Below are 72,089 nucleotides of genomic sequence, written 5' to 3' on the forward strand. Positions count from 1 at the left end.
AGCTACTAAGTAATTAAGCAGTGACAGTGATGAAGAAGGTGATGCAGTTCCTGATTGGTTTTCATACAAAATTGGGTTCCCTAGAATTTTCTCTTTATTTAAAAAGACAAGGAGGAAAAGAAAAAAAAGGTGATATATTTCCCTTAAAAGGATGTCAAATCAACAAGGTTTGTCCAGTTCATTTATGCTTCTTTTGTTCACATCTTATGTATAATATATTGGGCCAAATATATTATGTTCTTGCATTTTTATCACAATTGGCCAACTCTTGGCCCTTGAACATTGTGGGGGAGCACATGACATTGCCAGCTTTTCTAATTTAAAATTTTGTCTGCTCCATGAACAGGGTAGGGTGATGTTTGTAAACCAATCAATTTTAGCTTAAGTGGTATTGAATTTGTATTATGTGAGATCTTGAGTTCAGCCCAATAAAATAAAGAAGAAAGGGTGATATTTGTAAATTGCAACTTGCTACTGCTCTTCCCTTCTTAATAATGGTGAGATTTAATTGTTAAATCCAGAGTTCGTGTGCTTCTATCGTAAAAGATGCCCTGTTGCACAAGGTTTCCTGATATTTGAAGGTTTGCAGGCTCTAATCCTAGCTACTTGTTGGAAATTCTGCTTTGGGTGGTCAGGAATTTGCCTCACTTATCCATTGGCTTCTGGGTTGAACTGGAAATAATATTCCTGTAGTCCTAATTGAATTAGTAGGAAAAAAGAACACACAAATGCATACTTCTGAGGAAGGGAAGTGAAAAGCATGAAATTTGTGCAAGTTGGTATTTATCAGACATAACTAACACGTCTATAGTTTCTAGTTTTTCAGTCAACCTTCAACTGTAGAAGGTCAATTCATATCCCAGAGAGAGCCTAAGGAATCCAATATGATAGTGTCACCATCTTCAGAATTCCATTTCTGATAAGAGAAACATGAATCGAAACCACCACAATCCCGATGAATTTTCATTTCACTTTGATCACCTGATAACTCTGACATCCAATCATACAATCTGGTTTCATACGGTGAATTCAAGTATGTGAAACTCGATGGCTCATAGCACTGGTCCAAGGAAGATTCTGTAGTTCCTACTTTATTTTCTATAGAGTTATAGTCTTTCATGTTACAATTCCAGGAACTTGTATCACCTTCCTGATAGAAGAAATCTTGTTTAGCTATGTTTACTTTGCAGTGAAAGTTTCCTGCCCAAAGCATGGAAAATACTCTTTAATAAAGAGAAAACGATCAAACAGTATTACCATGCCAGGAATAATTCAAGTAGAAGAAAATATGCATTGCACCTTCTTGAGATTGTAGTTTCTTTCTCAGATGAGTTCTCCAGTAGTTCTTGATTTCATTATCAGTTCTTCCAGGCAACCTTCGAGCAATGTTTGCCCACCTGCAAGAGAATATTAATAACAACTAACTCTATCAGTACTCGAGAAATCTTTCATGCTAATTAAACTGCAATCACTAGCAGAAAGGAACATTACTTGTTACCCCATAGCTCATGAAGTTGGATAATAATCTGCTCTTCTTCATCACTTATCTGACCACGCTTAATATTGGGGCGGAGGTAGTTCAGCCATCGCAGCCTGCAACTCTTGCCAGTCCTGTTTAGACCTGCACATAATTTAACAACTATTTGTGAGAGAGTTCATCACAAAAATCAAGAGATAAACATCTAGCCAAGGCCCTTGTCAATGTACCAGATGCTGTTGCAATGGAATCCCATTTGCGGTCCCCGAAAAGCTTTACAGAAGTCACTAATTGCTGATCTTCCTCCTCTAGCCAAGGCCCTTTACGTAATTTGTCTCCTTGAATAGCTGCTGCTTGGTAAGCCATTATTGTCGTGAGATTATCAGGGTGGTTTCAATCTTCTTATATGAGGAGCAAACGTGGCAAAAGGTTAAGTATGTAACGGATCAAAAGCAAAACAAAGGGTGACCAAAAAATCTTACATGGCCAATATACGTGGATTACGCTAATTTGTGGTTACTCCACCCTTGGCTTGCGAGTTCAAAACTAAGATGTCTTTAAGTAGCACACCCCAATAGTCCCTCTATGTATCACCACTTTTGTCATTGTTTCAAAGGTTGTCCATCACTGTAACTGCAAGATTGCCTGTAGTGATTCAATTTGCAGATGTTAATTAACTTGTTATTTATTTATTTATTTATTTTTATTTACCCAATGGAAAATAACTTCATTTTTCTATCATCGTCCTACTGCCACAAAAGTAAGTACTCACTATTTTTTTGTAGCCGTTGTGAGTTGTGACATGTGTCAAGAATTTCAATATTTTTATTTGATGTGATTGAAAGGAAATTAAAGAGAAGATAGGAATATTAATCCTTAAAAAAGTGCAGAAGGATTAAGATAGTGTTTTGGAAGTTAGTAGGAAGCAGAAATCTGTATCTCTATCCAGATCTTCTCTTAGCATTTCTTTAAATTTATAGTGCATATGCAAATGCATGTGTCGGATACTTGGATATATAATGCTTGGAAGTCGGTATGAAGCAAGATATGACAGTTTCACAGTATAAAGCTGAATAAAATTTTTGGTCTTTACCATACGATTAAGGTTTCATTTGTCCATTTCTGTTTTTGTATTGCCCAATTAAGGTATTTTTTAGTGAAATTAAAAAGTTTTTCAGGTATGACGATTACTGTCTCTTAGTTACACGATTTTTTCTGACCTAATTTAACTTACTTGAATTACCACCAAACTTTAGATGTGTTCCAATATGACATACATGGAACAATCTCCCATCAATTCACATCACACTCTTGAATGAAAATAATATTTAATCATCATATTGATGCGAGGGATTGAATTGGGATTGGGATCACCACATCAGGCTCAGCACCAGTCCACCATATCAGGCTCGGTGGTGCCTAGTTAAGATTGAGCAGCTCCAAAGAGAAACATTATGACCACATAGCTTCTTTTCATTGGGCAACTCTGGTACTCAAAACGACTTTGCATGAGGCCAAAACTGTTGATTTTTTGAAGGAATGATATAGAGGTATATAATGATAAAGGTACACTTATACCGCCCAAATCATAAATAAAACCCTCAACAAAATTATGAAAATATGACTAAATTTTAATAGCTATTATCTAATAAATTTATAACAAATTGTTTTCTTATTTTAGAAACTAACATATTCTTGAAAACGTATTCTCTATTAGCATATCATCCACATTTTGACTTATTCAATTCACTTCAGCAATTAAGACTTAATACTCCGCCTTGGATTGGATCAGATGCTACACTTTCAAGTTTATTTCTTAGAAGGCATGATTTTGGTCATTATAACTTTTGCATATTTGGCATGGCTTTGATCATAGTTTTAGCCATAACATTATGGCATTTTTTCTATGAACATTAGGGCATATTTTGTTATCAGTTGCATGTGCATTTATAGCTTGCTTCTCTTTTTCGCTTAACTTGGCTTTTATTTATTTTATTTGCAGATTTAAATGACAAGAACCTTCTATAGGCTGCTTTGCCTCAATCTTGCCTTCGGCTTTAGTACCATCGTTAATTTTTCAAAGTAAGGATATGGAGGCATATAATAAAACTAAAATGGTATAGTGAATTTATTGATCAAAGGTATATTTATACAATCCAAAATATAATTGAAAATCTTAACAAAATTATAAAAATCTGACTAAATCTTAATAAGTACTGATTAATAAATTTGTAACAGATTGTTTCTTATTTTTAGAAACTAACAGATTCTTGAAAACTTATTCCCTAATAACATATCATCTATATTTTAAGTTATTCAAATCATATTTTTACTTATTCAAACTTCAATAGCTGAGACATTTCTTAAGAAAAACAAGATTCACTCTAATACTATATTAAAAAAATTTGAACTCAACCTCAAAATTCAGATATATAAGATTCTATTAGGACTTAATATATTATTATTTTATTTAGACAATCGATAAAATCAGAATAAATTTAATTAAAATAGACATATAAGGCGGCATATATACATTGACTTTTAATTTTAATAGAAAATATCATTATTGAAGATTTTATTAATATAAATTAAATTAGCTAATTAACAAGAATTTTTGTAAAATAAAACATTGTTGCATAAGTGAATTTGTGGATTGGAATACAAAATTGGGTTTCCTGTGCCCTACTGTCACTGTGCATTGACTCCACTAGACAATGAAAGTGGAAAAGGAGATATAATGAGGCCAAAACTTTAAAAAATAAAAATAAAAAATCTTGATCATATGGAAGCATTATTGTTGTAGTACAATAAAGTGAAATCTGAATTCAATCTAAATCTACATCAACATCTGGCAAATTATGTCTCCAAGGAGCCAACGAAGGAAACTCGGGATGAAAGAAATCTTGAACCCCATGAACCAGCACACGCCTATCATTGTAGATATTCCATTCTGTGATTTTTACGTCATTAATAGAAGCATAACCATACTTGCGAACTTGACTCACCAAAAGGGTATCGTGATCAATGTCCAGCGTCAGTAGCTCCGAGCCTCTCGATAGCAATCCCGAATCAAAAGCTTCTTTGTCAACTTTAGATATTGCAACCTGGTACTATGATCCAATCCTTAATGCTCACAGCTTCATCTGAAGGAGCAAATATAGTGATTGTATTATTGCAACAGTGTGATTCTATCACGCTTGTAGTCATTAAGAGGTACGATCGAGGCTAGCTGTTTCTCAAGAATTAAGGACATAATCTTGTAGCCGGCATCCCAAAGGGCTTTCTTAATCTTGACAATATCGACCGTCACCTTATGTTCTGATGGGAAGAAGATACGCATGAGATATGCTCCTTTTGGTTCTTCTGGAATAGGGTAGCAAGTTTCAGGAGGGAGTTTTGGCCGCCTAAGCATAAAATCCCATCCATAGGTCTGATTCGTCTGAAGGAGGACCGAGATCAGTAAAAAGGGCAAAAGAGAGTAAAGGAGAGGAGCAGATGCCATGAGATTAATAGTGGAATTAGCCTGAATGCATGCGTTGGATAAGCAAAAGCGACAATGAGGATATATATATATATATATATATATAGGGCAGAGTTCAAAGTTAAGTTGTTTACACTTCCATAAAGTTGATGTATTTCTGATAGGATAGAATTCATAACATCTACTAACTAGGACTTGAATTTAATTAACTGATACATCCCACCAATGAAAAGCCAAATTAATCATCTTTCTCGCACCTCTGAGCCACAAAACCAATTCCATAAACTCATCTGACATCAATTAGCTGTTTCATAGACTAAGATCAGATCCTAGTAGAAACAGAGTAAATAATTAATAAAAGTAGTACAGGGGCAGACACAGAGAAGACTTCGGATCAACATATACACGGTGGATAACCCTTCAAGACAAAAAACAACAGCCAAATATTCCATGAAATAGAATTTAAGGAAGAAAACGGTATGATGCATAGAATAAAAAAGAACATTGAAAACACAATCCTATCCTTGTCAACATCCTATGTAGACTCTTTCACTCGCCAACTTTGAAATTATTATTAGAACTAAAGTCAGCATAAGAAGGCATCACAAAGGAAGATCTTATTTACAGTCACTCTGTTTCACCAGGCTTGTGCTGTTGACACTCCCAAAATTGCACTTGCAAGCAGTAACCAAGAATCCCAAGCTACTAGCGATCGACAAACGATTTGTTCATAAGGTCAACTGCATTATCCATGAACTGTATGTGGAAGCAAATTGAACTTGTAAATCAGGAGATAAAAAGAAACATAGATTTGCAATTTCCATAATTCTAACTTTTTATTCAGTTACTTCATACAAAATTACTCAATAAAATAAAATTGCAAATGAGCAAAGGATACTGTTTCCTTCTTAATTTTAGTAAATAAGTAATAGTAATAAATAATCAATTAAACTTGCCCAATCAGGTAAACTTGTCATCCACTCCAGAAAATGTGACTTCAGTTCAAACAAGCTTTATTGTAGAACTAAAAGGGAACTAATGACCTCCTTTTAATCAAAATTGCAAAACATGGCTTAGGGTAATCTCCAGTAGTGTTTGCCACTTTGCATATGGCAATAATAATAGATTTGAACTGTAACAAGATGTACACAGATCTATTCTAGAATCTTAATTTTTTACCTCAATACCAGTTTCCACTAGATAATATACCAGGAACTTTTAAGCTCACCCTCAACACAATATCCAAGCAATAGCTAAATGAATGAGGTTCCTCTGTTGGGATTATAAATCTCACATTGGGAAATTATAAACATAAAATGGTCAATGTAAGTTGTTAGATTGTAACATTAACTTCGCTAATCATTTTGATATGTAAAATAATCTAATTACTTATATAAGCCCGAATTAAAATGAATTATATTGTAATTTGACAACACTCTTTCCAAATTTAACATGGTATAAAAGTTCAAACTGAGTTGTGGGTTCCAATCGCCCATAAAACTATATAATTGAGCCCATATTGTATTAAAAATACAAACTAATTGTCAAGTGACAACTATGTAATCGCACTTGAGGGAGGAGTGTTGGGATTATAAATCCCACATCGAGAAAGTATAAACATAAAAAGCTAAATATAAATTGTTAGATAGCAACATAGACTTGGCCAATCATTTTAATGTGTAAAACAATTTAATCACTGATATAAGCCCGAATTAAAATAAATTATATTGTAATTTGACCAACACTATTTCCATATTTAACATCCTCCAAGTCTACACCCAATGCTCAAATCTACTCAATAGTCAATGCTGGACTGAAAACAAGCCAGTTGGCCATTTATGGCTGAGACATTTTTTAATTGACACAACTGAGAAACTGTAGTATTTCTTCAAGCCAGTTTTTTCTTGGTACATATTAGAAGAGAAATCATGAGATTGTTACAATACTATTAGATCAATTTTCTCTACAAGTTCCATTCTAACGCCAAATTTTTGATTGCTTAAACTAGGTTTTGTTTTCCCTCTCCTCTCTTCCCCCCCACCCCCCCGCCCGCCCCCTCCTCTTCCTCTTACAACAAAAAATAAAGCTGAAAAAAAAAATGCCTTGTTTATATCTATTTGATTGTTTGAAATGGCCCCTGCAAAATTTCTTTCTTGGCTCCTCCAAGATTGGGCTCTCTCCAAATTATGAGTTGGCCCTTTAAGAATGGGCTTAGTAAATTTAAAATCATTAGCCCATTACTTAATACAACAAATTAAGCCCCTCTAAGAATGGGCTTTCTCAGTTTTTCTTTTCAAATGGGATGATCTTTATATACCCATTAGAAAAAACAGTTAAGTGTTTTTTGGAGTATCTTTTGTATATTTTTATATATTTTTAACGCTTAACAATATTTAGCAGTATAAATATTTATAAATTTACTTTTGATCATATTTCGGCCCTCAAGTTCCAACTTCTAGTTCCGCCCCTGGTGTTTTGAAACATGCCCCTGATTTGAATGTCATTCCAGAATTATAATGTCCTATGAACATGCCAATATTCAGACTCCAGGTCCGGCGGCTATCTGATGACCCCAAGAAAGCTTATATTCATTTAAAACCACAACGTTGGATCTAACTACAAGGGATGACCAATTGAAAAAGATTATGTCTTTTGAACCAATTCCTTATGCCACCACCCGCACCTAGTAGGGTATCAAGGAATTGTAACTGCCCACACATTTATTAAAATGGTTATAACAATTCTAAATATAAAATGTTTCATTGCGATAATATAGAGCATAATTACTAAAACCAAGTTTTACTAATAAAACAAAAGCATTACCTTTCCAAGCAACTTAAGTTCTCGTCCAACAGGTTCCATAAATTTTAGGTTAACATCTATAGGCCACACCTGTGTATGTTAAAAAACATGATTAGATAGCAAGGGAAATAACAGAAGGAAAATGAGTGAAAGCTAAAAGCAGAGTTAGATTTTTCTGCAACAAATACAACAGGGAAAAAAAAAAATTACAGCTGAGCTCAGTAGCAGTGTTTTTGGCAAGGTTATATAAAACTTTTAACTCCACGAAATGCACATTTTTGCGAACAAGTACTGCCCTTACAAAGATAATATTAAGATTATACAAAAATAACCTTCCCTCTATAATAATTCACAGAGAGAATCAAATAGCACCTTACCGAGCAAAAAATTAGGAAAATGCTGGTTGTTAACACACAGGTGAGAGAGAGAGAGAGAGAGAGAGAGAGAGAGAGAGAGAGAGAGAGAGAGAGATTAAATGAGAAAGAGATTAGTGTCTACTAATGCCAGGGGCGGCTGCACGCCTTAAGGTGGGGGGGCATTTGAAAAAAAAAAAAAAAGATATATTTAGACATAACAATTTTATTCAATTTAATATTTAAAATTAGCTTACCACCAATTATGCAAATAAATTAACTATAGGAGCCAAAAAAAAAATCTAATTTTTTGTGGTATAAAATTTGTCTCTATTTATTTTATCCCTATGGAGTCAAAATTTTTTGTTATTATTTATTATAATAATTATAAATTATTATTTTAAAACATTAATTAATTTAATAGGAGAATTACTATTTAGTCATTGCATTTTAGCAAAACTAATTGCTTAGCCCCTGTATTTTGAAAAATGTGCTATTTAGTCTCTGTATTTTGATTCTGTTAAACTGTTTAATCGCCCGTCAATTTTGCTATTAGAAAACAATTTTTAATGCTAATCAAACTATTATTTAGTCTCTCTATTCTAGTTAAACTAATTAGTTAATCCCTTTATTTTGGAAAAAAAAAATATAGTTAATCCCTATAATTAGTTTTGTTGAACCCACGAGCTCAAAAGAGCATGAATTTTGATGATAGCAAAACTCAACTAGAATCAAACTAACTTTTCTTTAAAGTGTTATGATATTTCTTCTTAAGGATTTAAAGAAAGATTCATAAGTTGGTGAAATTATGCCTTAAAAAAAGATGACATCCTAAGGCAACTCAAGATGAATCAAAGACAAGAAAGATAAAGCTACCTTCCAAGCTATATTGAAGATCAAAGTGAAGGTACATAGTTTAGAGTATAGTTTAAGATTCTTAAGAACATTTGCGAAAAGAATTGAGGAGTAGAGCTAATGAAGTTAATTTTTAATCTCTCAAATTTTTATCCTAAGTTTTCAAAACTTGTTTTTAAGTTTTGAATGACCTAAAAGTATTTCACTGTGATCTGGTGCAAAATGTTTACTTTTTCAAATTTGAGCAGAACAGATCTACAAGTTTGCTACTTTCCCTAGTATGCTAACTAGTTTGCTAACAGACTCAAGTCTGTACAACATCGCAGAAAACGACAAAATAATGGCTAGTTTCTTGAAATTTGAATTTATAACATTCCAATGGATTTTCAAACAGCCAGAAATAGTTTGAGACTATAAATACACTTATTCTTGGCTATTTTGCACTTAATGAAAGTTGCTATAGTGTTCCTAACTCTTTAAAGTCATTTAAAAGCTTTCATTCAAAGTGCTCCCACTTACTTTTATTGCTCATCATTAGCATATCTACTCAACTCTTCTTTCTAGTTTATGTTGTAATAAGTGATAGTGAGTTTTAAACAACTTTATTAGCATTTATGAGAGGTTTGACAAGCACCTATTGAAGCTTAATAGTGTAAAGTGCTTGGGATAACATTTGTTAGAAATTTGAAACTACTGTGTAAAGCTTTGAAGTGAAAATTTATAAAAGGCTTTTGTATCTTGCCTTTAAAAGAGAAGAATAGTGAAGTGAAGACTCAAAGAGGCACCTTTGAGAGAGTGGATATAGGCTATTTAAGCCGAATCACTATAAAAATTTAGTGTTTTATTTTCATAACCTTAACTCTTTAAAGTTTAGCATTTTATTTTCTAGTTAAGTTAAAATTACTGTGTCATGATCTGCATTAGTTTACTGCTCTGTTTGCTGAATACTGCCATGCCATATTAACAATATGCTGAGCATGGTTTGAATTAAATCTGCATATATAGTTAATTTAAGCTATTTAACACACACACACACACACGCGCGCGCGCGCATCACATTAGAACACTTTGTTGAACCAAGACACAATTTTTCAAAAGTTTTGAGCAAGAACCGAAAATTTGTATTAGTCTAATTCACCCCCTCCAAAATGAAGGGAACAAGCAATCAACCTGTTCATGTGAACAATAATCTATAGGTAGTTCATGCAAGCAAGAAACTTCAGAATACTATTGACAAAGTTTACCACATAAATTTATGGTCATCTTCTAGGATCATACTTAAACCATTTACATACAGTAAATCATCAGTCCATCACAACCTACCATCAAATTATTCTTGAAAAGCTGAAGCATCTTGCGGTAGGCATTGCCTATGGTGCACTAAACTCATAGAGAATCCCTGGTTTCATGCCTCAAACCCTATGCAACAAGGCCATAATACTGGTGTGTTTAAAATATTAGAGGTCTATTCCCAATTACAGAAAAAAGAAGTTTTGTTGTAATGCGCAGGTATGCGCTAGCTTGAAGACAAGTCTCACAGCACAAATAACACAATTGCTTTGATTGGAGTTCCTTACATAAAGACTGGAGTTTGTATATGGTAGTACATGAATTAGCTCATAGTTAGCATACAAGAGCACGTTTGGAAAAGCATAGTAAAAAAAAAAAAATCAGATAATTAAATTTGATTGCATCTCATTGCAACCTACAAAGCATGCTCCAAATTCTAACAAAATATCTATAGGAAAACTGACATGTAATTTTAGAATTTTCAATCCTCCCTGATTAATACCCAAGTTGTAATTTTGGACCATTAGAAATAAACAACGATTATGACATACAGGTATATTATCATCAAACGAAATGAATTTTCAGCTAAACTACTGTAAGACCAGAAAATTAAAAAGAAAAAAAGAAAGAAGAAGAAGAATTTGAGATAGGAAAAAGCAAAAATACCTTAATACCAAGTAATCGAACGGGAGTAATCTGGCCAGGGACAATGCAATCAGGACCAGCGGCTTCCACCATGGCTTCGGTTGCCAAACCAGTTCCTATTGGGTCGGGGTGCTGCAGAAATCGCAGGGTAAAAAGACGAGAACTAGCAGGTAAAGAGAAGAAAGAAAGAAAGAAAGAAAGAGTAGGAGCGGGAAGAAAGAAACCTTCATGATGGAGAGGGCGTAAGTGGAGAAAGGGGTTTGAGAGACACGGAGAACAGGAGAGTGGTGAATTTTAGGAAGGGGTTTGGAGGAAAAGACCCTCCAAGGAACATCCTTTTGAAGCGCAGCTCCTCCCTTTTTAGACATGCTTCCTTCTTCTTCTTCTTCGTCTTCTTCTTCTTCTTGGAAAAGGGTTTTACCAGTATAGCGTGAATCAGTAATAAATAATTCAGGGAGAGAGAGACAAAGAAAGAATAGATGCCAAGAAATGGAACGAATTGAGCACCCAGGAAAGGAAAACTGCCAAAATGAAAAATCGCTGCATTATGAAGCTGTTCCTGCTGCTCTGGCCCTTTAGATTTCTAATTTTTTTTTAACATAATTGATTCCGACTGATTTAAAACTCGAAAACCTCACGGCTCTGCAACGATTGAATATTACCGAGTGAAAACTTTTTTCCTTCATTAATTTGAAAGAGGAAATGTAAATATAATTATTTAACATTTTCTTTTTTTTTTGTTATAAAAAAAGTTTTTAAAATTTATAATATGTTTTATTATAATTATTGCATTGTCTTGGCAATGAAATCAAACATATTATTCTTTTTGATAAATGATAATTTTGAGTCGGTTTCAAATGTTATTTAATATTTACGAGTCTAAAAAAAAAATTCTTTTAATAATATATATATTAAAAGAAAAAAAAAAGTCATGTTAAATGTGGAATGATTTTAAAAAAAGTCATGTTAAATGTGGAATGATTTTGCAAACTCAATTCATTTAATGAATTTTTTATTCAATACCCAAAGCACGCATTGCAGTTGAAATATAATTGTTTTTTTTCTATTAACGTAAAAAAATTTTGATAAAAATAAATATAAAAATAATAATATTATTTTTTTATTAGAACAAAACATTAAAAGATAGTTATTGCCAAACAACATCTATATTAATTTCTTTGTAAATAAAATTATAAAAGCAAAATATTAAAATAAATACATTTATTTCACTTAAAATAAATGTGTTCTAATAACTGCATTTCGAATCGTACGGTCGCACACTACATTTTGAATCGTAGAGTCGCGCTAAGTTAAAATAAACACATTCTCACTGCAAAAACCATTACTTCACATCCCTATAATCCCAGGTAGAATGAGAGCATGCCACCTTCAAAAATGCTAAATCAGTAATAAACCAAGAACTGAATAGAGCTTTTTATTATTTTTCAATTCAAGGAAAAGGCCCCAAAAATTTCCATCTCTTTATTCAGAAAAAAATAAATAAATAAGAGAAAAGTTTCCCTCCAAGCCAAGTAGCTCCAACTGATTAAGTAGCCTCTATTATAAAAAACAAAGTTAAAAGAGCTTAAAAAAAAAAAAAAAAAAAACTCATGAGAGATACCCGCATATCATTCTTCATGTGCAGCATATTACTAACAAATTCAATACATTTTAAATTACATTTATGGCTGCTATCTCTGATATCTTTAAGGATTGGATTCAGATAAAATAAATAAATAAAAGAGGAAAAGAAAAAAAAGAAAAAATTGCAAAAGAATAGCACCAAAATGGGGAGGAGCGCTTCTGTTGTCTCCCATCCGCACGTTTCTTTCTTTCTTTTTTATGGTGAACTAGCCAAACTTGAGAAATAAGTTAAACACTGACCATATCATCTCCTTCTCTCTGTGCTGCCACATCAGCCAGTCTCTTCCATGTCATTTCCCGCTGCTCTTCCACTTCTTTGGCCCTGGACTCTTTCTCTTCATACTGCCTTTGACAGTCTTCAAACAACTCCGTATCCATTTCCAAGAACATTTTCCGAACGTTAACTGTAAGTCCATGAACTGCCTGGTTCCAATGACTTTGGATATTCTTCTCCAATGCCTCAAAAATAATTGGTAATATGACACTACAATTCTGAGCAATTAAGCTTACAATATGTTCATTGTTCCACAAAAACAGGGCTCTTTCTGCAACCTGCAACACAAATTTGCCTAAGCAAAATTTGAAAGGAAAATAAAAAGAGAAGAAATTTCATTGTTGACCACAAACTAAGCTAAAAAATTCCATTCTGTATCTGATCAGATTCCTCCTCCAAGAGTTCTTATCAACTGTGCAAAGCATGAACACATTTTAAATGCACTTTAAATTCAAATCACGACTCTTTCCCCCCAGAAGCTACAAAAGAACCAAATCATGACAACTGTATGACATGACATCAAACAACATTTTAAATGCTGCTTTAACAGGGCACATTTTGTTGATAAACAAGCGTAGTAAACTCTGGAAAAGCCAGTTTTAAGTTTTACAGGAAGCAGATAAAGGAAAAGTCTAGGCAACTAAGAAGTAATCTTCTGAGCTCATCAAAACAACATGGTGACTCGCCTAAAGTATGTCATAAATTTGCCATCTGTAACGATGAAGTTATTAAGCATTCATCTTATAAAAAAAAATGTTGGAACAGACAAGACAACAAAGTCAAATCAAGATGCTGTCATAACTATGCAAATTTCTCTGGGAAAGCTAGAACTGACCATGCTCCTATCCAGATTAATGAAAAACGAGAATTGAAGGTTGCAGAAGAGTTAGAATATCAATAATGTTGGATTTGTTGCTATGGAGTCATATAGTTACTAAAATATATAAAATTTGGACTGAGAAAAGCTCAACACAGCCTGATATGTGTCATATTTGATTGGTGTCAGTTGCTCAAGATCTGTTGATTAAGGTTGGTATCTTAGAACAAGGTATAAGAGACTGAACAATGGACATAGTAACAAATTAGCAGGACAAAATTTACTAAGATATGATACACTAAATGGAAAAGGGATTTCTGAAGCCTACCCAAAGTAGATTTAAGAAAATAAGTGCAAATGGAATAACCGATAATCTAAAAGTAGAATCTAATTCAAATATCATTCATTATGAGATCAAAATTTAAGAAATTAATCATGCTGTTGTTTGCTCAGGAGAAGATCTTTAAGAAACATGCAAAAGCCAACAACAAAAGGAAAGCCTACCAGGATAATGTACAGCTGTGAGCAACCAACTAATTCAAAGCGTCAAACAGAAACAAATAACAAATCAAGGACTGGCATAAATAAGTTGACCGTTTGATGACATGAGAGAGCAAATAACACCCCCTCATCCATTTGGTGGTCAATAACTCACAAATTAGATTTGACTAGATAAGCAGTTTTGGATCATTCCATGTGGATTGTAATAATACAATATTCATGGCAAGAAAAAAAAAAAAAAAACATAAGCAAAGGAGAAAGCAAACCAATGGAAAATTTTAAGCAGTATACTTCCCCTAAGAAATAATAAGTTTCTTTTTTTTTTTAACCTCACCAACAAGATGTCAGCTATATAACATTGCATTAGCAACAACAAGAAGAAAAGAATGAAAATACTGTAACTATTGTACTAGAAGAATGCAACCGACAAAACAGGTTGCAACTAACCTTGAAAAGAATATCAATTCAATATACATAAGCAATAATACCAGCTAATAGGGAATGAAACACGTGTAAGGCATGAATAAAAAAGTGGAATTTTGCAACATACGAAAAGAAACCAATAATTAATACAATACACACATAAAACAGACCAAAAGGTGAAATTATCAACAACAATTTCTCCAAAGAGAAAATATTTATCTTAATCATGACTTGTAGCATTTTGGATTTCCAAATACAGAATAGACCCCAAGGAACCATACCTACCCAAAGTATCCAAATTCTAGCAAGCCAAATTATGTATTTAAAAGCATAGCTCTGAAACATGGGTTAACATTCACAAACCTGAAAATGGGAGCTAGTGAGGCAGCGAGCAATCTGCCTGAAAAGAGGAACCATGCAGCGCTGAAATTCAGCAGACTGTGTTGCCTCTAGCACTTCTTCAAGTTCTCCAAGGAAGAGAACTTCCTTCTGACAATTAGTCAGAGGCCAATACTTCAACAAACCCCTTATGACTGTATCTGCAAGCTTGTAATCCTTTTCAACAAATTGGACAATACAATAAGAAAGCTGCTGATGGTAAACAGAAATTGGCTTTGGTTTATGCAGTGGTATGAGCGCCCTTACAAGAAACAGCTTATGCTCCTCTTTCATTGGCAGCGCAAAACCATTTATTATGCTCCCCAGAATCTCCAATAGTTCTCCGATCCCACTGTGCCTCTCAGTCTCATATATAAACCGATAGAATATATTATTTATTGCTTTCCTAATAAATGGGCGATGCACCATAAATTTGCCATAAATCCTATGAAGAATTGTCTTCAAATACTCCCTCTCACGTGGATCCTCAGAATCAAACAAATCCAGCAGTTTCAACACAAAAGAATGATCAATATATTTCTTGGCAACCTTCGTGTCAGTATCTGATGACACAACATATCTTAAAAGAAGCTCATAAACAAGCTGCAAATGAGGCCACGAGGGTTCCAAATAAGGCTCCTCCTCTTCGGGATCTGCAACTTCTTGCCCGGTGTTCTCATGAGAAGCTGGGGGCAAACAACGGAATATATTCACGGAAACCATTCTAATCATTTCCTCTTGACAGGTTTCCGTGATTTTTCCCGAGCCGGATTGAATAAAATCGACCAATTCCAACAGCGTTTGTCTCTTGATTTCCTTCTCTCGGACCGATTTTAGCGTATCGCTGAAGTCCAATTGGAAACAACAGACCTGAAGCTTCCGGAGAAACAGGTTTTGTCGCTCAGATACGGGCACATCCCGGAAAAGAGGGAGGGGCTCCACCGAATTCATTGGCGGCGGAGCCACGACCGTCGTGCCATTGTTGGGAGTTACAGGGCCAGGGGTGGTCCGAGAGGCATGGTTCACCACCACATTTGATGCAGGTCCCGACCCAGAGTTTCGGGTCCCCGGTGGCCCAAATCCAGAATCGTTACCATCAGATTTAGAGGGCTTTTTGTGCCCACCCTTTATAATTTTCTTCAACATTTCTCAATGCAAGCAAACCCTAATCCTAAAATCAACAGCTCTAATTGTTTTTGGGCTTGGGATTATTGCAAGGAAGTCGAGCGTTGGTGGTCCGTGGAATTTGGATGGATTGATCGGCATGCATGGAATAATAGCGACCCTCGGGAGCGGATCGAATCAAATGATTGATTCAACCATAATAAATCATAAGCAAATGGATCTAAGATAAGAATTGGAAAGGAATTATACCAATTTGGGAATCGCAGAAGAGTCCGTCCTTAAGCGAATCCAAATAGCGAGTCATTTGAAACGAATCGCCGGAATTTTGTCAGGTTATCGGTAGGCACAGATTAATCCGATGGAAGCCCGCGAAGAGGAAAGATAGGGAAATAACAAGAAAGAGAAACGTTAGAGAGAGAAAAAGAGATAATTTTAGAGAGACGAGGAAGAGAGAGAGAGGAGAGAGTGGGGGAAGGGATAATAATTAAGGAAAAGAAATATTATTGAATTATGAATTAAATAATATGTAATTATAATTTTTATTTTTATTTATTATATATACATGAAATTAATGTGAGAGAATATGTCATTATTTAATAAATAAATTTAATTTTAATATTTTAAAATATTTTTATAATATAAAATTCAATTTTTTTTAATAATAAGTAATTTTTTGTTATAACAAATTTAATTAGTAAACTAATAATTAATAATTAAATGATGATAATACTGCGGGACAATGTCAACAATACTTTATTAAAAGATATAGCTTTCGGTAGGCATATATTGACTTGGTAGAACAATACCCATTTATTTTCTAACTAGGCAGTCAATGATGTCTATTATATGTAATTATATTAGCACTATATATTTATCACGTTAACGTTGTTTAATAGTAATTAACGATTTAAATTATATTTATTAATTAAAAAAATATATAATATTAAATTAATAAAATTAAATCACAATTCATAATGTATAAATCAAAACGCCAACTAACATGTAATTTTTATATTTTTTCCTTTAATTTATTTAAATTATAATTTTCGAACTTTTTTTCAAAATCTCCAACCAATCTAAGAGACTTTTGAAGAAAAGGTGGTGGCCAACCCAACTTATTCTGATTAAACATCAATGATAATTAAATACGATTAACAATCCAACAAAAAACTGTTTAATTTGGACATCAATCAAGTATATAATTGACTAAATTACAATTTAATTAGTCCTAAGGTAGTCATATATAGTGGGGCATAAACAATGTTCATTGACTTTGTATATATGCAGAAGCGATCCATCACATTGGAGCAAGACAAAATTAGATATTTGGAAGAGGAAGTGAAATATATGGTGCCTTTTATTTCAATGGTTCAATGGCGACTCCACGATATTTGAATAAACTTGAATTAAGTGAATGGAATCTTTCATCAATTTTTGACATATTGTCCATTGTTCACACTCACCAACTACTAGAGATGAACAACTCAAGCCAACGATTATCCCCATCTAACAGCTATTGATTATTTCAGGATGGTTAAATTATATTAGGGTCTATTTGGATAGCTAAATTTGAAATTAAATCATTGTTTCCACTTTACTTTTCCTCCCTAATAGCTATAGTTAACACTATGATCTTTGGAAGAGCAAGAAAACAGCTTTGAAAGATCCTGCTTCAGTAGAAGTCGTGACTGATGAGAACCCTCCAGCAGTAGAGCCGTCAACCCACCAGCAGAAGCTCCAACGACTATGAAGAAGCAAGCTTTTTCCCAGGAAAAAAAAATTTTCAAGCCACCTGACAAAGGTGGAGACACCATATTTCAAGCAATTTTCAGCCAGGACATTATGATACTGTTTCTTGCAACAGCTTGGGGTAATGAAGAGGCGTTAACGGTGATTGATAACTTGGTTCAGATTGGCGAATCACTGGCAATCATAAGCGAAAAATCACAACCTTTTTGTGCCGCTTGTTAGCATTTGGAACTATCTTGGTCGATCAGTGGCGGGTTTTGCCTCTGAATCCCTCGTCCTCTAATGCTTAAATTTGTGATTCTTGTGGCTTGCATGGGAGAAATTTTAAAATATTTATCAAAATAATAAATATGATTTATTATTCATAAAATAATAATTACAAAATGAACATATTATTAATAAAATTACAAATAATACATTATTAATAAAACTATAATTATTATATATTCAGTTATTTCAATTAAGAATAAAATTTTTTTTATGACTATTAAATAAAAATTAAATCAAATTAAAATTATTTTTATCAAAATAGCTAAATTTGATAAGTTGAATTCAATGATTTGATTATAATTGAATAATGTACGCCTCTAACATTAACCGTTCAATTATTTTAAATGGTTGTTACATATCATATCATTGTTTCTGTGATAAGAATTTTAGGCTATCTTAGTTGGAAAATGAGAGGGAGAGAGAGGACAAGTGGGAGGTGCGACACACATGCTAATCTCAAAGGCCCCCCAGGCAATTGTAAGAGATGTGTGAAACTAGAAAATTCAATTAGTCCATTTTAATTTTGTATTTAAATTAATTTAAAAATTTTAATTTAAACTTAATTTAATTTAGAAATTAAAAAAATTAAACTTTTTAATTTTAAATTTAAATTAAAAAATTAAGAAATTTATCTTATAAATTAAGTAATTAAATTTTTTGATTTTTGATTTAAATGCAAACACAATTAAATTAATATCAAATATAAAGTCTAATAAACACATATTCTAATACGTTTAATCTATCTAATATTTTATTATAGTGATTATGTTTATTTTCTAATATGAATATTCTCGTGGATGTGATGCTTCTGTGCATGCAAAAATTATTTATAATTTTCAACATGAAAGAAAATAAAACACTAATATCATAAAAAAAAAAACTCAAATGATTTGTTACTAATCCGTAGGCTACTAAATAGCTAAAAGTAAATAAATATTATTATTTATAATGATAATAATGAGATTAATTGGCATCTTAATTAATTAGTATAATGATTATAATAATTGACTTGAAAATTAAAATAATTAATAAATAATAAATATTATTAATTAAAAGTTATTTTTTTAAGTATTTACTGTTGGGAGTATTCTCAAGCTAATTTTCACCCATCAATATATGAAATTTATTTGTAAAATATTATTCACAAGTCGCCAGAAGATACCAGGCGGGCCTGGAAAGGGTGAACGAAACTGCATCACAAATTGGCAAATAATTAATTCCTTTCTTTTACTTTACTGGTCATATGGTGTTGTTGATTTTTAGACCAACAGTGACCATTTCGACATTTTGCAAAAACTTGTTGGTCCATTGTCCTTTCTTCCATGAAAAGCAATAAAGTTGATCTGTTGTCTTTTGAAACAAAGTTCAGGCTTCATAGCATTTTGTTAATGTTTCAGTGGTGATCTTGTTTGAACGGCAATTTCATATACAATTTTATGTAGCACGAAGCCGAAACAGGATCGGAGCCATACGGGTATCTAGACATCCGAATGACCAAACTAGGCTTGAGTCGGTTCGAATGATTGGATCGAAAACTCAGGACCTAGCTAGAACGATCAACTGAATCGAGCCATGTTAATAGTTTGAGTTGGTTCAGATGTCTGAATACCTGTACGGCTCGGATCCGGTCTTGGCTGCATGCTACATCACGATTCCAACCTGCGATGTGGGCTGAAAAATGATCGCCAGTTTAACAGTTTAGGTAAAGAAAGCTCAATTGTACACCATGTTCACAAGTTGTCCACTGTTGGAAGATAATCCTTTATTCTAAAATTCTTTCTGCATATGACTTTTGGGTAAAATTTGAGGCAAGATTTTGAGAAAAATACCTAACAACATGCCCATTTTGATTAAATACCTAATATTAGTTACATTATTATTGGTAGTTCATTGGTATTAGAGTCTTTCTTAAGTATGAAATTTGAAATTCAAATGTGAATCAAAATCTAATAAAAAAAAAGATAGTAAATTGCTATAAACATACTCAAACTCTACTTTATCGAGTAAATAATATGCCCTATTAAACTAAGCCAACCACTCTGATGAGCAGTTCCATCTATAATAAGTATTTTTTAACTCTTCGGGTTCTACAAGCAAGGAAATTAAGTTTTCGTTTTCCTTCCAACATTTATATGCTAATATGTGTTAAGCAATCTAAAAGCAATAGAATTGCCCTTCTGAAATTGTCCATCTAATCATGAATCGACGTGAAGAATTACTTCTAATCATTCATGGAAGCAACGGTGGTGGTGGTGGTGGTGGTGGTGACTGTTTTAGAATCTCCGTCCCCAGTGACGGCTTTCTCCGTCCTGGTTTCAGATCTTATTTCTTTCAATGGTACAATACCGTTTCCAGGTGAAGTCATATCATTGATCTCTGTGGCTTTGGCCTCCTCCCTGAATTTCTTGTAGATGTCACCTTTATAGAATTTTCTGGTCCTAAGCACTAAAATGAAGGAAATTAAGGACCCAAATAATGTTGCTGCAGTGATTATGAGGAAAGCCATTCTATAACAGTGCACACCATTGCATGTCAAGTCTTGCCCTGCTTCCCTTCTTAGCCCCGAGGCCTCCATTTGCTTCAATGCCTCTTTATCGTATAAATGGCCGGCCACTCTCACATTGAGGACGTACGAGCCAACTGGGCTAGCAACAGAACCAAAATTGTACAAGGTTGAATAGTACTTCAGGCCAAAAATTTCAGATATCATTGCAAACATCAATGGCCATTGTGCTCCGAAGCAGAAACCGATGATCACAGAAGCGAAGTAGAGGGAATTTGGAACACCAAAAGCAATTAGAAGATGCCCAAGACAAGAGAAGAGAAGCACAAATGTAAACAATAGAGGACGAGGGATCTTGTACTTTGTCAGCAAGATTTCAGAGGCAAAACCAGCCACTGCTCGACCAAGGTAGTTCCAAATACTAACAAGTGACACAAAGGTTGTGATGCTACGAGTTGGATAGCCGAGAGAGTTCCCAATCTGACCCAAGTTATCTATTGCTGTCAACGTGCCACCAACGCCACAAGTTATGGCGACAAATATTATCAGCATATCCACACTAAAAAGTGCTTGTAATATGGTGAAGTCTTCACCTCTGTCTGGTGGTTTGAAAATGTTGTCCATGCAAGAAGCTTGCTTCTCTGTTGGCGTTGGAATTCCAGGTGGTGGGGCTGATGGCTCTAGTGCTGGTGTCGATGTTGACAATTCCAGCGCTGGAGGATTTTCAGTCACGACTTTCACTGGATATGGGTCGTTCAAGGCTGCCTTCTTGCTGCTCCAGAGATTATATTCTTCTTTTATAACGATAGCTATAGGGAGAAAAAGCAATACAAGAACAATAGAAGCGCTTCCAATGTACTCAATTCTGGCAAAGCTGAACTTGTTTTGTATGATAATCAAAACCATGAGAAAACCAGCAAGACCAAGTGAAAAATACAGGAGTTTGTAGAAAACTTTGACCTCATTGGGTTGGCGAACGATCTTAATTATCCGAATGGTACGAAGAAAAATGAAAGAAACAGCAGCAGGAAGCCAAGCAATAAGCAAGATAAGAGCCTTGGAGTTATCTCCATAAAAAGCATGGTAGAGTTGAGTCAAAATAGCTCCACTCAAACCAACAAATCCCTTTAACAAGCCCAAAACATTACCTCTGCTTTCCGGGAAGTTCTTGACACAGGTGACTAGAGCTCCAGTATTGGCAAAAGTTTGAGAATTTGCTCCAATACATATATAAAGACACATCTGCCAAACTTTTGGCTTGGCAATCTGGCCAGTAACAGCAAGCCAAATCATGAAGTATCCAAGGAAATTCATGATTACTCCCATGGAAAGAACCACCCAAGGTGGGGTGACTTCATTGATGAGCCCTGACAAGACTCCAACATTACCACCCAAGTCCTTGAAGAAGCTAAGCAAATTGAGAGTGGTTTGATCATAGCCTAATGACGTTTTAATGTCATTAGAGTATAGACTAAACATATAAGTTGCACCAGCCACTGACATGATCAAGAGAGAGGCAAAGACCATGAACCACCGGCCTAGAATCACTTTGAACAATAAACCTTTCATCTCTCTCCACCCACCACCACCGACATAAGCAGCCACCATTTTTAATTACCTAGCTCTAGAAATGATTGAGTAATGCTTAATGATTGAGGGATTTAATACTCGATAGCTTATATATAGAGGAGTTCTGGCGCTAGAAAGTGAGGTGTGAATAAGGAGTACCCCAAGGAATCGGAATTAGGCAGCGAGTAGAACAAGTGCTTTAGCACTGCATTTTTGGAAGCAGGAAAAGATAAAAGAGATGCGCAAGTAATTATTATGAATTTTATATGTTTATATCTTAAATTACAAAGCAAAAATTTTCCGTGCAATTATATGAGGAGGGAAAGCGACAGGGAACTACAAGATAATCCAAAAACCTGCAGACTTACAGTCCTCCATATCTCCCACCGTTTTTTTGGCCCACACACGCGGACTTATACCCATCATTCATTTTGAAGTTCTAACTCTACCTGTATGAATTACCGATTCCTAATGACCTTCCACTTTTATTGCTAGCCAAACATTATCCAACTAATTATAACTGGGATCGCCAAGAATTTTAAAAATAAAACAGAATTGAGATTTTCTCATAATGTGATGAATTTATTAAATATATATTTCCTCATATGGTCTAAAAAATGTAACTATCAGTAATTGCCTGTACCCTAATCAACATAACTGCTTGCCTAAAAGTTCCTAACAGACCACAAAAATAATTTAGATATATTTGTAAAAGAAAAAAAACTAATTTAGATATATTACTAATTAAAAGTTCTTATTTTAATTCAATTTATCGTAACGCAATTTACATATACAATAGATAAAATTTATATATTTATATTTTGACTAATGATAGAAGTTCAACTAAAGATGTTTATCGGATAGGATTTGGCAAATATTAAAAAGGTATTTGAATCCAAACATGATCAACTTGGTTTTCTTGGTCACAAGTAGCTGGAAAATTTAGTTAGTCTTTTCTTTCTAGAACTAGAATGTATTCTTAATATACTTTATTATTTGCAGTAACAACCATCATCAGTATCTTTACTTGATAAAATTTGAATAGACCCACAAAAGTAAACATTCTGTAAGATTGAATTGTAGTTTAGGATATATACGAAGAAATCTAATTGTGAAGATGTCAAGAGGAACAAGGAAAATAAAGAAGTTATGTAAAACATCATCAGAGAGAAAACTCAGAAATGAGGTCACTAGTTGCGTCATTACTCTATGCAATACAGGAATATGAATCCTGTCAGGAAAGTGACATGCCTGTATATGATATAGCATCTTTTTTTTCAGCTTTTATCTTTTACTTGAATATTGGAAAGAGGAACTGGTGTTGTTATTCTCATTGTAGAATTCAATGATGCAATGAATTTCCTAATGAATTAGCGGGCAAAAGGAATAATTAAGCAGAATGAAAGGAACATGTCAAATATCACGGCTTTGAATGCAAACTCTTTAAGTAATGTGAAGAAGAAGTAATGGGAGGTGAGACAAAAGAGGATCAGTTCCTGAATATGATCAGTTCCTGAATATGTACAGAAAAAATTGAAGGAATAATAGAATCAGTTAGGTGAAGTTTGAAAGATTGAATATTATTTTGCTAATTTGGCCACAATTTAATTGTGATGATTCTTGGATCTAGTCATTAATAATATCCATTCCTTTAATTTCTTTGATTTTGGACTATCATGATCTTATAGCTAAGAATTAATAATGTATAGCTCGTCATAAAGTGTATTTTTTCAACCATGATTGTGGTAGTCAGCGTCTAATTTGACTCTACCAGATAAATAATATGTCTTCAACTAACTATCATATGATACACGAATTTAAATTTTCATAGTAAAAATTAAAATTATTTTTCTAGTATTTTAATTTTGCTATGATAAATTTAATTTGACATCCTAGATTAATTAAAAGAATAATTTGATAAAACTTGCAGATAGCTCCACATGGGATTCGAATTAATTATTGAGTCAAACATATTTTAATTAATAGATGTAATACTGAAAAAAATTTATTTAAATTTGATTCATTATAAATTTAAAAAATAAATATGAAAAATTTATTTTTAATAAATGAGTTTCGTCATATATTTTATATCTTGAGTTTATAGTGAATTAAATTTATATACAAAAAAATCGTATGATATAATCTAAACATTAAGTTTTATTAACAAATGAATTTATTTTTTATTTTATTTATTAAAATAAAATTTCACTTAATTAATTTAAATTTAATAATATTAAAATCCTCTTAAATAAAAAATTATAAATTTGTGAGTTGAATTTCAATCGGTTGAGTTTCGACCTAGTTCCGTTAAATTAGTGGGCGAGAAACGTCGGCGTATTGAGATGAGCATGACGTTGGACAAAAGGCCAAAATGTGTGCCACTCGGTTTACGCGGCAGTCAAACGCTCAGGTGTATTTTTTTTGTCTCATGGTGTAGTCATCACTCGTCAGGACTGGCTGACCAAACCTTTTGAATTTCTAGAGCTAGGATGATATTATCATTTTTAATTTTAGATTTGACATTTTTAACATAAAATTCTTTCAATAAAACAAGTTAAATTGAAGAAAAATCAATTTTTAAATAAATTCCCTCTATTTATAAATATAAAGTAAACATAAAATCAATTTTATTATAGGAAATATAACAATTTATATCAAGTGTAATAAAACTTGAACTTGAATTAAGGCCTCATGTTTATTTAGTTTTATCATTAAATTAATGTTTCATCAGTGATTGATTACAATTGAATAAATAAAATATAGGAGAAATTATAAAAAATTCCTTGTAGTTTTATTCAATTTTCATTTTAGGATCTATGATTCATTTTGTAATAAAGTGGTATTTTGAAATTCACAACGTTTGTAAAAGACGACTTTTCATCATTTTTTTTATTAAAAGATGCTAAAGTAGAACAGAAAGATACTGACGTAGAAAAGAAATCTGTTGATATGGAATAAAAAAAGTAAAAATTACAAATAAGTACCATATAATTTTATTTATTTTCATTTTAGGGTATGTGATTTATTTTGTAACAAAGTGATACCTTATGGTAACGCTTTATTAGCAAATATAATATTTTATCTGACGCTGTCAATTTTTACTAATGTGATATTAAAATAGTATTTTTTTAATAATTAAAAAAATAATTTATACACTGTTAACATATTTCATGCAAAAAATAGATTTTATTCACTTTAAATATGATAATTCTAAAAGTGAAGTATGCTGATATAGAATTTTGCATGAATACCATAACTTTCAAAATCATTACCAATAGATTTCTGAATCTGGAGTTTGTACCTTCACTTTCAGAATCACTAGCAAGGATGACTGATATAGTATAAACTCCAGGGTGAGTTATTATGTCAGTATTACTGAGAGTTTAGATAGGAGCAATAGTTTTGTCTTTAGAGCGACTAGATTGAATCGGTGCTCTTCGCTGGCTAGCCACTTGTTTTTCCTTTTATAAGGTGGCTGATACCTTTCTTCACTTTGGGCATAGCTTCCATTAGCATTGCTAGGAGTTCGTAGCTGAAATTGCCCCTTGAATTCCTTCGCACTTCTAGACACTGTGTCAAATTCTTTTGGCTAAGAAACTTAGCCATCATAGAACAATAGAACTGCAAAATTGAGCTTTTCAACTTGGTCATCAGCATTGCCTTGAGGAGTTCATGGCTGGAATTGCCCCTTCAACTCCCTAGCACTTTTAAACACCATGTCAAATTCTTTTGGCTTAGAGACTTGGCCATCATAGAATACTACAACTAGAAAATTAAGCTTTTCAAAGAAAATATTCATAAACTTTTCCATAGTATTCCAAAAGTGAATGATCTCGAATTTTGACTATTTTCGATAGTTCAATAATTCACTTGGTTTGCTAATGATGCAAATCTCTGGGTATTATTTTGTCACAAAATGAATTAAAGAACTTAAAATGAAAATGAGCAGAACGGCAGAGTATTTTTTGGTAATTTCTACTTTTTTATTATTCTATGTCAGCACCTTTCTATTTCACGTCGGCATCTTTTAACGGAAAAAAGAAGAAAATTCGTTCTTTATTAACTTTCTATTTTACGCCAACATCTTTTAACTGAAAGAAGACAGAAAGTCGTTCTTTGCTAATAGTGCGAATCTAAGGGTATCACTTTGTCATAAAATAAATCATAGACCCTGAAATAAGAATAAGTGAAATCACATGGTACTTTTTTTTATAATTTTCCCTCTATTCAATTTCCATCCATATTAATAAAACTTGTAATAGAATGAAAAGATTGAAACAATAAGAAAGAATATTAAAAAAAAAAAAAGAAAAATTTACCTAAATTTAGTTTACCATGAATTTAAGACATAAATATATAAATTTTATTTATTTAATATATATATATATATATATATATATATATATAGTTATTCTGAGTCTACAATAAATAGGAATTTGAATTTACAAATTTGAGATACAATCCATATACTAGATCCTACTATCAACAAATTAAAAATGTAATTAACCACAAATCACCTTTCCCATCTAAGTATAATCAATCTTTTAATGATGAAATTCTCTAACTTATTTTACTTTGGTTGTGATTTATGGCAGTGGAAACAGTGGCAGCAGCCACAGTATCCTTGGCTCCTGCAGCTTCTTCCAATTGAATGACTCCTGTTCTTCTAGATACTGTATCAATCTCCACTACCTCTATTACTTCCTCCTCCCTAAACTTCTTGTAAATATCACCTTTGTAGAATATTCTTGTCCTATGCACCAAAATAATTGAAACAAGAAACCCCACAAAGGTTGCCACAGCAATCACAACAAAAGCCAGCCTAAAGCAATGGACCCCATCACAATTCAACTCCTTCCCTGCTTCTCTTTTAATGCCTAAGGCTTCCATTTGTTTCAAGGCCTCCTTGTCATATAAATGACCAGTCACTTTCACATTGAAAATATAGGACCCAACTGGGCTTGATACAGATCCAACACTATACAAAGTGGAGAAGTGTTTGAGCCCAAAGATTTCTGATATTGTGGCAGAAACTAATGGCAATTGTGCTCCAAGGCAGAACCCAAGAATGATTGATGAGAAATAAAGAGAATTAGGCACCCCAAAAGCAATTAAAATATGCCCAACACAAGAGAAGAGGATCACAAATGTTAGCATTAGGGGACGAGGGAACTTGTACTTTGTCAAGACTATTTCTGAGGCAAAACCTGCTAGGACTCTTCCAAGGAAGTTCCATATGCTGACCAGGGATATAAAAGTGGCTATGTTATGAGATAGGTAGCCTAATGAATCAGCAATTTGACCCAAATTGTCGATGGCTGCTAATGCCCCACCAACACCACAAGTTGTTGAAATGAATAAAATTAGCATGTCAATACTGAAAATTGCTTGCAGTATAGTGTAGTCCTCACCTCTATCTGGTTGCCTAAAAATGTTCTTAAAGCAAGAGAGTGGCTCCAGTTTTGCTTCTGGAGGTTGTGGTGGATGCAGAACCGGTGGATTTTCAGCTGCAGCATTCAATTGAGAGTGGTTGTTGAGAGCTTGTTTCTTGCTTTGCCAGAGATTGAATTCTTCTCTAATAACAATTGCAAGTGGGAGAAAAAGTAGCAGGATGACAATTGAAGCACTTCCAATGTACTCAGGTCTAGTAAACGTGAGCTTGTTCTGTATGATAATGATGATCATTGCAAACCCAGCGAGGCCAAGTGCAATATAGAGGAAATTATAGAAAACTTGAACCTCCTTCACTTGTCGAACAATCTTCTTGATCCGAATTGTTCGGAGAAAAACCAGTGGAACAATGGCTGGAAACCAAGCAATTAGCAAGATAAGAGCCTTGGAGTCATTACCATAGAAAGCGTGGTAAATTTGTGTCAAAATTGCACCACTTAGGCCGATAAGCCCCTTCAGGAGGCCTATTACACTGCCTCTGCTTTCAGGGAAATTCCTGACACATGTGACTAGAGCTGCAGTATTGGGATAGGATGCTGAATTTGTGGCAAGGCACATATACAGGCACATTTGCCAGACATGGGGCTTGGCTATGCGGCCAGTAACTGCTATCCATATCAAGAAATATGCAGAAAAGTTCATGACTGCACCAATGACAAGAACCACCCAAGGCGGCATTATTTCATAGGCAAGACCTGCTGAAATACCAAGATTGCCTCCCAAATCCTTGAAGAAGCTCAGAGTATTAAGCGTAGTTTGATCATAGCCTAAAGACGATTTGATCTCGCCGGAATATAGACCATACATATAACTGGTGCCATTTACAGACATAATCAGGAGTGAAGCAAACACCGAAAACCATCGACCGGCAAGTATTTGCAAGCCAAAGCTCTTCATTTCCTTCCTGAAGCTGAATTCACTCATTGTCATTTTCTTTCCTCTCTGCTGTTGGAGTCCCTTATATAGAAATAATAGTAAGAAAACCTGAATTCTTTCATGAAAGATGCTTGCTTAACTACTCAGGCTACATTTCTATATTTGATATATATCATCAGGTATATTTTGATTTTTGAATGAATCAAGTCTTGGAGCCAAACTTATATGCTAAATTTGTCCCGGACTGATGATTGGAGTTGCTTGCTTGTCGTGTATTGTCTTAGGAAAGGAATCAAATTTTCATTCCCTTGTCAGGTCAACGGCAAGTAACGCCTATAATATTCTATACCCATCAAGTGGCCAATATTCATCAGGCTGACATAATTAAGTACCGTTGGTGGTGAAACATTTAATTTGTAACAATGCATTTGTTTGCTTTTGGAGGGAGCCGTCAAGATGAGTCAGATTGTTATTTGTTAATTCTCATTTTGAATTATGTAGACTGCCCATTGCCATATTGGTGGATGGGGAATTTAGCCCGAGACCTTTCACTCTCTATACCCTCTCTGAAGGGTATTGAGGAAGCCCTGTGCTGCTATACCTAATTGGCATCATGGATAATGCTCTTTACTTAATTAGTACATCAAGTCTTGTAAAGTTAGCTGTGGGGTTGGTTAGCGACCGATCCAGATTAAATCAGTCTAAAACCGATTAAATCCATGTTTGATTTGAATCATGAATGAATTGAATTGGAATTGTCTGATTCGGTTCTTGATTAAACCAATTATCCTATTTAAAAAATTTAAAAATTTTGAAAAAAATTGGATTATTAAATTTGAATTGCACCAAATCAAATTGAATCCAAACCAAGACCGAAACTAGATCCTTAGGGATACCCATTCTCATTCAAGTTTATCTTTTTAAGGAATTAGAATCAACGGTTTCAAGCGGGTTTGAATTGAAACCGGTCTGATAGCAGAGTCTAGCCACATCTCTACCGTCTCTCATTTGATTTAAGCTTCTTATTTTTTACTTTTGGGTTGGAACTAATTCTTATACTTAGAATTCAATTCTATATAATGAATCTATTTATTTAAATTTTATGATTTGAAATAATTAATAAATAAAGTGATATTCTTATTTTCTTATTTTACATTTATTCTTTGAAAAATAAATCTATTATCTATCTATTTTCTATTATATTCATATAAAGCAGGCCAAAGAGCGTTTATGTGGCATCTTCTAGGAAGAGAATAAGCTACTAATTAATCCCTATTAATTTTTCTTTTTATGTTATTATGTTAATGATTTTTCATTATTTTGATAATTACTTTATTATTATTATTATCTTTCAAAATATTTTTAATCTACATCCCATTATTTTATTTTACGCTAGGAATTTAAGCCTTTTTTTACCATTATTTCCTTTTTAACTACATTCAGTCAATATAATTAAAAGAAATTAATTTAATAATTAGTGCCTTATTCCTTAATAATTCTTTTGGCTTAAATTTATTAATGTCATATAGTATTTAATAATTATATTTTTCATATGTCATCTTCCATAATATTTTCATTTAATTTTTTAGTTTCAAATAATAATTATAAATAAAAAACATCAATAATAAATAATATAATTATTTAATTACATAACTATTGTATAATTTAATAAATTATTATAGTCAGTTTGATGCTCACTTATATTATTATTAATTTATTATTTCTATATAAATTATTGATAATAAGACAAAAAAAACCAATAATAGTAAATAAAATTTTGTGTTTATAAAAATTTAATAAATTAATATTTTTATTATTATTACCATTTTTTACTAGATATAAAATTTGAAATATTAAATAATATAAAGTTTGTTTAATTGATATTTAGAAGTTTAAAGAGTAAAAGTAAAAATATTAGATATTAAATAAAAAAATTTAACAATATCCACGTGCAAAAGCACGAACACTTAACTAATATATATTAATGTCGAGTGTTTTGAATATAATATTTTATTAAATAAATTAAATTTTATAAAATTAAATATTTTTTATATGAATTTATTTCTTTTAAAATAATTAAATAATTTTTCAGGTATCTTTGAAGGATTTTTCAGTGGATGCTATTGCAAGTCAGAAGATAACAGACTTGCAAGTTTACTTCTCTTTCATGGTCAAGTCTTGACCAATTTTGACCAATTATTTCAAATCTTACTTTGTCCAGCTCTCTTCGATTCAAGTAATTATTAGATGTAATAAGAGTATTAAAAAAGATAGTACTTACTTTTTCATAGAAATACAGATCCTTTTTATAATATAGAGAATAGATTCTACATAATTGTGAGAGATAATGCATGTGTACACAGGTAACTAATAATTTCTGCATTGATTCAAGAACATGAATTTGTCAACGTTTGGAATTCAGAAAGACTAGGGACACTCTTCTATGTGATATTGCACAGATCAAATTATTGGCAGTAGTTGCAGGCGTATTGCACAGATTGGGCGCATGAACATTCATCATTTTGTAGCACAAAGTATTATTCTAAAACAAAGATTTGCATAATAAGCAAAGAAAAATTCTCAACGGATATCAATGAACTACACAAGTTTTGCATCTGATTTGATCTCCCTCACACATGTTCACTCTGTAGGTCCCTCCTTTTTGAGTCACTAATTACAAAGGGCATTCCAACTAAGAACATAATAAGGAAAAGCCAAGGCAGAGTAGACAACAGGAGTAGAGGACTTCTGTAGAGGCTCTGTTTTGTCGTAAAGGTCACTGCTTCAACAAATAAGGAAATAATCATGAAGACAAGAAATTCAGTCACATGCCGCACCGTTGCCCATTTCCATCTTGCATGAGTTGGGCACAGCAAAGCCATTATGAGACTAAGTGATGCTAAAAAGGCTTGAGTGTTCAAACCAATGAATGCATCAAAGTTTTTACGATCTCGATCGTAGAGGATAGCAATCCCAGCAATGTGTCCAACAGCAGTTGTGTTAGAATTTGTGGTGGAGCTTGAGGATGAGTCAGAGTCTTGCCAGAACCCACCCGGTGGTGTAACAGCAATCTGGAAGGTGACAGTTGCAACAATTGATGCCATCATCAAAAGTCCATTTGTCATGTCCTTCAAATGTTCATCATCGTTCTCATTGTCCATCGTCTCCTGACTGGATACGGTCATGTTGTCGTTGTTTCTGGGTCCTGATGCTGCATTATTGGTGATTGGCTGGATCTGATTCTCAGCTGCCGATGTAAACAGGTTCAGAGACCTTACTCCTCCTGCAGATCGAATCATCTCTCCTATTTCTAAATCATTGGGATTGGTTGGACCAATCAATAAAAGATCCAAGGCTGTGAGGCCAAATGAGTTCACAGCATTCACATCCAAGCGAGGATAACTAATCAAGAATCGAATATTCTGCACAAAATTTGTCATCAATGCAAACGTTTTATGTTAGACAATCAGTTTCTTTACACTACTTCCTTTCCTTTTTCTATTTTAATTTTTCTATGATAGGTAGATATCTGAAGACTGGCAGACAGTGCCCTGCATGATACTGGGCCTGCATGTAGCCTTTGACCAGGTCTGCATATCTATGGTTGAAATTGAAGATGTGAGAAACAGTCAATTGCATTTTTATTTTGGCTACATTTGTGAAAATGTGTAAATATTACAAACTGTAGGTTTAAGATAATAATTTACCTGAATTTGTTTTCGAACTGCAGCCAAATGCAACACTCTATTGCCTTCACCATCAGCTAAATTCAATAGAGACTTGATATGCTGTCCTTGAAGTAGAAACAAGAATGCCTCGCTCATGTTGTTCTTCACAGCAAGATGGAGTATCGTCTCCTTCTGAACAGTTACCTCCGAAGCAGACTCTGGACATGCTGCAAGCAATTCTCCCATGACATCAACTCTGCCTCTAATGACTGCACAATGAAGAGGAGTCCTCCCATCCTGATCTGTTCTCATGCAAAGCTCTTTAACGACCAAGCGCTCGTGTCCAAATTCCAGCAGCATTCTCACCATTTCGACATGACCATTGGAAGAAGCCAAGTGCAAAGGGCTATAGCCATCTTGATTGAGTTGTTGAACAAATGGAGGATGCACCCTCAAAATTTCCCTGCCAAAACTTGCGTATCCAAGCAAGCAGGCTATGTGTAAGGGTGTCTCAGCACAACTTGGTGAGATTCTTGCTAGGATGAGCGGATCTCCTTGCAGTAAATAACATAATGCTTCCTCGTCACCTGCAAGAGTAGCATCAAACAACCTGCTATCCATTTCTAAATAAACAAGAATATTCTGATTGCTTCAACTAAAGCTTTACACTGCCACTCTTCTTATAGAGGCTTTCGGATGTTTTATTATTATTTTTTTTATGCAAGACCAGTTCAAGGAATATTTTGGGAAACTGACATCAAGATAACCACTGCTGGAAAATAGTCCAAAAGAAGAGTCCATAGACATCAGAAGAAACTTTTATGGTTGAATTTCTTCCCTTTTTCTTCCTTCTTTTCAATTGGTTTTATCTGAGGAATGATTGGATTCTTACACAAGGCAATGGAATTGCAATCATAGAAGTTTCGTCTACAGGATTAATTAAGTGCTAATAGCATACTTAATCTATTCTTTCTCTATCTCGGCATATTAAACCGTAAAACTCCCGGGGTTTTGACATGGACCTGTACCAATATCCCACAATACAATACAATAATCTGTAAATGTAGAAGCAGACAGAAAGATGGATGGGATACCAATATCCCACAATACAATAATCTGTAAATGTAGAAGCAGACAGAAAGATGGATGGGATATATATATATATATATATATATATATATATATATTCAGCCACAGGATAAATTAAACGCGTAAAACTCATGGGGTTTCGACATGGACCTGTACCAACAACCCACAATACGAATAATCTGGAAATGTAGAAGCATGGGGTTTTGACATGGACCTGTACCAATAACCCACAATACACTAATCTGGAAATGTAGAAGCAAACGAAAGATGGATGGGATATATATATATATATATATATATATATATATATATATATATATATATATATATATATATATATATATATATATATATATATATCTTTAAGCAAAACTCCTGAAAAGGATTTTGGAAATTTCTCATCTTTTATATATATATATATATCCCATCCATCTTTCTGTTTGCTTCTACATTTCCAGATTAGTGTATTGTGGGTTATTGGTACAGGTCCATGTCAAAACCCCATGCTTCTACATTTCCAGATTATTGTATTGTGGGTTGTTGGTACAGGTCCATGTCGAAACCCCATGAGTTTTACGCGTTTAATTTATCCTGTGGCTGAATATATATATATATATATATATATATATATATATATATATATATATATATATATATATATATCTTCAAGCAAAACTCCTGAAAAGGATTTTGGAAATTTCTCATCTTTTCATCAATGGCTAAAAGTATGAATAAAATAAACACAAATTTAAGAAGCTAAACCAGATAGCCACTCAGCACTGGGTCGTTATTATTGTTAATTATTTTTCATTTCATAGATGGTAAAGCTTCTTCATTAAGGTTTTTAAATCAAGGGGATCATTTCTATCACAAACAGCTTTATGGCTTTGTTAATGGCTCTGCCTCTGTAGGTTTAGCTGGAATCCATTGTGATTCTCTAGCTTGTGGCAAATTGTGAACACAGAAAGAATGGTCCTATAAATATATTAGTTCAAAGGAAAATTAGAAGAAATCCTGAAGGCTAATTAGAAGATAGCTTGTCTTCCTCATCTCTCTCTCTCCTAAGATTATTTATGGGTTACTGTGTAGCTCATCAGTGACCAGTCGTAACTGATCCATTATGCCTCTATTGAATAAAAAAGAAAAAAAATAATAATTGTCAGTTTGGTTTAATTATTTTCTTTTTAAAAAATTAAAACAAAAACTGATTAAAATTTTTGAAAATGATTAAGGTGGCTGCCGTTTTGTTTTGAGGGGCCATCGTTTTGTAGATCTGTCCAGCCCAGACTCCAAAAAGTTTTGAACTGATCCAGCTTCATTTAAATTTTTGGACTTGATGTGAGAGAAGGGGCCGAGAAGAGAAATAAAATAAAATAAAATTGATAAAAGAAGTTAATCAAATTAAATAATTTTAAATAATTTAATATATAAATTTTTTAAAAGCATTATATAATTTTTATTTTATACAATTAATTAATCAATTCAATTGAAATAAATAAAAAATATATAAAATATCATTTGTAGATGTAAATATACAATAAATACATATTTTATATAATTTTTAATTATAATTGTGTTAATTTATATTTTAATTTTAATATTTTATAATTTAATTTTAAAAATCTTAAAATATAATGCAAATATATATATAAGTTCAAATTAATTAATATAAACTTAATTTAATTCATTAATTTAAAAGTGATTAATCATGAAACTGATTAAGGGACTGTTTAGTTTAACTATTAAAAACACCTGATAATTATGAGCTGATAGCCGTTACTGTTAGCTAATAGTTAATGATAGCTGATTTATATTAAGTGTATTAGTAAAACTATGTTTGGATATTACTATTAATATATGAAATAACTAATAAGTGTATATATCATATAATTTATTTTATTATTAAAATAAATATAAAATTATAAATTAATTATATTATATTATTTAATTTATTACTAAATTAATATACTATATCATATCATTTATTATATTAGTATAATAAATATATAATTATTAATTTATTATATTATATCATTTATTTTATTATTGAAATAAAAAAATAATTAATTTTTTTTAAAATAATTAAATAACTTAAAAAATATAAATAAAACAATAAAGTAATTATTATTCTTGATAAAGAAAAAAACTTATAATTAATTTTAAGTTTTCAGATGTAAATAAATATTTTATATTTTATGTTATTAATAAAAAAAATTTAATAAAGTTAAAATGCGTTAATTAAGATGTTCAAATTATAAATAAAAAAGATAAAAATATTAATAATATTAATTTTCAAATTAAATGAAAAAAGATAATATGGTTAAAATAAAAAATAAAATCAAATACGTTATCGACTGATAAGAAACAGCTCTAAAAATAGAGTTAATACAAACTGTAGTTGATAGGTATCATATCAGTTACCCATCAGCTATTAGTTTTATTTTTTTAAACTCACTAAACATTCTAGTTCACCTGTTTGAGTATCTATTAACTATCAGCTGCACTCAACAGGTAAATGATGCATGCATTTTAGATCATCATTTAGGTGTAATTTTTGCACATAATTTACCCTTGTTCATAGTTATTATTATAGATATTAGCATATATTTCGTCAATTTTATAATTTTCACACTTCTTAGTTTAATTTTTGAAATTTATTTGTTTTGTAGGTTAAATTTGGAGAAATTTGGTGTATTTTGATCAGAGTAGCTATTTGGAGGAGATTAGAGTTGAATTGCAAAAATTTTTGAAGTTGAGTAAAAAATGGCCGAGAGCTTCACAACCTGCAGCACAACCGATTTAGCTTATGTCGCAGGTTGTGTCGATCGTCAGATATTCAGGCCGAGAGTTACACAACTTGCGACACAACCCGCGACACAACCAATTCAGTTTATGTCATTTTTACTGGAAATGGCTGACGTGGCATTTTCGTTACTCTGATTTTATACCTCACTTTCTCTGGAATCTTCCACATTTTTACCCATTCTAGGGCAGACCCCTAACCCATATAAAGTCTCCTTTATCATTTTCTTTCCATAAGGAGGAAGGGAGGCATTTTTGGCAAGAAAGAAGGAGAGGAAGAGAGGAGCACGTGAAGCATTTTTGCAGCAGCAGCAGAGGCGTTCTGCATTCTCCAACAGCAGATTCTTCTGCATTTTTCTGGGTTTTTCTATTCCTTAACTTAGATTTCCATTATTTCTTCATTTATACACTTGGGTTTGTCTTGAAACTATGATTTGTGAGTAGTTATTAGAGATTCTAGAGATGGGTTTGTAAATATTGTTTTGTGTTGTGGTTTTGAACTGATTTAGCCATTTAAATGAGGTTTGTTACATTTTGATTTATTGCTTGTGAGCTTGTTGCCTTGCTTGATGAATGGGCCCTCATTAAGTTAAGCTTTAATCCTTAATAGATGGACTGAAAAGTGAATATTTGGGATAGATAATCTTGCAATAAACTTAGTTTTCTTGGTGTTAGAGATAAGCTAAGAGGATTAAGGGGACTTTCCAAAATCAATTAGAGCTTTAATTGGGTTTTTGTTAGGTTTGAAATACCGTGAAAACAGGGTTTGATTTAATGAAAACCAACTTTGAGATGCTTGAAAAAGGTTTCAAAAATTTAAGAATTGATTTCCCTCAAAATTGCAATTCTCATGTGTTTGGCTAAATTAGGGATAAACCACATGCAAACAATATTGAAAATCCAATCTCTAGAATCACTTTAATTTTTATTGAATTTAGATTTAATTCCTCTAAATTTCATAAATAGCAAATTGCAATTTAAATCTTGGTAATCTAGTTTAGTTAATTTAGTTAATTGTTTAATTTAGTTTAAATTCCTCAAATACAAATTTTAATTTCAAATTTCATTTTTAATATCTTTAAATTTTGTCATTCTAATTAGCTTATCCTTTTATTTCCAATTTAAGCATAATTCCCTGTGGGATTGATATCATTTTTTTTAAAACTATACTACTGTGACCCATGCACTTGCGGACACACTAATCAAGTTTTTGGCGCCGTTGCCGAGGAATTGTTTGTTTTTAAGTTGGATTTTAATTGTTTTAAGCTGATTAGAATTTTTATTTTCTTTTATTTTCACTGTTGTTCCTTGTGTTTTTCAGGTACTTTTCTTGTTTATGAGACGATCGAAAAGCACAAGTGATACTGAATTGTTGTTCAATCTTGAAATTGAAAAATTCTGCCGAGCCAACAAAAGGGAATACAAGAGAAGAAAGGAAGCAGAAAAAGAAGAACAACAAAGATTTGAGCAAGAGGAGACAATTGAAAATATGGAGAATCAAAATAGAGCTATTGGTGGAGATAATGGAGGAAATGAGCAAAATAGACAAAATGAAGTTGTTAATCAAAATGATCCTCAGAGAAGATCCATGTTGGATTATGCTTTTCCTAGATGTGCTGATGTGAGAGATAACAGACCTATCATTGGAGCTAATCAGTTTGAGTTAAAGACTGGTCTCATTCAAATGATTCAGAATTCACAATTTGGAGGTAGTCCACTTGAAAATCCTCATTCTCATTTGAAGAAATTTTTGATGATATGTGGCACACAAAGGCAGCCTGGAGTTTCAGATGAAGTTATTCGGCTCACCTTATTTCCATTCTCTCTTCGGGATTCAGCATTGGAGTGGTATGACTCACTTCTACAAGCTACTATAGCTACTTGGGAGCAGCTATCTCAAGCTTTTCTATCTCAGTTTTTCCCACCTGGGAAGACTACTCATTTGAGGAATTTAATGGTAGCTTTTAAGCCAAGGGATGATGAAACTTTGTATGAATCTTGGATGAGATTTAAGGAGCTTGAAAGGCAATGTCCTCATCATGAAATACCCAAATGGATGATTGTTCAGAATTTCTACACCAGAGTTACTCCAGCCATAAGAAACACAATTGATTCACAAGCAGGAGGAGATTTCATGAGAATGACAAGTGAAGAATGCTATGATCTATTAGAGAAGATTGCTCATAATATCCATTTGTGGGGAAATCCTAGAGCACTTGAGCCAAAGAAGGCTGGAATTTATGAACTTGACTCAGTTAGCTACATGAATGCAAGATTTGATCAGTTGACTCAGCTTCTTAGTGATTTTTGCACAAAGGCAACAACCTCAACTCCTACAACTATGCAACAAGTTGCCTTCACAGATGGAACCCAAAGTTGTGGAGTTGATTACTCTTCTTATAGTGATGATTATTTGCAAGAACAAGCTGCTTATGCAGGAGGTTATCAAGAGAAACCTATGGGAAATTCTTACTCTAATGTGAACAACTCAACATGGAGACCACAAGCAACTTTTGCTCAACAATGTCAAAGCTCAAATTATGCTCATAACTAGCAGTTTATGCATCAGAATAGGCCTCAATTTCAGCCTCAATTTCAGCCCACAAGGCAACCACAACCTGGATATCAAGCAAGAGCACAACAATCCCTTCCACCTCATGAACCGAAGCCAACCTTGGAAAGCATGATGGAGAAATTTTTTGCTGAACAAAGCAAGATGAATAGCAAATTGGAGGAAGAAATGCAACACATGAGACAAACCATGGATCAATTACAAGTCCATAACCGTATGTTGGAGACTCAATTGGCTCAACAAGCAAGCTCATCGGGAAGCAAATCCTATGGGAAACTACCTAGCCAACCACAAAACCCTCATGAACAATGTAAGGTTGTGACCTTGAGAAGTGGTAAGAAAGTTGGTCAAGAGAGTGAAAACAAGAGAGAAGAAAAAGAGAGCACAAAAGAAGAAAATTCAGTTGAGAGCAAGAAAAATGAAAAAGAAGAAGAAAGCAAAAGTGAGCAAGATGAGGGAGAGAAACCATACATCCCACCTGAGCCTTACAAGCCCACCCTTCCCTACCCTCAAAGATTCATCAAGCATAAGCTAGACAAACAATTTGGCAAATTCCTTGAAGTGCTAAAGAAGTTGTATATCAATGTGCCATTCACTGAGGCACTATCCCAAATGCCAAGTTATGCTAAGTTTTTGAAGGAGATTCTTACCAACAAGAGAAGGCTAGAAGATTATGACACCATCAACTTAGGAGAGCAATGCAGTGCTATAATTCAGAAGAAGTTACCTCCCAAACTCAAAGATCCGGGTGTGTTTTCCATTCCTTGTCATATAGGTGATAATTGTGTGGCAAATGCCTTATGTGACCTTGGAGCTAGCGTCAGCCTAATGCCACTTTTAATATATGAGAAGTTGAATATGAGAGAGTTGAAGCCCACAAACATGTATCTTTCATTGGCTGACCGTTCAATTAAGTATCCAGAAGGCATTCTAGAAAATGTGCCTATCAAGGTTGGGAAATTCTACATTCCGATGGACTTTGTCATTTTAGATATGGAAGACGACACAAAAGTTCCTATCTTATTGGGAAGACCCTTTTTGGTAACATCTGGTGCATTAATTGATGTAAAGGGTGAGAAATTGACACTTAGAGTGGGAGATGATCAAATGATATTCAACATCAATCCAGCCATGAAAAGGAAACATGAAGAAGTTGAGTCTTGTTTGCGGGTAGACATTATTGATGAGATTGTTCAAGAGCATTTCAGAAAAGGCTATCCACAAGACCCACTTGAAAATTGCTTAGTCCATGGTGGGAGCATTGATGATGACAATCATAACATAGCTGCTTTTGCACAACACTTGGAGAGCTCTCCACCATATCCTGAAGGCACAAATTTTCAGCTTGAAGAAGTGCAAAATTTGGAGATCAAACCACCATCATTAAAGGTAGAGGATGCCCCAAAGGTAGATCTTAAACCTCTTCCTTCCAACCTCAGGTATGCTTTTCTTGGACCAAATGGAACATATCCTGTTATAATTAATGCATCTTTGACTGATATTGAGAATGAAAAATTGTTAAGAGTTTTGAGAGAATATATAAGAGTTTTGGGTTATGCAATTGATGATATAAAGGGAATTAGTCCAACAGTCTGTATGCATAGGATTTTCCTAGAGCCAAATAGTAAACCTTTCCATTGAACACCAAAGAAGATTGAATCCTACAATGAAGGATGTTGTGAAAAAGGAAATCCTAAAATTACTAGCTGCTGGAATTATTTACCCTATTTCTGACAGTGAGTGGGTTAGTCCTGTGCATGTTGTACCAAAAAAAGGTGGGGTGACAGTTGTTAAAAATGAGAATAATGAATTGATACCCACTAGAACTGTTACAGGTTAGAGAATGTGCATAGACTATAGGAAGTTGACTAATGCTACAAGAAAAGACCATTTTCCCCTTCCTTTTATGGATCAAATGTTAGAGAGATTAGCCAAGCATTCATTCTTTTGTTACTTAGATGGATATTCTGGTTTCTTTCAAATTCCAATCCATCCTGATGACCAAGAAAAAACTACCTTTACCTGTCCCTATGGCACCTTTGCCTATCAAAGGATGCCATTCGGATTGTGTAATGCGCCTGGCACATTTCAAAGGTGCATGATGACCATTTTTTTTTATTTTATTGAAGAAATTATGGAGGTCTTCATGGATGACTTTTCAGTATATGGCACTAATTTTGATTCATGCTTGACTAATTTGTCTAAAATCTTGCAGAGGTGTGCTGATAATGATCTGGTGTTGAATTGGGAGAAATGCCACTTTATGGTCCAAGAGGGGATCGTTTTAGGGCATTTGATCTCAAACCGGGGAATAGAAGTAGATAGAGCCAAAATAGAAATTATTGAAAAAATGCCCCCTCCAACCACTGTCAACGGAGTGCGGGGTTTTCTTGGACATGCCGGGTTTTACCGGCGATTTATTCAGGATTTTTCTAAACTTGCTAAACCCTTAACAAATCTTTTGAATCATGATGTTAAATTTGATTTTAATTAGGATTGTATGGTTGCTTTTTGCAGGTTAAAGACGGCATTAACAACAGCTCCTATCATGCAACCCCCGGATTGGACTTTGCCATTCGAAATCATGTGTGATGCAAGCGAGTTTGCTGTTGGAGCTGTCCTTGGCCAGCGAAAAGATAGAAAACCTTATGCCATTTACTATGCAAGCCGAACCCTTGATGAAGCTCAAGTCAATTATGCTACAACTGAAAAGGAGTTCCTTGCGGTAGTATTTGCACTCAATAAATTTCGTTCTTATTTGGTCAACTCAAAGGTAATAGTTTTCACTGATCATGCAGCAATAAGGTATTTAATGAGCAAGAAAGAAGCTAAATCTAGGTTCATTAGATGGATTTTGTTACTTCAAGAATTTGATTTAGAAATAAGAGACAAAAAAGGTGTTGAGAATGTGGCGGCTGATCACCTTTCTAGGATAAAAACTGAAAATAAAGATGATGAAATGATGAAATTGTGCCAATTGATGAGTTTTTTTATGAATGAGCAGTTGTATGTGTTGAAATCTGCACTTCCATGGTTTGCTGATATTGTGAATTTCTTGTCTTGTGGTGTCTTGCCACCTGACTTATCTTGGCAGTAAAAGAAAAGATTCTTGCATGATGTTAAATTTTATTCTTGGAAAGAACCTCTTTTGTTTAGGAGATGTAATGATGGAATAATTAGGAGATGTATACCAGAGGAAGAAATAAATGATGTTATTTACCATTGTCATTCCTCTGAATATGGTGGTCATTTTAGTGTCTCAAAAACTATTGAAAAAGTCTTGACATCAGGTTTCTATTGGCCTAATATGTTTAAACATGTGAGAGACTTTGTAAGCAAGTGTGATAGGTGTCAAAGGGTAGGCAACATTTCCAAGAGAGATGAGATGCCCCAACAGTCCATATTAGAAGTTGAATTATTTGATGTGTGGGGAATTGATTTCATGGGGCCATTTCCATCTTCTTATGGGAATAAATATATCTTGGTAGGGGTAGACTATGTATCTAAATGGGTAAAAGCTATTGCTACACCTACTAATGATGCAAAAGTTGTGGTGAAATTTCTGAAAAAATTTGTTTTGACCTGATTTAGTGCCCCACGTGCCATAATCAGTGATGGTGGTAGCCATTTTTGCAACCACCAATTTGAAAAATTGATGAGAAAGTATGGGGTAAAGCATAGGATTGCCACACCATATCACCCTTAAACAAATGGCCAAGTAGAAATCACAAATAGAGAAATTAAGCAAATCTTGGAGAAAACTGTCAACAAGTCCAGAAAAGATTGGTCCCTTAAATTAGATGACACTCTTTGGGCATATAGAACAGCTTTTAAAACCCCCATAGGAACTACACCTTATAGGTTAGTTTTTGGGAAATCATGCCATTTGCCCGTAGAGTTAGAACATAAAGCTTATTGGGCCATAAGAGCAATCAATTTTGATTTACAAGCTGCTGGACACAAAAGACCTTTGCAACTTGATGAGTTAGAAGAATTGAGACTTGATGCTTATGAAAATGCTAGGATCTATAAAGAAAGAACTAAAAAATGGCATGATAAGCATATCAAGAAAAAGGACTTTAAAGAAGGAGATTTGGTTCTCTTATTCAATTCAAGGTTAAAATTTTTTCCAGGAAAATTAAAATCAAGGTGGTCAGGTCCATTTAAAATTGTAAAAGTTTTCCCTCATGGTGCTGTGGAAATTTTTGGTGAAAAATCATGTAATTTCAAGGTAAATGGGCAAAGGTTGATGCATTATTCAGTGGGTGAGCCAATTGAGAAGATAGCAACCTGCTATCTCTCTCATTCTCCATAAAATTTTGAGTGAGTATGGTCAAGCTAAAGACCTAAACTTAGCATTTTTGTGCATAACTCCCAATTTTTCATTGATTCTTTATTTCTTTCATATATATATTTGTTTTAAGTTTTTCTATACTCCTTATTCAGAGTTTGACATTGTTCTACTTTTCTTGTCCAGATGGGATACACTTCATTGCAAGCAAATGAGCATAAACAAAATTTTGTTTTTATTTTAGCTTAAAATTTTAGCTTTAAATTTTAGTTTTAAATTTGTTCACTTACCATTTTCATCTTTCTATTGTTGAGTATTTGCTGGTGCATATTGCTGGATTCATTGCCCTTTTTGTTAATTTTAAGAGAAAATTTTTCCAAACCTTGTCATCATGGTTTAACCAAAAAAAAAAAATTTATTTGAATGTGGATGTGTGAATTAGTGCTTTGAAAAATTATTTTTTTTATTTGATGAACATAACAAGTTGAACAATTAGAATTAATGTTATGAAGGTCTAATCATTTGAAATCTAATTTGTTTTAATTTTTTAGGTGCTATGAAATTTGGTCAAATTTGGGCAGCAGATTTCACAACCTGCGACATAACCGGTTTTGCTTATATCGTCGCTTATGTTCACTGGGCACATTTTGGGCAGATTATTTCACAACTTCCGGCACAACCCCCATCCTTGTGTTCTAACTTGTGTCGTTTGTTTGTTTTGCAGGATAAGAACTCACTTCACCAGAATGGGCCAACAGCTACCCCAAGCCCAAAAGCCCACTAACCCATTTTGATATAAAAAAAAAAAAAAACTAACTAAACCAAACCCAAAGCCCAAAACCCAAAACCCATAGCCCAAGCCTATCACCCATAGCCCAACCCTAAAACCCAAACCCATAGCCCATAACCCAATAACCACATTCCCTCCTTCTTCCTCTCGGCATCGCCCCCGACACGACCCTCCTCTTCGCCGTAACCTTCGTCTTCACCGTCACCTCCAACACCCACCATCTAAACCACCATTTTCCTTCTTTCCTCTTCTACTTCTCCGCATTCTTCTTCTTTTTCGATCAGTCCCTTCCATTTTGCCATGCCCGATTCCCCACTCTCCTTCGAAAACTCCCCTCCCCATTCCTCCCACCCTACGCCGCAACCCCAAACCACTCCACCCATGAATACCGACTCACCAGCAGCCCTTTCTGGTGATGCCCCCATCGCTACATACAAGAAGAAAAAGGTGAAGAGCATTAAGCCACACAAAACAACAAGCGGCACCAAGAGGAAGAAACCCGAACAGCCCACACAGCCCCACCCAGTCCCGCCACCAACTTCTGCTGCACCTGATGTCCGCCATGGAATCCCAAAATCGGCGGTCAAGCGCCTAGGAACATCTAAAGGTAACTTCGCAATTCCTTCCTCTTTGCCTACTGCTAGACAATGGGTGTTGCCTACTGCCGAAATGAAAAGAAATAAGACAAGAGTCGAAGCTCGAAAAATGGTTCAAACTCGGTATTTGGATGTGTTTACACTTAAATCTTTGAAAATATATGATGAAATGCAGACTCTGTTGGATGCTTTAGGTTGGGTGCGATTTGCCCATAAGCAGGAACTGGTTTACCCCATTCTAGTGCAGGAATTTATGGCCTCCCTGTCCACTAGTAAGCATAAAAATGACTTGGATAATGACTTGACAATCAATTTTAGATGCCTTGGTCAAGATAGGGTGCTGTCTATGGATGATTTTCACCATATATTCGGCTTTCCAACTGATGGTTTGCTCAAAATGCCTACTAGCCGAAGGGATTATAATGGGTATGAATTTTGGCAGCAAATAGCACCCTCAGCAGGTGTTTTCAAACCGGGGCACAGTAAGGCTTCTAAAATTGAGAGTCATTCCTTGAGATTGCTTCAAAGATTAATTGCAAATACAATTTTAGGAAGAGGAACTAGTGTTGGCACAATGTCTCAGTATGACTTATTCTTTTTGTGGTGTGCAAAAACTGGTAAAAAAGCTTCACCTGGTTATTATTTTTGCCGTCATGTGATCCGCCATACTACTAGGGGTACTGGTAACATTGTATTTGGAGGTTGGTCACACCCATTGCACATTATTTTGGCTTTAATCCTCAAGTTCATAAGTGTGCTGCTGTTCCAACTGGTTTGCTATTTTTGGATGGACCTCATTTGGCCAACCGTCCATCCAAAAATTTTGTATCAAAAATGAGGCTTCACAACTTTATGAGATTCCTGCACCAACAGCAACACCACCTGGCTCTCCTATTGCAATTAGCTCCTCCTCAGCATCTGAGAAACCATCTGAGCAGCCTTTTACACAACCTCCACGCTAGGCTCCACCAACAGCACAACCTGCTTCATCAACAGCTTCTGGACCATCCATGGCAACCCTTCTGACATTCATGGAGAATCTCAGTGATGAGATCTACTCTTTTCGGCAAATGACGGATGTCTCTTTTCAAACATTAAGGGATTTAGCTGATATATATTTGGATAGAAGTGCTGAAATGCAAGACGAGTTGAAAGTCATGCGAGCTAAGCTAGAGTAGATCGAAACTAACCAGGCACTCATTTTGAGCATCATTTCTCCACAGCAACCACCAAAAGCACCACCACCTCCACAAGATGGCAAGGGCAAAGGAGTTCTCATACATGATTGACCAGCTTTTATTTTCAGTTTACATTTCATGTCTTTATTTTTAGTTGCTTAATTAATTAGTGTTTTTAACTTATTTAGTTAATATTTTGCTTGTGTGCTTTTCTTTTACTTGAAACATTTGTTTATTCAATATATTTTTAGTTGCTCATTCGTATATTTTTCCTTTGAATCTTTAGTACTTTGCTCACTTGCTTTTATGTGCTACTTCGGATTTACACTTGATGGTTATATTTTTGAGCTTAACTTCCCTATTTCAACTTTTTGAGTTTAATTGATTTAATGGATTCCATTCCCCTGTTTCTTTTGCAATGAGTGCAGCAGCTGTCCAAGTTTTATTTAATTAAATTGGCTGCACTTCCATGAGGTAACAATTCTTATCTCAGCTTGTGTCATTTTCAACACAAGTTGTGCTGTCACTTATGAAACAGGGTAATAATTCTTTATGCACATATAGCCAAATTATCCCATTTCTTGCAATCTTTTAACATTGAGGACAATGTTCATTCTAAGTATGGGGGAGAGGGTAAATTTTTTGCAAAAATTATTTTTCCTTTTTCATTTGCATATAGTGACATACTCATTCATTACTTCATACTTGTACATATTCACTTATATACACTGCATATAGCTTCATATACTTAGTTATGCATACTTAGTTACATATAGGTTGACTATACATTTACACTCATGCATTTCATTTATTCATTTAAAATTTTTGAATTTTTAAACCAGTCTTTGAATTCCATAAGCCACTTATTCAAGCAATCCAACTTGCCTTTAGATGGTTAGTGGAATGAAAGTTTCAGCTGGGTACAAAGTCTTAAGCATTATTCTTTCTCTTACTTAATAGCTGAAAATTAATATATTCATCTAGGTATGCAGATTCTGATTAGCTATTTTGAGTTTTGAGTGTCTGAATAAGCCTTTAAGGAAGAAAATGGTCCTTGTCGTCTCACCATTCCTAGAACAAGTATCTTAGATCTTTCAAAGCGAAATTTTTAACTTGCATTTGATAAGAATATGATTTAGGCATTCCTTCATATTTTAAACCTCACATTTAGCTTTAACCTACCTTAATTTCATTTCAACCCTTGCAAACCCCCTTGAACCTTAATTCCCTAATTTCTTTGGAACCCAAATCATTTACCTAGCCATTAAACCTAAACACTATCACCTATTTATGAGAATAATATTTTAGCAATTAAGTGCATAAAAAAATAATGATATAAAAAAAAAAAACTCGAAGGATTGAAACATCTTGAAAAGTGCTAGAGTAATTGTAAAAAGTTGATAAAAAAAAAAAAAGGGGTCACCAAAATATCCCAAAGGTAATTTTGGGTGTGACATGAAATAGGGACACATACAAAATCAAAAAAAAAAAAGTATAAAAAGTAGTCCCTTTATATAATCATTGTGATAGCACTTGATATTCATCGTGAATTTCTTTCCTCTTGATAAAAAAAATAAAAAAAAAAAAAGAGAGAGAGAAGAAGAAAATTGGATGCACTTTGAGTTTCATGATTAATATTATTCTCATATTTTGTTTTCCTTATTCCATTTCTTTATTAACCATAATTTTACTCTATTTGACCCCATTACAACCCTTAAAAAGACCTAATGATTCTTTGAAAAATGCTTGTTACATTAGTAGAGTTAGATCTTTTATGCTTGCATATGGGTTTGGCAATATAATCTTCCGCACATTACTCACCATCTATTTGAGACACATTGGCTATCTATTTCATTTAGGTTTGTTTTGGCACAATTGACTCTTGTAGCTGGTTGGTATTTGTTGCTTGGGTTGATTGGTTAATTCTTAGCTATTTTGTAATTGTTGAGAGTGATTGCTTCATTCTTGGCGCTTCGCTGGTGGGAACTTGGAATGTTGGTGGCTAGGGGTAAGTTGGTGGTTTGGATTAGTGATTTTTGAGTTTTCAAAGACTGATTCTATTCCTTTCCAAATGAGTTTTAATGAAATTTTGCTTGGGGACAAGCAAGAGTTTGAGTATGGGGGAATTTGATGCATGCATTTTAGATCATCATTTAGGTGTAATTTTTGTACATAATTTACCCTTGTTCATAGCTATTATTATAGATATTAGCATATATTTAGTCAATTTTATAATTTTCACACTTCTTAGTTTAATTTTTGGAATTTATTTGTTTTGTAGGTTAAATTTGGAGAAATTTGGTGTATTTTGATCAGAGTAGCCATTTGGAGGAGATCAGAGTTGAATTGCAAAAATTTTTGAAGTTGAGTAAAAAATGGCCGAGAGCTTCACAACTTGCAGCACAATCGATTTAGCTTATGTCTCGATCGTCAGATATTCAGGCCGAGAGTTACACAACCCGCGACACAACCAATTCAGCTTATGTCGTTTTTACTGGAAATGGCTGACGTGGCATTTTCGTTACTCTGATTTTATACCTCACTTTCTCTGGAATCTTCCACCTTTTTACCCATTCTAGGGCAGACCCCTAACCCATATAAAGTCTCCTTTATCATTTTCTTTCCATAAGGAGGAAGGGAGGCATTTTTGGCAAGAAAGAAGGAGAGAAAGAGAGGAGCACGTGAAGCATTTTTGCAGCAGCAGCAGAGGCGTTCTGCACTCTCCAGCAGCAGATTCTTCTGCATTTTTCTGGGTTTTTCTATTCCTTAACTTAGATTTCCATTATTTCTTCATTTATACACATGGGTTTGTCTTGAAACTATGATTTGTGACTAGTTATTAGAGATTCTAGAGATGAGTTTGTAAATATTGTTTTGTGTTGTGGTTTTGAACTGATTTAGCCATTTAAATGAGGTTTGTTACATTTTGATTTATTGCTTGTGAGCTTGTTGACTTGCTTGATGAATGGGCCCTCATTAAGTTAAGCTTTAATCCTTAATAGATGGACTGAAAAGTGAATATTTGGGATAGATAATCTTGTAATAAACTTAGTTTTCTTGGTGTTAGAGATAAGCTAAGAGGATTAAGGGGACTTTCCAAAATCAATTAGAGCTTTAATTGGGTTTTTGTTAGGTTTGAAATACCGTGAAAACAGGGTTTGATTTAATGAAAACCAACTTTGAGATGCTTGAAAAAGGTTTCAAAAATTTAAGAATTGATTTCCCTCAAAATTGCAATTCTCATGTGTTTGGCTAAATTAGGGATAAAGCACATGCAAACAATATTGAAAATCCAATCTCTAGAATCACTTTAATTTTTATTGAATTTAGATTTAATTCCTCCAAAATTCATAAATAGCAAATTGCAATTTAAATCTTGGTAATCTAGTTTAGTTAATTTAGTTAATTGTTTGATTTAATTTAAATTCCTCAAATACAAATTTTAATTTCAAATTTCATTTTTAATATCTTTAAATTTTGTTATTCTAATTAGCTTATCCTTTTATTTCCAATTTAAGCACAATTTCTTGTGGGATCGATATCATTTTTTTTAAAACTATACTACTGTGACCCGTGCACTTGCGGACACACTAATCAGTAAACCAAATACCCTCTAAAAAATAAAAGAAATGATTAATTAATTAACACTTAACTGATAACAAAAAATTAAGTTTTTTTAACAAATAATTTTTAAAAAATCGTTAATAAATTGAATATTAATCTGTCCATGCTCACCCTTACCTATAAATTGATAAAGATTAAGTTTTTTTAATCATTTATTAATTAAACATTAAATTTAAGTTTTAGCTCAACTAATTTATTAAACAAGTTTCAACAAGCTAATTTAATTATAAGCTCTTAATGGCTAGTACAAGCTGAGCTTCAATTGGCTTCTAGGTGGTTTTGATTGAGTTGCCTAGAGGATAAAAGAAAGAGCAATGAAAACAAAATTTCATCTTCAGAAAATTTTTATCGAAATTTGATTTAATATAGATCTGAGATAAAAATATGTAAATTTTATATATTTAATAAATAAATTTTATTATATATCTTATGTCTTAATTTTATAATAAATCAGATTTAAGAAAAAAAAATCACTGTTAACAAACTGTTTAACTGATAAAGACACAATCTTTGTAATTAAGCATGTCTTCTTGTACCGAAGACAAATTATAAAATACAAATAATGAGACATGAGAAAAGAAAATTTTGTGTAGTGATTTATTGTCAAGATGATGTGACTCTCGTTTCCATGTTTAATAATTAAAATATAATTATATAAATAAGTAAAAATATAATTTTTTTTTAATATATAGCATTATGTATTATTAAAATTATTCAAGCTGTATTTAAATATGAGAATAGTGATTTTTGAAATTAATCAAATGAGTATAAAATGAAAAAATAAACTTTGTTTGGGAATAATGAAATTGATATATATACAACTATTTCTTTGTATAATTTTTTCCAAAGAATTTTTATAGAAAAGAAAATATCTCAATTTTTCAAGCACTCAGAGAAAGATTCAAATTGCATTTTCAGAAGTTGATTACTTAAAAATAAATAAATAGTCACAGCAAACTTACGTCGGATCATCCTTAACAGTAATACGTTGAAGGACATAGAAAAGAAAGAAAGAAAAGCACTAATCACACAACCGTTACAAAGGAAATACGAAGTTAAATAATATGGCAACCGGAAGACATCCCAGGATCTCCTTGATCTCCTCTAGTACTGACACCAACAATTTAACTCAGAGTACACTTGATTCCCCGGGTGTAGCCAATAGTCTTTTTGGCTTCGTCACTAGTTTCTCCTACTAAGGAGAAATCTAATAAAAATACTGACAAGAGGAATTACAAAGACTCCCAACGATGAGAGAGCAACAAAAATAAAAAAATACAAATATTGGCGTTCTTGACTGCTCCAATTGAATCTATAAAACGCCACTCCGGCAAATAATACAGTAAAAAATATCACATTCATTAAAGTCACCACGATTAAGTATATCCATTTAACTAAATCTCCACTTGACCTAAATTTTGGTAACAGCGTAAGTATTATGATATAAATAGAGAACAGAAAGACTATACCGTCAAGGAGCACCAAATTTTCGTATTTTTTGTATATGGCTTTGCCATTTTGAAGGTAGAGTGTTGCATTCCCGGGCTTTTGTATGGAAGCAGTAGCGTTGAGAACTGAAGTAACGTTGACACTTGTGATAGGGGACAAGCCCTCCCAGAAACCCACTTGGAGGAAAACAGCAATCTGGCAGCAAGCAGCCGCAATAAGTGATGCCATCACAAAAAGCCCGCTTGATACACTTTTCCACTCTTCGCGTCTTTCTTGACTCTCATTTAACCTTACTCCACCTGCAGATTTAATTATTTTTTCTATTCTTCTATCCGCGAAATTGATGGGATCAATCACTAGAAGATCCAAAGGTGTAAGCCCACATGAGTTGACAGCGTTCACATTCAAAGTACGTTCTCTGCTCAAGCGCTCAATTATCTGTATATATTAGATAATAAATGAATAATTAAACGCACACTACCCAAGAGCTTGAGCTTTGTTTGGTTAGTAAATACAGTTTTTACAGTGTGGATTTTTTTTACCTGTCTCTGTTTCCGAACTAATGCCAAATGCAACACTGTATTGCCTTCTTTATCAGCCATATTCAATAGCTTGTGGGCATATGGTCCCCGAAGTAAATCTTCGAATAAATCACGAGATACAGATACTTTATTCTTCACAGCTAGATGAAATACTGTCTCCCCATGAACAGTGACCTCCAGAGCAGACTCCGGACAAGCATCAAGCAGTCGGTTCACCACGCGGTCACTACCATTAATAACTGCATGATGAAGAGGAGTTCTACCATCCTTATCCCTTTTCATGCAAAGCTCTCTGTTATGTCCTAGTGTCAGAAGCAACCTTATCATCTCTAAATGGCCATTGGAAGATGCCAAGTGTAAACCGCTACAACCATTTGGATTCTCATGCTGGAGATTTTGTGGATAGCGTCTTAAATACTCCCTGGCAAAATCCACTTGCCCAAACATGCAAGCTATATGTAAGGGCGTCCACTGTGGATTAGTATCCTGCGGGAAAATGCACGGGATTTCCACATTCCCTGTGCGAGCAGCAACAAACAGCTGCCCGTACTCCATTCTGAAAAACCAGATTCTTACTGCTACGACTTATTAGAGCTATAAGAATGCAGTTCCAAGTCTTGAGTTCTAGTATACTTAATATGTAAAAAAGAATTATTTAGTTCAATAATTTATATTTAGACAGTTACAGGATGACACAGGAAAGCACGAATAAAAGAGAGGCTCTCCATTACTCTAATCCAGTCATTATACAGTACGATTTAAGCATTACACAATTCACATGTAAATTTTGTGAAACTGACAATTTGGCATGACTAATATGTTTTATTTTCTAGGTCTATGAGGTTCAACCTCAACTAGAAGTTGATGCATATAATACTATTCATCACCTAACGTTTACTATTCTATAAACTTTACTTCCACTTTCTTAATTATATAAATACAAGTTGCTCTGTCCGTCTAATGGAAGCAAAGGTTCCAGTAAAATTGCAGGATTCTGATATCCAGCCGGTGTAGAATATAATTTTCCCAATTGATGACAGCAAGAAAAATCCATCGACTTAGTAGAGAAAAGTTGACCCTTGTAAGATTCCCCAACCGCCCCTCCCCCGCCGGCCGGATCTTCCCTTGTTTTTTTTTTTCTTTTTTTTTTAATTAATATTTTATCTGATTTTTATTATTTCTATTTTAAAAGAATGGTCGGCGAATATATTAATATATAGCAATTGACTTGCTAGTTTGTTAAAGGCAAAAATGAGTTCAAAGTTGTTCATTAATATTCGGGTAAATTTCATACACGGTCCTTGAACTTTAATAGTTATTTCATTAATGTCTTTAAACTTCAATTTGTATCAAAAAAATCCTTCAACTTTAATTTAACTCTACAGAAAATCTTTCACATCATTTTCAGATGATCTCTCAGGTGAGATACTGACGTGTATGTTGACAAGCTGGATTTTTATTGAAGGAAAATTCTCTCTCTCTTCTAGGTAGACAAAACACTCACTCTCTCTCTCCTTCCTTATCATCGGTGATTCAGCATTCAGATGTGTAAAACCCAATGCTTTTTCTTTCATCCTAGGAAAGCTCCATTTTTCTGATGTCTCTTGTTTAGATCGATTTCTTCTCTTTTGTTCTTAGAAACTTAGGACTCCATTATTTTCTTTCTTCTATAAAACCCAAACCCTAATTGATAGAGTGACATAAGAGGTTTGAAATGAAGAAAATGGAGGGATTGGAAAGCACGATATTGACATAGTAAAAAAAAAAAAAAAGGTCAAAGTTAAGCTGTTGTGAAAAGTTTTCCCACTTGATTTCAATGCTTTTGTCGCTATAACTCACGTGTTTGGCAACATTGGTGAAGGAATAGAAAGAAAGGACCACTGGATCACATTTTCTAGAAGAAAAAGGAGAGTTTGCAGACAAGAGAAGGACGGTTATAAACGCGCCTTAGGCCTTAGTAAAGATGGGAACTTTATACCCAGGTGATGTGTGTTTGTATGAATGCCTGGGTTTTTGGGGAGAAATAATAAAAAATGAAATTATTAATTTATTAGCTACTATTGCAGATGAATAGTGAATATTATAATACATAGGGTATTCTTTTTAGAGTTTATATCATATGATAGATGATATTGTGTGTTTATTATTTAAACCCTAATCTATAATATTATATTTCATGGGTAAATATTATTGAAAATGGTAGGAACTGGGTATTTTACTATATTGTTACATGTAAAAGGGACGAAGGGGGAATGGGGATATTATGATGGGAATATTTGGCAGATACCATATTGTGAGAAAGATGATTATCAATGATTAGGATAGATAAATATTGTCAAGGTTTGAAATTACATGGATTATTTAGGTATTTTTGGAGAGTTCCAGGGATGCCTTATAGGGAAGGGCTACGGGTTTTAGAGTCTGATAGTGATGTGTTAACTATGGGGGAGCATGCAGAGGATGAGGGAGAAGTTTATATTTATGTTGAATAGTTGAACATAAATGATTTAAAAAAAGAATTAATTTTAATGTTGAACCTGTAACTACAAATAGACCTGGTTTGGTGCTAGAGGAAATTGTTGAGCAAGGTAATGATGAGTTTGATGCAAATATAGAGATTATCAATGAGAATGTGAATAGTGGGATGATAAAAGCAATGGGGTTGTTATGTGGTAAAGAGGCTAATGATATAAGTGTGAATGTGGATGACACAGTGTGTGATGTTGGTAGGGTAGAAGGGAATAGTCCAGTTAATGGTGTTGGCCATGTAGAAGTGATGATTGTTGACCCTGCAGAAGTGAATATTCCAATTACTAGTACTGAGAATGTAGACTTGAATATTCCAGAAGCTAATGATGAAGCTAATAGCATGAGAGCAGAAGTTCCACTTGGAAATAATGGTGAACCTGTTGAGTTCCCAAGTGAGCAAAATTTGGCAATTGGAGATGAGAGAGATCAGTCATCTTATTTTGATGATGTTTTAGCTAATATTTTGAAGCAAAATGCTAACAATGTTGAACCTGTTGTTGAAAATGAAAACTTGAATGGAAATGTATGCATGGATGATATGGCAGAAAATGAAGGAGATATAGGGAATCATTGTAAGGCACCTGAAAGCAGTTTGAGGAATGACATTGAGACAGATGCCAGAGGTATGAGCCATGACTTTGGGACAACTGCAAGCTTTGAGGGGTATGAGTTTGAGCCAGCTGTTGGTGCTGGTGATGGGGATTTAAATGATGGAGATTATGACATGGCAAAAGAAGATGATGATGCTCAAGCAGTGTTTGATGAAGTAAATGTGTTGTTGCAAGAAGATGATCAAGGAAATAGAAAACACAAAGGTAGGCCAGGTGGTTCTGGGGAAAGAGTTAGGACAGGTATCAGATATATATCCCAAAAAAAGATAAGGAGAGGGTGTAGGCAAGATGTTATAAAGAGTGTGGATGGAAGATTTATGCTAGCAAACTTAACCCTAAAGGCTCAGATGACCATACAATGCAAATTAAGACTTAGCATTTTGAACATAGTTGTGGCAGAGTATTTGACAACTTCCATAGCACTTCAAAGTGGCTTGCATCAGCTTATTTAGAAGTTTTTAGGACTGACCTAGAATGGAGTTTGAATGGATTGATTGGGAGGGTTAGAGAGGATTATAGTTTGACAATTGGTAGGCTCAAAGCTTGGAGAGCTAAAAATCTATCATTAAAACAAATTAATGGTGATGAGCCTGAGTAATGTAGTAGATTGCATGATTACAAAGAAGAGATATTAAGGACAAACCCAGGGAGTACTATTCAATTCAAAGAGGAAAAGGGTGTTTTTCAAGGAATGTATCTATGTATGCCAGCATTCAAAGATGTTTTTAAAAGTGGTTGCAAAAATCTAATTTGCCTAGATTGGCGCTGGTTAAAGGGTACTTATGTGGGACAATTGTTGTCTATAGTTGGTATTGATCCAAATGATTGCATATTTCCTATAGCTTGTGCAGTCATGCTTATTGAGAATAAAGACTCATGGTAGTGGTTCCTAAAAAATTTGAAGGAAGACCTAGAGATGTATAATAGCTATTAGTGGGCATTCATGTCTTACAAACAAAGTGTATGACTCTATTACAGTTTTGTACAATTGGTATTATATTACTTACATATTTAATGCATGCTAACATATAACATTCTTTGTTATTTTTTTCTTGTAGAGTCTAGTGAATGTTATTGGGGAAATGTTTGCAAATTCAGAGCATAGAATATGTGTACGACACATGTACACAAATTTTAAGGGAAGGTTTAAAGGGAAAGAGTTAAAAGATTTATTGTGGAATGTTGTTAGATCAACTTACCCAGCCAAACCAAATTACTGGTTAGATAAAATTAAAGCAAAAAATTCAGAGGCTAGGGATTGGCTTAGGGAAAGACCATGTGAAAACTAGTCTAGGGCATGTTTTAGCACATTGCCACAGTGTGACATGCTAACAAACAATCTTTGTGAGTGTTTCAATAGATACATCCTTGATGCTAGGGATAATGCAAGAATTACAATACTTGAAATGATCAGAATGAAATTGATGAGAAGGCCTTTTAGGAAAAAAGAGTATATAAAAAAAATTGAGGGGAATATTTGTCTGAAAATTAGGAAAAAATTACATGAATTGAAAGAGCTTTTAGCCATGTTTCAACCACATTTCTCTTGGGATGTTCAAGTTCAAGTGTTTGGGTTAGGTTGTCAGTTTGTTGTGAACCTTATTCAGAGGAATTGTACTTGTAGGAGGTGGGATTTGACTAGTATCCCATGTCAACATGCATGTGCTGTTATATTAGAGAATAATGAACAACTTGAGATCTATGTGGATGACTGTTATAGTGTAGAGAGGTATCTAAGGGTGTATAGTTATGTGATTAATCCCATTAATGGCCATGATATATGGCCAAAAACATCCCATGAAAATAAAATCCTACCACCTGAAGCACCAAAGAAAAAGAGAGGGAGAAAACAGAAAGCTAAGAGAAAAGAAGCTAAGGAGTTGGAATAGGTAGTAGCAAAAGGAAGAATTGGAAAAAAAAGGAGGTTGGCTATGACTTGTACCATATGTGGGCAAGTGAGACACAACAAAAGGTACCATGGACAAATAGGGATAACAGCTAGTGGAGCATAGCCAAGAAATGGGACTGCATCTAGTAGTAATCAAAAGGTAAAACAAAAATACAACTTCTAATTTAGTCACTTATATTGTATTTTGTTTTAATTCCATTTTTTATTACAGAAGAAGAGAAAGAGATAGGCTGCAAAGAGAAAGACACTAACAAACTCTAGGGTTGGTGTATCACAATCTTCTCAGTTAACTCCACCAATTACAATTCAATAGATGATGGATGCAAGAAGTTACTAAATATCAGGCTATAATTTTTTTTTTTCATATCATATTTACAATATTTATTTCAAAATGTTTATTAGGGCACAAGTCAGAGACCTCAGAGGAATTCAAGCCTAGTGCAAGACACTGTGAATGATGCAAATGTTTTTATGTCATTTTCATTGTTATGTGTATTCAATATAACTTTATAATTAAATCACAAAAATTTGGAATTATACTAAATATGTGCAATTTTAACATTTTGTAGAGCCAACAAAGTACTAGTTCAGTTGGAAGGGATTTTGAGCTTAGGATAAGCCAGTCAAGCCAACCTACTGGGATAGTAGATGAAACAAACCAGACACAAGGAGCATCAAATGTTAAAAACAAGTGAAATAAAAGATGGCAAATAAGAGCAACAATGAGAAAGTAGAGACAATTTTAACCATTATTGGTCATTTTGTGTGCTTTTTGTATAAGAATTGGGCAGTCATTTTGTTGACATTAAATTATGGAGATATGTTGATTTTTGTATTTGTCAATGCCTTTGATTTTGTGGACATAGAACTAAGGTTTGGAACTGTTTGTGTGGAAATCACAATAACATAGGGTATATGAGAGTCATAAGATTGGGTATAATGTTTACAGTGATGATATTTTTGTGTGGCAGGTTCATTTTGTAGCCACTATTTTGTGCTTTAAAAATGAAACAGTGGCATATGCTGTTTCATGATTGAAGCATATTTTATGTAATTCAGTCAACAATATTTGTGAAATCGAAATGATAATATTATATTTTTTATTATATTTTTTAGACAATTCTAATTAATGAGTGTCACAATTGTGTATTCTAATTAGGTTGTTGATTATTCTCATTTTATCTATGCTTTCACTAAATCTCATTTTCTCCCAATTACACCAATTTTGTTTTATCATTTATGTAACATATGTGTCGCAACGGGATTTTGCGGTCGCCCGGACGATCACTCACCGAAGTGGGAAAAGTGAGGAGTCGCCACCTTAGTTTTGAGGGAAACTAAAGAAAACCATTTAGGGAGTTAAATTAAAAATGAAACCACTTCAAAACAGAGATTCTAGGTTCGGGGTCCATTAACGGGTGGGGAAGGTGTTAGGCACCCCACCTCGTCCCTTAACAAGGGTAAGTAGATTTAATTTTGTGTCCTTTATAAATTAGTTAGAAGGGCTATAGTGGGAATGTTAATCCTTTTGGTAAAAGGAATGTTTGATTTTTCACTAATTAGGATTACCCAGATACATAAGTAAATGAGACAGCCTTAGTGAGTTGGCGTTACGAATTGTTCTGGGTTTTGGGATTATCTTGCATACGGGTTGAAATTTGGTGTGAGAATAGGATAAGAACTCTCCTCCTATCTCTTTTTAATATTTATTAAAATTTGAATAGAGACCGGATAAGAACTCTCCTCCGATCTCTCTTTGGATTATTTATTAAAATTCTAATTGGAGGTCGGGTGAGGGTCCTCCTCCGATCTCTTTTAGGTATTTATTAAAATTTCGAGATGGGAACAGGATAAGAATTCTCCTCCGATCCTATTTAATAAAATTTTGAGTTGAGACCGGATAAGAACTCTCCTCCGATCTCTTTTAAATGTTTATTAGAATTTGAGTTAAGACCAGGATAAGAACTCTCCTCCGATCTCTTTTAAATTAGAAAGGTGCACGAAAGGTATTTTTCCGATCTCGAATTTTGGTGCCCTAAGAACCTAGAGATAAGGATCCTGAAGTTTAAAGAGGTTGGGGATAGGACTTATCAATATCCTTCGGCTAGACAGGAAAATGAGACTGATTTACCGACTTCTCATGTATTTATTTTACCAATATTTATTTATGACCAATCTACTCTGCTTCTTTTACTTCCATTTTATGGCATCTTTGCGAAGCCATGCGTTCTTGCGTCGGCCTAATAGTTTGACTATCTTCCTTATGTATTATTCAGATTTTCCCTTTAAGAGAGATCTTTAGGTTGCAGTTACCTACGTCTTACCTGACCATTTACACTTTACTAGGAACCAGAAAAGCTTGTATTCAGAAATGACAAAGATTAATAAAAAGGCAGACTAATCACTAAAGAGATGACCCGAGAATAACATTTCTGGGTCTCTTTGCATGAGATGATCTTGGAGAAAAATCACATACGTAAGAAGGACAGAGAGACTACGAAAAAAAAGAACGCAAACACTTAATAAAACAGTGACGTGAGCTCTTACAGGAGGAGCTGAATGCAGGAATAATTATGGGGTGGCCACTAGAAACAAGACCCATGGTGATTAGCACGAGAGTTGATGTTCACCGTGCACTGGAGGGAGCTTAGCTATGATATGATTAGGTCGAGACAACAACTGAGTGGGGTTTAAGCTTCAACAGAAGGGATGAAAATAGAGATGATAAAGAGTTGAAAGTGAAGGCGTGATCAGGTGATGAACAAGCTGGAAATGTAGAGTTCCAGTGTTCAAAATCCTTTTTCAAAAAACACTTGAAAACTAGTTTCAAAAGTCTTTCCAATCAATACTTCAAAGTAGCGAGAATAACAAATGAATGAAATTTTGAGTTCTTCCGCTATAATAATGACCTTTCTTTTTTTAAATCGTCCTTTTCCCCCTTTGAGCAGTTTTCATGCGGTATTTATAGGAATCGGGTGCTCCCCATGAAGGGTCGGGATTCATTTTGAGGAGATGGAGGGTCGATTTTGAAGTACATGATCGGATGTTCGGGAATTAAAGAGAATCAAAGCGAATGGTGAGATCGCTTCTCAAAATATTTGTCCTTTTCCTCTTTTAATCCGCGGTCTTGAATCCTTTGTCCGAACGATGCAGGGAGAGTGAAAGACGCTGGTATTGTCGTCTTCTCTCTTGATCCAAGGGTTCCGGATTCATCCTTACAAGTGGGATCAACGGTGGGGATTGGGATGTACAGGACTGTCATGACATACCCTGGCACCTGTCAGCATTGCGGGCGATTCTTAGGCGTGCGGTGGAGATCTCGTGTGGCACGCTTTAACTACCTCGGCTCACGATTCGGCGGCGGTTATCGAATTTGTCTTATTCTTTTTGTCTTCCGATCCCTCCCCTAGCTCCCATTCCGATCTCTCATGCTGATCTCCTATCTCCCGATCTCTTTTATCCCTTGATCAGTCTTGATTCGGTCCAAGCATTAATTACATCTCGATTTTGAGCGTCAAGCCGTTTTCCTTCGACATTAAATGCCCATTTTCCCCTATATATACCCCTGTTGATAGTGGCATTTCCTTCATTCGATTTTTCTCTCTTTCTCCTTGTTTCTTGGTTCTAATTTGTTAGGGAAAGTTAGGCTACAAGCGTGGTTTTGATCCTCTTCCGATGGAATTCCCTTTTCCTCGACGGAAAATTTACGATCCGGTGATTGGATGGTCCTAATTGGCGATGGTGAGAAGCGAATTTGACCGATCCGTATTGCGGGCTTGGTTGTACCGATCTCGAGTTGCTCAAGCGAGTTCATTCGGCTTCTCATCACATTGAGTGTTCCAAGCGATTCGATCCACATTGGGTGTTCCGAAGCGGATGAAGCATCCGTCGGCAATATCCTTGGGATCGATTATAAAGCGATCTTTGGAACACACAGGAGTATCATAGGCATTAGTTATAAACTGATCCATGGATCTACTGGGAGTATCCTTGGGATCAGTTATAAACTGGTCCTTAGATCAGCCTCTTCACATAGGATTTTTCATCGGTCTCTAGAGATCACAGAAATGATGTAATTTTCAATGTAATCAGATCTCTAGAGATCGGCCACATGATGTAGCTAGACCTTTATTGTAATCCGATCCCTAGAGATCGCCCAAATGATGTAATCCGATCTTTTTGCAAATAAAGACTTTATTTTGCAGTTATCATCTTATTATTTTTTGCATTGATTATTTTCCGATCTCTAAGGTGGTTATCCGATCTGGTTCTTTACTTGAATGACACTTGGTGATCCTTTATTCAAAATATTTAACTTGTTATGCCGATCTCAGATTAACCGATCTCTGAACATTCGGATATTTGAGAAAAGTGTCAGAACAGCTGTCGAGTCTCACCAATCGATGCGCCGCCTAGAACCTCGCGAGCATTAAATGCTCGGACTAGTATAAATAGGGGAGGGTTAGCCAGTTGTTTTCTCATTTCATTTTCAGTCTCTTGCTCATAGCTTCGAAGTTCTCTCATTTTCTCGGTTTCTCAGGCAGATTAGACTCTGTAAGGACTTTGATCTTCTTTTTGTTTAAGTTCTTTGTTTCTTTTGAAAATGAGCGGTGCAGAAGGTCAAGAAGCGCGAGCCCTCCTTCCATTGAGTTCTCTTGGTCATCGTCGATGAGGAAGAGGCGGCCGCCAAGCACGCAACCCGAACCTCTTAGGGTCCTGCTCCGGTCGGTAGTCGTACCATTAAGCGTCTGGCGCCCGCCGGTAGGGAGAATCTCCCTATAGGCGAGCTACGATCGGTTCTTGAGAATCCGATCTTGATCGTTTAGCCAAGAATATAACATTCGGCCCGACTTATGCGAGCTAATCAAGTGCCATGACAACCTTCGTGTCAATCACTTCTTTGAAGAGAACGACATGGTTATGGTGTACGAGGAACAATTAAAGGCGGCCTTGGTTCCCCACTGGATGACTTCTACAAGGAGGTCTTAAAATTTCATCGAGCATCCATTGTTCAAATTCACCCCAACTCGTGGCGGATCTTGGTAGCTTTCCAGGTCTATGCGAGCTAAGGGAATCGGACCTACGGCTAAAGTGTTCGCCAAGCTGCACGGCTAACTCACCGAAAGGGCGATGACCATTGGTTCTTTCAGTGAAGCCTAGTTGCGAGCTCTTTTCCGATCTGCCTCGTCCCTTAGAACTGGAAGAATCGTTTCTTCATTGTGAGGAGCAAAGATCCGAGCCGCTTTGAGATTTCCCAGCATTTGGTGGTACGGGGACCCTTGCTTCGAACCATATTACCACGGCGAAGAGGAAAGTTTGATAGTGATGGATCTGAAGAGTGAGGCTGCAACTAAAAAGTAATCTTGTTTGGATTCGGTTACTGACGAGCTGCACCATTGGAGTGTTCAGCTGCTCACCGGCCAAGACCGCGAACTTCCGCTCTCTAACCTCGGCATCGGTATTTTCTATATCTCAATTCTCACGACCTTAGTGATCTCACTAACCTTTTCTTTGTGCGGTATGGCGGGTGGTGAAGGTCATAGGAAGCGGAAGAAGGAAAGAGAGATCTTCAGGAAAGTAAAGGAGATGAAGCGTTGAGCGACTCCAAACACACAGTCGCGAGCACAGGAGATACAAAGAGATCCTCCCCAACCTTGGGTCCTTCGACCACTGAAGCTACCCGATCTCCTCCTAGATCGGAAGAGCGACCTCAGTTCTTGCAGTTGTCCCAAGCGCGGAAAGGGGACCTACTCAAGCTTCTGTGAGGACCTCATCTCGGGGCGCCCAGATACTGATCGACTCCTTGAAGGATAACCGAACTGTTAAGGAGAACCCCGGTTTTGCTAAAGTCCTGGGGTCTACCATCTTCTTTCGGGAGGATCGGGACAGCTATCCCGAGTGGCCTTGATGACATATTGACTCGGACCATGAGCTTAAGCGTGGAGTGTCGGTGAACCGGACCATGATCAGGAAAGGATTCGGCGCTGGGTAAGGAGATCGGGAAGAAGAACCGAAGTGGATTCCCTCCGATCCGAACTCTCATCGGCTCGGGATTATATATCTCAGTCGAGGGCGGGCAAAGCTCCATGAAGACCGGTTGGCGAGCAGGCCGTATTTCGGATGAGAGGGACCGCTCTTAAGGAAGTCCGAGCGCTCCACGCCAATGCATCCTCTCAGTCGCTCAACTTATAGAGGAACTCGAGGCGAAGGATAAGGAGCTTAAGGAGAGGATGAGGAGATGGTGACGGGAATAGGCGAGGCCTATGTGAAGGCTCACAAGGATCTCTTGGCCGCACTCCGGGGCGTTACCCAGAAGAAGACTTTTCTTGGATGGGCGACTGGCACCGGGGCGATGGCGAAGATAGTGAGGATGAAGCCGAGGGTGAGAGGGAGAGGAGTGATCAAATGTAGATCAGTGGGGTGATCCCCAGTAGAATAACTTTGTACAAATTATGACATGAAATGAAATGCCTTTTGTTCAATGAATGATTGTGATCGGAAAATTTTAAACCATTATTTATCTGAGTATTTGATTGTATGAGCACGACAAAACAAAAACTAAATGTGATTATTAATCTAAGTATGAGAGATCGGAAAGCACTCTGAACATGAGATCGGTAGGGAAGAAATCTTTGAGCAGAACTTGACCGAAAATTTAACTCGAACACTTAAGATCGGAATCGAACCAAAATTTTAGCTCTTAGACTTTTCGGAAAGGAGGTCGGCAATAAAGCGGTAGGAAAAGATCTAGTGCTAGTTCACTTCATTTATCAACAGAGATCGGAATATTCTTGGCAGTCAGGAAATCCGTCAGCGGGTTTGAAGGATCGGTAAATGATTTGAGAGATCGGTGAGTTTCAAGGGATGCGTAGGACTTATCATTGATTCACGTCTTTGCGAGGAGAGGTCGGAAATGTGACCGCCTACCAAAGAGGATCGGAAATGTGATTAGCTACTCAGGAAACTTAGCACCGGATCGGTTTCAAAGTATTTTGAGGATCGGCCAAAATATGGTGTCGACATTTGCCCCTCTTTACGTAATTTCTATTAAAGGAAAAATTTCCGTATAGGAATTATGTAAAGATTCGACTCATATTTTGGGCGATTAGGTATTTGAAATTAGGGAACTAAAGCACACCTAAGTTAATGACCTAGAAAATTAAAATCAACTTAGATCTATAAACCGGAGGTTGATAACGAGAAATTTAAATTGCATGAAATTAAAATCAACTTAGATCAAGGAACCAGAGGTTGATAACGAAATGTAAATTGCATGAAATTAAAATCAACTTAGATCAAGGAACGGAGGTTGATAACAGAAATGTAAATTGCATGAAATTAAAATCAACTTAGATCAAGGAACCAGAGGTTGATGGTGGAATTGCAGGAAAATAAAATCAACTTGGATCAAGGATCCATAGATTGATGGTGGAATTGCAGGAAAATAAAATCAACTTGGATCAGGGATCCAGAGATTGATGGTGGAATTGCAGGAAAATAAAATCAACTTGGATCAAGGATCCATAGATTGATGGTGGAATTGCAGGAAAATAAAATCAACTTGGATCAAGGATCCAGAGATTGATGGTGGAATTGCAGGAAAATAAAATCAACTTGGATCAAGGATCCAGAGGTTGATGGTGGAATTGCAGGAAAATAAAATCAACTTGGATCAAGGATCCAGAGATTGATGGTGGAATTGCAGGAAAATAAAATCAACTTGGATCAAGGATCCAGAGATTGATGGTGGAATTGCAGGAAAATAAAATCAACTTGGATCAAGGATCCATAGATTGATGGTGGAAATTTAAATTGCAGGAAATTAAAATCAACTTACAAAACAAGTCTGACTTTGGCATATGAAGTTATTCCCTGAAAGAGTGTACTCAACAAGATAACGGCGGACGATTAATGGAGGAGGAGTTGCAAGACCTGACCTATGATCTCATTCTTTCGGATGCCCCTTTTCATTCCCGACTTTCTTCTTATTCTACGGAAAGCGCCCTTGCGGGTTTTCACTTTCTCTTCGTCCATTCGGCTAGAAGCGCCCTTTCGGGTTTTCGCCTCTAGTTTTTTTTTTTTTTTTTTTTTTTAAGGCCGTCATTCCCTGCAAATCTCATAGCAAATTACGTGAGGTTATCAATTCTCGAATTCAAATCTTATGGCAAAAATTTAACTAATTAATAGCACATTAAACAAAGAGAAAGAGCGATTAAAAGCGGGCAGGCAGAAAAATAAGAGCGGAAGGAATAAAGTATAACTTTATTATGGTCTTGAAAAAACGAAGATAAACTTTCAAAGGGAAAGGCCATAGGGATAGATCTCACATATTCCTTATGGTTAATTTTGAATTCTTTTAAGCGCCATTATTTCGAGTTCTCTGAAGTGCATGTCGTAACGGTATCTTTTCTATCCGTGGTTTCCTCCCCCCTTCCTTTTTCCCCCACTTCGTTTCTTGGGCCGCCGTTTTGGGTTTTCACCCCAAGATTTTTTTTTTTTTTTTTTTTTTTTTTTTTTAAGACGCCCTTTCGGGTTTTCATCCTTTCTCCTTTTCATGCATAGTATCTCTTGGCGGTGTCGGCATTCACGAGTCTCGGGAATTCTTCACCGTCCATGTGAGTCAAGATCAAGGCTCCTCGAGCGCCTTTTAATCACATAAGGACCCTCGTAGGTTGGTGACCATTTGCCGGGGATCGTTTTGGTTTGGCGATGCTTTCTTGAGAACTAAGTCCCGGGTTGAAATTCCGTGGCGCGCGTTTTATCAAATGCCACAGCCATTCTTCTCTGGTATAATTGTCCGTGACATCTGCTGTTAACCTTTTCTCATCCGGCCAAATTCAATGATCCAACCTTGGTGGATCCATTCGACTCATCGATCACGATTCCTTCAAAATTCTTAGGGGCGGGATTTCAACCTCAATAGGCAACATCTGACTTCCATCCGTAGACGGTGAGTATGGTGTTGCCCGGTCGAGGTTCTTACGGAATCCGGTATGCGTGGAGAGCGTGAGGAAGCATATCATGCCAATCCCTATATGTATTTGTCATTTTCCGGATTATTCTCTTGAGGTTTTTGTTCGCGGCTTCAACCGCTCCATTCATCTGGGGACGGTATGGGGAGGAATTGAGATGTCGGATTCTGTATTGATCACACAGCTTCTGAATCTTCGGACCGTTCAGGTTCTTGGCGTTATCAGTGACAATTTCATTCGGAGACCATGCGGCGGATGATATTGTTTACGAAGAATTTGAAAGCGTGTTCTGCATGATGTGAGCATAGGATGTCGCCTCGACCCACTTGGAGAAATAGTCGATGGCTACAAGGATGAATCTGTGCCCATTGGATGCCTTGGGATTGATGGGACCAATCACATCTATGCCCCACATTGCAAAAGGCCACGGTGAGGCGAGATTGAGCGACTTGTGAGGTGGCATATTTATCGGATCTGCGTAAATCTGACACTTGTGGCACTTCCGGAAATACTCGATGCAATCCTTTTCCATTGTGGTCCAAAAATACCCACGTCGCATGATTTGCTTCGTCATCATGTGACCATTGGCGTGAGTGGCACAATTTCCCTCATGCGTTTCAAAGAGGATTCTCTTAGCTTCTTTTGCATCTATGCATCTCGATGGTCGCCGTTGGCGCTCCTCTTGTATAGGGTCTCTCCACCGGAAAGTACCTAATGCTAATCTCGAATCATCTTCTTTTCATTCTTGCTTGCCCCTGAAGGGAATTCTCGGTTCTCTGATGAGCCGAGGATGTCATGATACCAAGGCTTTCCGTCGGGCTCTTCTTCAATCATGAGACAATAGGTGGCTCATCCCTTACCTTAATCTTGAGCGTGCGAAGCGTCTGTCCTTCTTGATTTGAGCCATAACGGCCCGGAGTAGCTAAGGCATCTGCAAATTGATTCTGTCTCTACTCGGATGAGTGAAAGAGATTTCTTGAATTCCTTGATCATCTCCGGATAAGTGCTTACGATGGGGATTAGCTTGGGATCCTTGGTTTGCCATTCTCCCTTAACACGATAAATTATCGAGCCGAGTCTCCATACACCTCCAACTTTCTGATTTTCATCTTTATAGCGGCATGTAGACCCATCACACAAGCTTCATATTCAATGACATTGTTGGTGCGATCAAATCCCAACTTAGCGGCTATTGGGAAGTGCTTTCATACGGGGATACTAGTGCGGCTCGATTCCGTTCGGATAAATTGACCGCTCCGTCAAAATACATTTCCCATACATTGGCTGGTTCCCCTTCTTGCGATCTACTTCATTAATATGCTCATCGAGAACTCACAATTCAGAGCTTCATAATCAGGGATAGGGTTTTCTGCTAGGAGGTCAGCAATCACGCTAACTTTCACCGCTTTCCGGGTCATGTAGACTATATCATATAGGGAGAGTAAAACCTGCCACTTGGCTATTCTTCACAGCACGAAGGGCTCTCAAATACATATCGATAGGGTCCATCACGGAGATGAGCCATGTTTTGTGATTTAACATGTAGTGCTTAAGGCGATTTCTTTGTCGGTGCCAACGCAGCAAGTCTTTTCTAAGGAAGAGTACATTTTCTCACAATCATTGAACTTATTGCTCATGTAATAAATGGCCCTCTCTTTTCGGCCGGTATCATCATTCTGTCCAAAAACACATCCCATGGAATTCTGTTGGACTGCCATGTATGCGAGATCGAGGCCTACACCTGAGTGGGACCAATCTTTGAGTGGGTTTGTGAATCTTGCTTGATTTTCTCAAAAGCCTCTTGACAAAGCTGAATCCCATTGAGTAGAGTTGTTTTTCAGAATGTCTGAAAATAGGCTCGGCTTTGGCGATGAGATTAGAAATAAACCTCGAAATGTAGTTGACTTTCCCGAAAGCTGCGCACCTCCTTTCTGTTTTTGGGGCGGCATTTCTTGAATAGCTCGAACCTTATGCGGATCTACTTCTATCCCTTTCTCGCTTACTATGAATCCCAACGGTTTTCCGATCTAGCTCAGAATATGCACTTAGCGAGTTGACTTCAAACGGTATTTCTGAGTCTTTCAAACACCCTCCTTATCACTGAGCGTGGCTCTCCTCTCCCGGGATTTGATGATCATATCATCCACATACACCTCCACTTCTTTATGCATCATATCGTGGAATAATGTGACCATTGCTTGTATTTGGTAAGTAGCCGGCATTCTTCAACCCGAAGGGCATGACCCGATAGCGAATACCCCCATTGGGTGATAAAGCGATTTTATCCTTGTCTTCCTCGTCCATTGGGATCGATTGTACCACGATGCCCCATCAATACACGAACATCTGCCCAAACCAGCGGCATTGTCAACTAACACATCAATGTGGGGAGGGAAATCGTCTTTCAAACTAGCTTTATTAAGATCCTGTAGTCAACACACACCACGACTCTCGTCTTTCTTCATCAACTGGGACGACGTTAGCCACCCATTGGGGATATTTGACCACTTCTAAGAACCGGCGTCATCTTGTTTCTTGACTTCATCCCGAACCTTGAAGCGGTGTATCGGGATTCATTCTCCTCGATTTACGCTTCACCGGATCGTTCCGGAATTAAAGGAATCTTGTGCGTCACTATCGAGGTCCAAACCGACCATGTCATCATAGCTCCAAGAGAACACGTCGAGAAATTCCTTAAGCGGACCGATCATATCTCCCAACTCCTCACTCTCCACTATCTTAAGTTCCCTTTTTACTTCTTAGTGCCTAAGTTTATTGTGCACGTTTCGTCTTCACAAGGCACGAGGAGGGTTCATCTTTTCATTGCTTTCTTACGTAAGGTCTTCCTCGAATTACTTGAAGTAATGGCGATTATGGGGATTTCAAAATTAACGGAGGAATTTACGAGTCTATTGGATTATTAGGTGTTAATTGATGAATTGTCCTGAAGGAATAAAGAAAAGAACAGCTTATAAGTATGGAACGAAAAAGAGTATTGAATTAAAAATGCTCTCTTCATTCAGTAATATTAATGCCATAAGAAAAGGTCCATTTCTGATATTACACTTGTCACCATGGACAAAGTGATCAAGTGTAGATAACCGGAGGTACTTTACTCGAGATTGAGTGCGGGGATATCCTCGTTGTCGGTTGTCAAGCTCTGCTCTTGACCATTGGCGAAATTAGGGCCTCATACAAGGAATCGGTTGGATGACATCTATGGATGGATCATCGGTGATTCTTACGTACTTGCGGATGTTGAATGGCCAGGTTTAGTGAAGATTTCGTGATTCTCGGGACTACTTTCACCTTTCCTATCTTACGGTCAAATCTACGATCCGAAGCATTTTTCTCATCCAGAATCGCCCATCCACGAGGGCGTCCTCCTCATATCCCAAACCACAACGGCCTATCTTCTGAATGGCCGGTATAGGCTTGACAATCCCTTGTAATGTGGCGCCTAGGCCTTTACCCTCTTCATACCCGCTTCTTGACATTACTTTGGCCACCATAGCCATGGCCCCCTCCTTCCCAGTATCTTGCAATTCAAGGGCCTGGAAAGAACTTTCCAATGACTCCTCATTGCTTCCACATAAGGGAGTGATTGCGGCTTAGTGACTAGTATGGCCTCTTCGCCCTTCAGTGATGATTTTGCCGTCCTTAATGTATTTGATCTTACGGTGCAAAGTAGAAGGAGCGACGTTCGAGAATGGATCCAAGGCCTCCCTAACGACATGGTGTAAGGCGGCTCAATGTTCATCACTTGAAGCGTGATATTGAAAGTACATGCACCGACCTGGATTGGCAAGTCAACGTCCCCGACACCTCTCTCCTTGTTAGTCAAAGCTCTCACCACCATAGTACTTTGGCGTATATGCGATTGGTCAGCGGCAATCTAGCCAAGGTAGCGCTAGGCAATACATTGAGGCGATCCGTTATCGATGAGGACCTTGGCCACTATCTGACCTTTACATTTTACCGTTATATGCGAGCTTTATTATGCCCTAAGCTGCGGTCTACCTCCTCTTGAGAAAAGGCTACTGAGTGGATGCTGGATTTGTCCACTAACTTCTCAAAGCGCCGGAGTAATGTCGGGGTTGACAAAGGCTGATCCGAGGATCCTCTGCAAGGCTTGTCGGTGCACTTAGAACTCAAAATCAGCGATAACAGAAATCCGAGCGGGTGTCTTTCTCAACTGTTCCACCACGTCATACTCGCTCTGCTTCATTATTTGGAGCAACAGTTCTTCATCTTCTCTATGCTCAACAGGCTCTGCTTCCCCTGCTTTCTCAACCTCCTCTTCCGTGTTTCTCGATGACTCTCCCATCTTTACTTTCCCTTTTCTCTTTTCTCTTTCCTCGTTCCCGTAACACCTCCCACTTCGGGTTATAAACTTGACTTCTTGCTCTCGGGTGGAGAGGGTTTTATTGCAATAATAGGTGAGGACTTGTTTGGGAGGCGATGTTCTTTGGCGAGTCGGCATAAGTCATCTGAAGTGCTCGTGAGGAGCGAAACATGGCTTTGGTAGTCTGGGAGGTGGCGAGGCTAGGAGCGGATGTCTTTGTAGCGCTCACTGAGTAAAACATTGGAAATTATAGTTCCAAGGGACAGCATGAGTGTTGGTGATGGGGAGCTGTGGCGGAGTCTGAATAACTGTTACTGGTGGTGAGGCTACTGGGGGTGAGAAGGTGATTCTGGGCTTGGAGGTAGAAGCAGTTTGGCTGAATCTTGTGGTGTTCACTTCCCCTTCCGTTTTTGACCTCTTCTGACATCTCAACCCCTTAAAAGACAATAAGTTCCGGACCTCTTGCCTGAACCCCTCACAATCTCATGACTCATGATGTTTGCCCCTCCATGTAAGGACACCCGTATTCTCCTCTAATCCGTTGCACAGGGGAAAGATAACCTTCCCTCATTGCTATAGCAAAAATCTCCTCAAAGTATGGAACCAGCTCATCCACTTGGTGTTGATCCCTTTCCCTTAGATTCGATCATATTTACACCACTACGCATTATGGTTGGGCGGTGGATTTGAGGTGACATTGGGGAGGAACCATTCCCCTCAATTTTCAACCACCGTTCGGATTAGGCGTGCACTCTCCCTCTGAGTGCCCGCGATTGTCGATTGAATGCCCTTGTGCTCCTCCATGATACTCACAGCAGTGTGGCATCATACCACAGGATATGGCGGGTGGATTGGGTCTAAAGGGTGATGCGATTTGGTTTATACTGACAAGGTATCGGTATATTTCAACGAGAGGGAGGAAGGGGTGGATCGGGATTTCTTGGAGGTCTCGGGTTATTTTGTGGTGGTCGTGGTTGAGTTGGTGGAGGAGGTGGTCTTGGTTGGAAATTTGTGGGTGGGGCGTATTGTGGGCGTGGTTGTGGATAATTAGGAAAGGAGGTGGAATGTTGGCGATGGTTTGGCCATGAGAGGGGAATATGGCGGTAGTTATTTTGGGGAAATTGGGGGTAATTATTACGACGGGTGATAGAGTGTACATCACCCTCCTTTTCTTGCCAAAATTGGCGATTTTCTTTCTGAGGTTCTCGGCCAACTCCTGTAGCCTTCCTATTCTCAGTTGGCTTGATTCTCTCACGGCTTGGATGATATATCGAGAAGGCTGTTGGAGGTATTTCCGATCATCAAGTTGAAGTAGGAGCCTTCAACGTTTCGATGAATAGGAGCAAAGTTCATTGTCGATCCTTTGGAGGATATACTTGACCTTCTCCCTCCATCGTTAGGCGTCTTGCTTGAAACTTTCCGGTCTTCTGTACCGAGTTCAGAGGTCCCTCCTTGTGGGTGCCGCATCACAATTGAATTTATATTGCTTGAGAAAAGTATCGGCTAAATCCTTCCAGGAGTGTAGCTTGCTCTGTCAATTGTATGCACCATCTCGGAGGCTGCTCGGAGAGGCTCTCGTGAAAGAAGTGAATGAGAAGTCTATCGTCTTCCGTTAAAGCGGACATTTTGGCAATGTAGGTTGCCGGTGGATCTGAGGATCGAGTTTCGGTGTACTTGTGAAATCCGGAACCTTGAATTTGGGTGGTACCACCACATCGGCACCAATCTTAGTGACGACACATCGATGAACCATACATGTTCAGCCCCTCTGTGCCCTCGGTCTTTCTTCTAGGCGAGATAGTTTCTCGTTATCTCTCGCCCTATGTTCTCCTTCCATCATGTGATATGCTCCTCAACCGGAGGCGAGGGTGGAAGTAAAGCTGGATGGATCGGGATTGAAGGGTGAGGCTCGGCATTTGAGACAGTGGGTAATAGGAGAAAGGTGGGTCATTATTCATGCTCACCGGATTAGTGATGTTGTCGGGTCGGAATGGGAGGCTGAAAGGTAAAAGAGGTTGAAGCTTGATGAGGATCATTTGTTGTAGGAGGCGGAGGAGGTAATGGTGGGTTAGGTTACGAGTAGGTTTGTTACGAGACATTTCCTTCATTAGTCTCATGATTTGAAAAGTGATCTTTCAATTCGGAGACACCTGCCTGTAGGTTACTGTACTTGCTCTGATTTTCCATTATCTTTCTTGTTCGAGATCTTGTTAAGTACACTCGCTTGGGTTGAAGCTGTGTGCTTGGTCGACTTGCCTTGTTTGAATCAATATTGATTTCTGGGAGGAGTAAAAAAGAAAATCTGAAATAAAATTTGGATTTTTGCGAGAAACTAAAAAGTCTGATGCGGGCCGAAGGATCTGATGGCATTTGAGAGCCAAGTTGAAATCAGTAAAAGGATAATTGCCTCGGCTTTATCATGGCATCGTTCGATAGTCGACCGTGAATGACGAGATTGAGTGCGCATTTATGATACTTGTCCATACAACGCATTTCAATTTTCACATAACCCTAGCGAGGAAGTTCCTACGAGTCATACTATTCATTCACAAATTTTGCTAAACAATGGTCCAAAAATCACTTCATTAATGAATAATTTGTACATCGTATCTTTTACATCGGCCTAAGCTGCAGGAGGT

The 72,089-nt window shown here is 35.8% G+C and overlaps 7 protein-coding genes and 1 non-coding gene across 8 annotated transcripts; all 8 read right to left on the reverse strand.

The window, feature by feature from the left end:
- Nucleotides 1-710: 710 nt before the first annotated feature.
- LOC110646710 (transcription factor MYB27-like) lies at nt 711-1,867 on the reverse strand (the record flags this gene model as incomplete). The annotated part of the gene is made up of 4 exons (XM_058147801.1): nt 711-1,173; nt 1,300-1,397; nt 1,492-1,621; nt 1,708-1,867. Coding segments are annotated over 4 exons (714 nt in total), but the record flags the coding sequence as incomplete, so codon positions are not given.
- A 3,479-nt stretch (nt 1,868-5,346) lies between these two features.
- On the reverse strand, nt 5,347-11,574 carry LOC110646711 (uncharacterized). The gene is made up of 4 exons (XM_021800239.2): nt 11,128-11,574; nt 10,925-11,035; nt 7,782-7,850; nt 5,347-5,714 (listed from the first exon to the last, which is right to left on the reverse strand). The coding sequence occupies exons 1-4, from the start codon at nt 11,269-11,271 to the stop codon at nt 5,664-5,666; spliced, it is 375 nt and encodes a 124-aa protein (XP_021655931.2). The 5' UTR covers nt 11,272-11,574; the 3' UTR covers nt 5,347-5,663.
- Nucleotides 11,575-12,531: 957 nt separating this feature from the next.
- LOC110646709 (serine/threonine protein phosphatase 2A 57 kDa regulatory subunit B' beta isoform) lies at nt 12,532-16,540 on the reverse strand. Its single transcript, XM_021800237.2, has 2 exons — nt 14,926-16,540; nt 12,532-13,099 (listed from the first exon to the last, which is right to left on the reverse strand). The coding sequence occupies exons 1-2, from the start codon at nt 16,084-16,086 to the stop codon at nt 12,776-12,778; spliced, it is 1,485 nt and encodes a 494-aa protein (XP_021655929.2). The 5' UTR covers nt 16,087-16,540; the 3' UTR covers nt 12,532-12,775.
- Nucleotides 16,541-20,124: 3,584 nt separating this feature from the next.
- On the reverse strand, nt 20,125-22,400 carry LOC110646713 (protein NUCLEAR FUSION DEFECTIVE 4). Its single transcript, XM_021800242.2, has one exon. It carries the CDS (start codon nt 22,193-22,195, stop codon nt 20,306-20,308), a length of 1,890 nt encoding a protein of 629 aa, XP_021655934.2. The 5' UTR covers nt 22,196-22,400; the 3' UTR covers nt 20,125-20,305.
- A 4,153-nt stretch (nt 22,401-26,553) lies between these two features.
- LOC110646707 (uncharacterized) lies at nt 26,554-28,644 on the reverse strand. Its single transcript, XM_021800236.2, has one exon. It carries the CDS (start codon nt 28,535-28,537, stop codon nt 26,717-26,719), a length of 1,821 nt encoding a protein of 606 aa, XP_021655928.2. The 5' UTR covers nt 28,538-28,644; the 3' UTR covers nt 26,554-26,716.
- Nucleotides 28,645-30,990: 2,346 nt separating this feature from the next.
- On the reverse strand, nt 30,991-33,036 carry LOC131179983 (ankyrin repeat-containing protein BDA1-like). The gene is made up of 2 exons (XM_058147474.1): nt 32,191-33,036; nt 30,991-31,905 (listed from the first exon to the last, which is right to left on the reverse strand). The coding sequence occupies exons 1-2, from the start codon at nt 32,770-32,772 to the stop codon at nt 31,114-31,116; spliced, it is 1,374 nt and encodes a 457-aa protein (XP_058003457.1). The 5' UTR covers nt 32,773-33,036; the 3' UTR covers nt 30,991-31,113.
- Nucleotides 33,037-37,981: 4,945 nt separating this feature from the next.
- LOC131180483 (small nucleolar RNA R71) lies at nt 37,982-38,088 on the reverse strand. Its single transcript, XR_009149251.1, has one exon. It is a non-coding gene; the product is annotated as a small nucleolar RNA R71 (small nucleolar RNA).
- A 12,128-nt stretch (nt 38,089-50,216) lies between these two features.
- Nucleotides 50,217-51,639, reverse strand: LOC131180287 (ankyrin repeat-containing protein BDA1-like). The gene is made up of 2 exons (XM_058147889.1): nt 51,085-51,639; nt 50,217-50,980 (listed from the first exon to the last, which is right to left on the reverse strand). Exons 1-2 carry the CDS (start codon nt 51,637-51,639, stop codon nt 50,276-50,278), a joined length of 1,260 nt encoding a protein of 419 aa, XP_058003872.1. The 3' UTR covers nt 50,217-50,275.
- Between the last annotated feature and the right edge of the window lie 20,450 nt (nt 51,640-72,089).

The sequence above is a fragment of the Hevea brasiliensis genome, chromosome 5 (genome assembly GCF_030052815.1).
Source record: "Hevea brasiliensis isolate MT/VB/25A 57/8 chromosome 5, ASM3005281v1, whole genome shotgun sequence".
Classification (NCBI taxonomy): Eukaryota; Viridiplantae; Streptophyta; class Magnoliopsida; order Malpighiales; family Euphorbiaceae; genus Hevea; species Hevea brasiliensis.

Coding starts and splice junctions, on each gene's coding strand:
- LOC110646711 (XM_021800239.2), bottom strand. CDS start 11,271: ATGTCTAAAAAGGGAGGAGCTGCGCTTCAAAAGGATGTTCCTTGGAGG. Junction 7,851..10,924: donor TTCGATTACTTGGTATTAAG/GTATTTTTGCTT, acceptor TAACATACACAG/GTGTGGCCTATAGATGTTAA. Junction 5,715..7,781: donor AACTTAAGTTGCTTGGAAAG/GTAATGCTTTTG, acceptor TTCCACATACAG/TTCATGGATAATGCAGTTGA.
- LOC110646709 (XM_021800237.2), bottom strand. CDS start 16,086: ATGTTGAAGAAAATTATAAAGGGTGGGCACAAAAAGCCCTCTAAATCT. Junction 13,100..14,925: donor TCACTAGCTCCCATTTTCAG/GTTTGTGAATGT, acceptor TTTGTGTTGCAG/GTTGCAGAAAGAGCCCTGTT.
- LOC110646713 (XM_021800242.2), bottom strand. CDS start 22,195: ATGGTGGCTGCTTATGTCGGTGGTGGTGGGTGGAGAGAGATGAAAGGT.
- LOC110646707 (XM_021800236.2), bottom strand. CDS start 28,537: ATGACAATGAGTGAATTCAGCTTCAGGAAGGAAATGAAGAGCTTTGGC.
- LOC131179983 (XM_058147474.1), bottom strand. CDS start 32,772: ATGGATAGCAGGTTGTTTGATGCTACTCTTGCAGGTGACGAGGAAGCA. Junction 31,906..32,190: donor CAGTTCGAAAACAAATTCAG/GTAAATTATTAT, acceptor AATTTTGTGCAG/AATATTCGATTCTTGATTAG.
- LOC131180287 (XM_058147889.1), bottom strand. CDS start 51,639: ATGGAGTACGGGCAGCTGTTTGTTGCTGCTCGCACAGGGAATGTGGAA. Junction 50,981..51,084: donor TAGTTCGGAAACAGAGACAG/GTAAAAAAAATC, acceptor TAATATATACAG/ATAATTGAGCGCTTGAGCAG.